At 46.5% G+C, this 72,089-nt stretch overlaps 2 protein-coding genes and 1 long non-coding RNA gene across 6 annotated transcripts; all 3 read right to left on the bottom strand.

The window, feature by feature from the left end:
* Window positions 1-11,021: 11,021 nt before the first annotated feature.
* Window positions 11,022-31,063, bottom strand: LOC141099210 (uncharacterized). Of its 2 annotated transcripts, XR_012234454.1 has the most exons (5): window positions 29,491-31,063; window positions 29,238-29,303; window positions 26,166-27,066; window positions 14,651-14,803; window positions 11,022-12,489 (listed from the first exon to the last, which is right to left on the bottom strand). It is a non-coding gene; the product is annotated as an uncharacterized lncRNA (long non-coding RNA). The 2 variants fall into 2 exon arrangements; XR_012234455.1 differs by lacking the exon at window positions 29,238-29,303.
* An 11,417-nt stretch (window positions 31,064-42,480) lies between these two features.
* On the bottom strand, window positions 42,481-58,759 carry MRI1 (methylthioribose-1-phosphate isomerase 1). Its single transcript, XM_073587340.1, has 6 exons — window positions 58,580-58,759; window positions 56,340-56,575; window positions 56,087-56,259; window positions 43,629-43,805; window positions 42,798-43,022; window positions 42,481-42,719 (listed from the first exon to the last, which is right to left on the bottom strand). The coding sequence occupies exons 1-6, from the start codon at window positions 58,709-58,711 to the stop codon at window positions 42,598-42,600; spliced, it is 1,065 nt and encodes a 354-aa protein (XP_073443441.1). The 5' UTR covers window positions 58,712-58,759; the 3' UTR covers window positions 42,481-42,597.
* Window positions 58,760-62,523: 3,764 nt separating this feature from the next.
* On the bottom strand, window positions 62,524-71,843 carry KHSRP (KH-type splicing regulatory protein). 3 transcript variants are annotated; one of them, XM_073587336.1, is made up of 19 exons: window positions 71,688-71,843; window positions 71,545-71,580; window positions 70,505-70,541; window positions 70,373-70,425; window positions 70,222-70,293; window positions 69,911-69,968; window positions 68,934-69,105; window positions 68,756-68,854; window positions 66,585-66,731; window positions 66,411-66,513; window positions 66,173-66,273; window positions 65,943-66,084; window positions 65,655-65,815; window positions 65,343-65,452; window positions 63,993-64,093; window positions 63,710-63,916; window positions 63,532-63,603; window positions 63,252-63,454; window positions 62,524-63,157 (listed from the first exon to the last, which is right to left on the bottom strand). In XM_073587336.1, the coding sequence occupies exons 1-19, from the start codon at window positions 71,809-71,811 to the stop codon at window positions 63,134-63,136; spliced, it is 2,022 nt and encodes a 673-aa protein (XP_073443437.1). In that variant the 5' UTR covers window positions 71,812-71,843; the 3' UTR covers window positions 62,524-63,133. The 3 variants fall into 3 exon arrangements, with proteins under 3 accessions (XP_073443437.1, XP_073443438.1, XP_073443439.1); XM_073587337.1 differs by having other exon boundaries at window positions 62,524-63,107; XM_073587338.1 differs by having other exon boundaries at window positions 63,710-63,895.
* Between the last annotated feature and the right edge of the window lie 246 nt (window positions 71,844-72,089).

Below are 72,089 nucleotides of genomic sequence, written 5' to 3'. Positions count from 1 at the left end.
CTACTTGTGGCTGGAGATCACAGCAGACGTCATTGATGCCTCTTGTGGCATCGCGGTGTATAACATGAGCGATCAGTGCTCGGAGCCTCAAGTCCCAGAAGGGGACAAAGAAACGGAAATACAGGAGAGAGAGATGAAAATGGCGACACAGCGACAAACCAATAACCTGCACCGGTGATCACCGTAACCAGAGCGGAGGAAAACACTGCAGAAGCTCGTCTCTGCCACCCAGTGGATATTGTACCATACTGCATTTATAACAGGCTCATCTCTGCCACCTAGTGGATATTGTACCATACTGCATTTATAACAGGCTCATCTCTGCCACCCAGTGGATATTGTACCATACTGCATTTATAACAGGCTCATCTCTGCCACCTAGTGGATATTGTACCATACTGCATTTATAAGAGGCTCATCTCTGCCACCTAGTGGATATTGTACCATACTGCATTTATAACAGGCTCATCTCTGCCACCTAGTGGATATTGTACCATACTGCATTTATAACAGGCTCATCTCTGCCACCTAGTGGATATTGTACCATACTGCATTTATAAGAGGCTCATCTCTGCCACCTAGTGGATATTGTACCATACTGCATTAATAAGAAGCTAATCTCTGCCACCTAGTGAATATTGTAGCATACTGCATTGATAAGAGGTTCATCTCTGCCACCTAGTGGATATTGTAGCATACTGCATTGATAAGAGGTTCATCTCTGCCACCTAGTGGATATTGTATCATACTGCATTTATAAGAGGCTCATCTCTGCCACCTAGTGAATATTGTACCATACTGCATTAATAAGATGCTTATATCTGCCACCTAGTGGATATTAAAAACACATGTGACATGCACAAATTTGAACAAGTCGGTCAGACAGTGTTCACACCACCCACTGACTGAAACACAAAAAGAAAACACAGAATGACTAATGTGCAAAAAATACCCTGCAGGAAAAAATATGACAGTAATCAGCAAGTGCTGGTAAAAAGATGACAACAAATACAGGGTATTGTTGTGGGTGGTGTGAACACTGTCCGACCGACTTGTTCACATTTGTGCATGTCACATGTATTTTTAGTATCCACTAGGTGGCAGAGATGAGCTTCTTATTAATGCAGTATGCTACAATATCCACTAGATGGCAGAGATGAGATTCTTATTCATGCAATGTGCTACAATATCCACTAGGTGGCAGAGATGAGCCTCTCATAAGTGCAGTATGGTACAATATCCACTAGATGGCAGAGATGAGCCTCTTATAAGTGCAGTGTGCTACAATATCCACTAGATGGCAGAGATGAGCTTCTTATTAATGCAATGTGCTACAATATCCACTAGGTGGCACAGATGAGCCTCTAATAAATGCAGTATTCTTCAATATCCACTAGGTGGCAGAGATGAGCCTCTTATAAGTGCAGTATGCCACAATATCCACTGGGTGGCAGAGATGAGCTTCTTATTAATGCAGTATGCTACAATATCCACAAGATGGCAGGGATGAGTTTCTTATAAATGCAGTGTTCTACAATATCCACTAGGTGGCAGAGATGAACGTCTTATAAATTCAGCATGCTACAATATCCACTAGGTGGCAGGGATGAGCTTCTTATCAATGCAGTATGGTACAATATCCACTGGGAGGCAGAGATGAGCCTCTTATAAATGCAGTATGGTACAATATCCACTGGGAGGCAGAGATGAGCTTCTTATCAATGCAGTATGGTACAATATCCACTAGGTGGCAGAGATGAGCCTCCAATAAATTCAGTATGCTACAATATCCACTAGGTGGCAGAGATGAGCTTCTTATTAATGCAGTATGCTACAATATCCACTGGATGGCAGAGATGAGCCTCTATTAATGCAGTATGCTCCAATATCCACTAGGTGGCAGAGATGAGCTTCATATAAATGCAGTATACTACAATATCCACTGGGTGGCAGAGATGAGCCTCTTATAAGTGCAGTATGCTACAATATCCACTAGATGGCAGAGATGAGCTTCTTATTAATGCAATGTGCTACAATATCCACTAGCTGGCAGAGATGAGACTCTAATAAATGCAGTATTCTTCAATATCCACTAGGTGGCAGAGATGAGCCTCTTATAAGTGCAGTATGCTACAATATCCACTAGGTGGCAGAGATGAGCTTCTTATTAATGCAGTATGCTACAATATCCACAAGATGGCAGGGATGAGCATCTTATAAATGCAGTGTTCTACAATATCCACTAGGTGGCAGAGATGAGCCTCTTATAAATTCAGTATGCTACAATATCAACTAGGTGGCAGAGATGAGCCTCTTATAAATGCAGTATGCTACAATATCCACTAGCTGGCAGAGATGAGACTCTAATAAATGCAGTATTCTTCAATATCCACTAGGTGGCAGAGATGAGCCTCTTATAAGTGCAGTATGCTACAATATCCACTAGGTGGCAGAGATGAGCTTCTTATTAATGCAGTATGCTACAATATCCACAAGATGGCAGGGATGAGCATCTTATAAATGCAGTGTTCTACAATATCCACTAGGTGGCAGAGATGAGCCTCTTATAAATTCAGTATGCTACAATATCAACTAGGTGGCAGAGATGAGCCTCTTATAAATGCAGTATGCTACAATATCCACTAGCTGGCAGAGATGAGACTCTAATAAATGCAGTATTCTTCAATATCCACTAGGTGGCAGAGATGAGCCTCTTATAAGTGCAGTATGCTACAATATCCACTAGGTGGCAGAGATGAGCTTCTTATTAATGCAGTATGCTACAATATCCACAAGATGGCAGGGATGAGCATCTTATAAATGCAGTGTTCTACAATATCCACTAGGTGGCAGAGATGAGCCTCTTATAAATTCAGTATGCTACAATATCCACTAGGTGGCAGGGATGAGCTTCTTATCAATGCAGTATGGTACAATATCCACTAGGTGGCAGAGATGAGCCTCTTATAAATTCAGTATGCTAAAATATCCACTAGATGGCAGAGATGAGCTTCTTATTAATGCAGTATGCTACAATATCCACTGGGTGGCAGAGATAAGCCTCTTATTAATGCAGTATGCTCCAATATCAACTAGGTGGCAGAGATGAGCCTCTTATAAATGCAGTATGCTACAATATCCACTAGGTGGCAGAGATGAGCCTCTTATAAATGCAGTATGCTACAATATCCACTAGGTGGCAGAGATGAGCCTCTTATAAATGCAGTATGGTACAATATCCACTGGGTGGCAGAGATGAGTGTCTTATAAATGTAGTATGGTACAACGTCTCTGCTACCTAGTGGATATTGTAGCTTACTGCATTTATAAGAAGCTCATCTCTTCCACCTAGTGGATATTGTAGAATACTGCATTTATTAGAGGCTCATCTCTGCCATCTAATGGATATTGTACCATACTGCATTTATAAGAAGCTCATCTCTGCCACCTAGTGAATATTGTACCATACTGCATTTATAAGAAGCTCATCTCTGCCTCCCAGTGGATATTGTACCATACTGCATTTATAAGAGGCTCATCTCTGCCTCCCAGTGGATATTGTAGCATACTGCATATATAAGACGCTCATCTCTGCCACCTAGTGGATGTTGAAGCACACTTATAGAATCATAGAATCATGGAATCGTAGAGTTGGAAGGGACCTCCTGGGCCATCTGGTCCAACCCCCTGTTCAAAGCAGGATTCGCTAAATCATCCCAGTCAGATGTCTGTCCAGCCTCTGTTTGAAGACTTCCATTGAAGGAGAACTCACCACTTCTCGTGGCAGCTTGTTCCACTCATTGATCACTCTAACTCTCAAAAAGTTTTTTCTAATATCTAATCTGTGTCTCCTCCCATTCAGTTTCATCCCATTGCTTCTAGTCTTTCCTTGTGCAAATGAGAATAAAGTTGATCCTTCTACAATGTGACAGCCCTTTAGATATTTGTAGACAGCTATTAAGTCTCCTCTCAGTCTTCTCTTTTGCAAACTAAACATTCCCAAATCCTGCAACCTTTCCTCATAAGACAGGGTTTGCAGACCGGTCACCATTCTGGTTGCTCTTTTCTGAACTTGCTCCAGTTTGTTGATGTCTTTTTTAAAATGTGGTGCCCAAAACTGGACACAATATTCCAGATGAGGTCTGACCAAAGAGGAGTAGAGGGAAATAATGACTTCACGTGATCTAGACTGTATGCTTCTGTTAATACATCCTAGAATTGCATTTGCCTTTTTTGCTGCTGCATCACACTGTTGACTCATATTCAGTCTGTGATCTATTAGTATACCCAAGTCTTTTTCACATGTGCTGTCACTTAGCCCTATTCCTCCCATTCTATATATGCTTTTTTCATTTTTATTGCCCAGATGTAGTACTTTGCATTTCTCCGTTAAAAACCATTCTGTTAGTTGCTGCCCACTTCTCCAGTTTATTTATATCTTTTTGAATCCTCTCTCTCTCTCTTCTCTAGTATTAGCTATCCCTCCTAGCTTTGTGTCATAAGCAAATTTAATCAGTTTACCCTCAATTCCTTCATCTAAATCATTGATAAAGATGTTGAACAATACAGGGCCCAGGACAGAGCCCTGTGGTACCCCACTTGAGACATTCTTCCAACTGGATGTGCAGCCATTTACGACCACTCTTTGGGTCCGATCACTAAGCCAGTTATGAATCCACCTAACAGTTGCCTTGTCCATTCCATACTTAGTCATTTTTTCAATAAGGATTGTATGAGATACTTTGTCAAATGCTTTGCTGAAGTCAAGATATACTATATCTACAGCATTTCCTTGATCCACCCAATCAGTGATTCCATCATAGAAGGAAATTGTTAGTCTGACATGACTTATTAGTTACAAACCCATGCTGACTCTGTTTGATCACTTCATTCTTATCCAGGTACTGACATACATGTTGTTTAATAATTTGTTCAAAGATCTTTCCTGGTATAGAAGTCAGACTCACCGGCCTATAGTTGCCTGGGTCCACCTTCATCCCCTTTTTGAAGATAGGAACAACATTTGCTCTTCTCCAGTCTTCTGGCACTTCTCCTGTTCTCCAAGAATTTTCAAAGATTATGGAGAGGGGTTCAAAAATTTCTTCTGCTATCTCCTTCAGTACTCTGGGGTGTAATTCATCTGGACCTGGTGACTTGAATTCATTTAGGTTAGCTAAGTGTTTCCTCACTATCTTTCTGTTTATAGATATCCTGGATTCTTCTATTCCCTTAATAGGACAGTGAAGAACAGTTGATGTTACATTTCCTTTCTGAGAGAAAACAGATGCAAAATAGGAATTTAAAAGTTCGGCCTTCTCAACATCCTGTCTTATCATTTCATCATTTTCATCCTGTAAAAATCCTATAGCATCTTTGACTTTTCTTTTACTTTTGACATATCCCCAAAATCCTTTATTATTGCTTTTGACATCTCTTGCAAGCCTCAATTCATTGTCAGCTTTAGCTAATCTGATTTGTGCCCTGCAGGTTCTGCAGACAGCATTATATTCTTCTTTAGATATGCCTCCCTCTTTCCATTTTATAAACATTTTTTTCTTCCTTTTTAGCATGTGCTTAAGTTCTGTGTTCATCCATCCTGGTTTCCTTAAATGCTTCCTATTCTTCCCTCTTTTCGGAGTTGTTAACAACTGTGCTTTGAGAATTTCATTATTCAAGATTTCCCATCCTTCCTGGACATTTTTGTCTTTAAGGATATCCAGGCATTGGATCCCTCCAATTCTCTTTCTGAATCCCTTAAAATCTGCCTTTCTGAAATCTAACCTTGAAGTCTGAGTCTTCACAGGTCTTCCTCCTCTAGTTATCCAAAATTCTAAAATAGCATGGTCGCTACCTCCTAGGGTCATTAATAAGAAGCTCATCTCTGCCATCTAGTGGATATAGTACCATACTGCCTTTATAACAGGCTCATCTCTGCCACCCAGTGGATATTGTAGCATACTGCATTTTGTAAGAAGCTCATCTCTGCCACCTAGTGGATATTGAAGCATACTGCATATATAAGAAGCTCATCTCTGCTACCGTACCTAGTGAATATTGTACCATACTGCACTTATAAGGCTAAGTGCACACGTACCGGAACTCTCGCCACCCAGTGGATATTGTAGCACACTGCATTAATAAGAGGCTCATCTCTGCCATCTAGTGGATATAGTACCATACTGCATTTATAACAGGCTCATCTTTGCCACCCAGTGGATATTGTAGCATACTGCATTTATAAGAAGCTCATCTCTGCCACCTAGTGGATATTGAAGCATACTGCATTTACAAGAGGCTCATTTCTGCCACCTAGTGAATATTGTACCATACTGCATTTATAAGAAGCTCATCTCTGCCACCTTGTGGATATTGTAGCATACTGCATTTATAAGAGGCTCATCTCTGTCGTCTAGTGGATATTGTAGCATACTGCATTTATAAGATGCTCATCTCTGCCACCTAGTGGATATTGAAGCATACTGCATTTACAAGAGGCTCATTTCTGCCACCTAGTGAATATTGTACCATACTGCATTTATAAGAAGCTCATCTCTGCCACCTAGTGGATATAGTACCATACTGCCTTTATAACAGGCTCATCTCTGCCACCCAGTGGATATTGTAGCATACTGCATTTTGTAAGAAGCTCATCTCTGCCACCTAGTGGATATTGAAGCATACTGCATATATAAGAAGCTCATCTCTGCTACCGTACCTAGTGAATATTGTACCATACTGCACTTATAAGGCTAAGTGCACACGTACCGGAACTCTCGCGGAAATTACCGCGAGAATTCCGGAATTCCAGTCCGCGGGAAAATCGCATTTTAAATTCCCGCGATTTTCCCGCGGAAAAACTAGCCTTTTGCAAGCGTATTTAGCTTGCAGAATTGCTAGCGTTTTCCAAGCGATCTGTAGCATCGCTTGGAGAACTGATTGACAGGTTGGTCACACTCGTCAAACATAGTGTTTGACGAGTGTGACCAACTTTTTACTACTGAGGCCGCCTATGCAGCATCAGTAGTAAAAGATAGAATGTAAAAAAAAATAAAAAATGGTGTTATTCTTACCTTCCGACGTCCCGCGCATCCGTTCCCAGTAATCCTTTGCGAAAATGCCCGCGATGACGTCCGTTCTCGCGGGATCGCGATGTCTCGCGGTAATTCGCGATGACGTCGCGCGAATGACCGCGAGACTTCGCGATCCCGCGAGAACGGACGCCATCGTGGGCATTTTCGCAAAGAATTACTGGGAACGGGAGCGTGAAGAGAAGCGGGAAGGCTGCGCGGGACGTCGGAATGTAAGAATAACAATATTTTTTTATTTTTAAATTCTATTTTTTACAGGGATATGGTACCCAAAGCCCGGAGGACAGTCTCCTCTCCTCCACCCCCCTAGGTACCATCCGCAAATGTTCTGCTTACTTTCCGCATGGTGTGCACAGCCACATGCGGGAAGTAAGCGGAACAATGCATTCCTATGGGTGCGGGATCGCCGCGATTCCGCAAATTAATGAACATGCTGCGTTTTTTACCGCGAAGCGATTCCGCCGCGGTAAAAACCGCAGCATTAGCACAGCATTGCGGAATCCCATAGGAATGCATGAGATGCTTATTTTTCGCGTTTTCGCGGCAAAATCGCGCGGTTAAAACCGCCGCGGAAACGCGAAAAAAACGCCACGTGTGAACTCAGCCTAAGAGGCTCATCTCTGCCATCTAGTGGATATAGTACCATACTGCATTTATAACAGGCTCATCTTTGCCACCCAGTGGATATTGTAGCATACTGCATTTATAAGAAGGTCATCTCTGCCACCTAGTGGATATTGAAGCATACTGCATTTACAAGAGGCTCATTTCTGCCACCTAGTGAATATTGTACCATACTGCATTTATAAGAAGCTCATCTCTGCCACCTTGTGGATATTGTAGCATACTGCATTTATAAGAGGCTCATCTCTGTCGTCTAGTGGATATTGTAGCATACTGCATTTATAAATGCTCATCTCTGCCACCTAGTGGATATTGAAACATACTGCATTTACAAGAGGCTCATTTCTGCCACCTAGTGAATATTGTACCATACTGCATTTATAAGAAGCTCATCTCTGCCACCTAGTGGATATTGTAGCATACTTCATTAATAAGAAGCTCATCTCTGCTATCTAGTGGATATTGTACCATACTGCATTTATAACAGGCTCATCTCTGCCCCCCAGTGGATATTGTAGCATACTGCATTACTAAGAAGCTCATCTCTGTCATCTCGTGGATATTGTAGCATACTGCACTTATAAGAGGCTCATCTCTGCCACCCAATGGATATTGTAGCACACTGCATTAATAAGAGGCTCATCTCTGCCATCTAGTGGATATAGTACCATACTGCATTTATAACAGACTCATCTTTGCCACCCAGTGGATATTGTAGCATACTGCATTTATAAGCTCATCTCTGCCACCTAGTGGATATTGAAGCATACTGCATTTACAAGAGGCTCATTTCTGCCACCTAGTGAATATTGTACCATACTGCATTTATAAGAAGCTCATCTCTGCCACCTTGTGGATATTGTAGCATACTGCATTTATAAGAGGCTCATCTCTGCCACCTAGTGGATATTGTAGCATGCTGCATTTATAAGAAGCTTTTCTCTGCCACCTAGTGGATATTGTTGCATACTGCACTTATAAGAGGCTCATCTCTGCCACCTACTGGATTTGTAGCATACTGCATTTTTTAGAGGCTCATCTCTGCCACCTAGTGGATATTGTAGCATACTACATTTATAAGAGGCTCATCTCTGCCACCTAGTGGATATTGTAGCATGCTGCATTTATAAGAAGTTTATCACTGCCACCTAGTGGATATTGTAGCATACTGCACTTATAAGAGGCTCATCTCTGCCACTTACTGGATATTGTAGTATATTGCGTTTTTTAGAGGTTCATCTCTGCCACCTAGTGGATATTGTAGCATGCTGCATTTAAAAGAAGCTTATCACTGCCACCTAGTGGATATTGTAGCATACTGCACTTATAAGAAACTCATCTCCGCCACCTACTGGATATTGTAGCACACTGCGTTTTTCAGAGGCTCATCTATGCCATCTAGTGGATATTGTACCATACTTCATTAATAAGAAGCTCATCTCTGCCATCTAGTGGATATTGAAGCATACTGCATTTAGAAGAGGCTCATCTCTGCCACCTAGTGGATATTGTAGCATACTGCATTTATAAGAGGCTCATCTCTGCCATCTAGAGGATATTGTAGCATACTTCATTAATAAGAAGCTCATCTCTGCCACCCAGTGGATATTGGAGCATACTGCATTTATAAGAAGCTCATCTCTGCCATCTAGTGGATATTGTAGCATACTGCATTTATAAGAAGCTCATCTCTGCCACCTTGTGAATATTATACCATACTGCATTTATAAGAGGCTCATCTCTGCCAGCTAGTGGATATTGAAGCATACTTCATTAATAAGAAGCTCATCTCTGCCTCCCAGTGGAAATTGTAGCATACTGCATTTATAAGAAGTTCATCTCTGCTTTCTAGTGGATATTGTAGCATACTGCATTTATAAGAGGCTCATCTCTGCCAGCTAGTGGATATTGAAGCATACTTCATTTATAAGAGGCTCATCTCTGCCATCTAGTGGATATTGTAGCATACTTCATTTATAAGAGGCCCATCTCTGCCTCCCAGTGGATATTGTATCATACTGCATTTATAAGAAGCTCATCTCTGCCACCTAGTGGATATTGTAGCATACTGCATTTATAAGAAGTTCATCTCTGCTTTCTAGTGGATATTGTAGCATACTGCATTTATAAGAAGCTCATCTCTGCCACCTAGTGGATATTGTAGCATACTGCATTTATAAGAGGCCCATCTCTGCCTCCCAGTGGATATTGTATCATACTGCATTTATAAGAAGCTCATCTCTGCCACCTAGTGGATATTGTAGCATACTTCATTTATAAGAGGCTCATCTCTGCCACCTAGTGTATATTGTAGCATACTGCATTTATAAGAGGCCCATCTCTGCCTCCCAGTGGATATTGTATCATACTGCATTTATAAGAAGCTCATCTCTGCCACCTAGTGGATATTGTAGCATACTGCATTTATAAGAGGCTCATCTCTGCCACCTAGTGGATATTGTAGCATGCTGCATTTATAAGAGGCCCATCTCTGCCTCCCAGTGGATATTGAATCATACTGCATTTATAAGAAGCTCATCTCTGCCACCTAGTGGATATTGTAGCATACTGCATTTATAAGAGGCTCATCTCTGCCACCTAGTGGATATTGTAGCATGCTGCATTTATAAGAAGCTTTTCTCTGCCACCTTGTGAATATTATACCATACTGCATTTATAAGAAGCTCATCTCTGCCACCTAGTGGATATTGAAGCATACTGCATTTATAAGAAGCTCATCTCTGCCATCCTGTGGTATTGTACCATACTGCATTTATAAGAGGCTCATCTCTGCCACCCAGTGGATATTGGAGCATACTGCATTTGTAAGAAGCTCATCTCTGCCACCTTGTGGATATTGTACCATACTGCATTAATAAGAAGCTCATCTCTGCCACCTAGTGAATATTGTAGCATACTGAATTTATAACAGGCCCGTCTCTGCCACCTAGTGGATATTGTAGCATACTGCATTGATAAGAGGTTCATCTCTGCCACCTAGTGGATATTGTATCATACTGCATTTATAAGAGGCTCATCTCTGCCACCTAGTGAATATTGTACCATACTGCATTTATAAGAAGCTCATCTCTGCCACCTAGTGGATATTGCAGCATACTGCATTTATAAGAGGCTCATCTCTGCCACCCAGTGGATATTAATACAGAATATCATACCTGTACTTTGTCAAAGAATTGGACGTGAGTCCAAAAAGAGGCAACTCTGAAAACAGACACACTAACAGAGAACCAATTGAGTACAAAAATGCCCAAATAAGCTAATCATCAATAAAGTACACACAGAACTTGATCTTGTGCAAAATAGTATAAATGTTTTATTCGAAAAATACCTTATTATCCTCTAAAAATCAGTAAAGACAAAATATGAGACATAAAATTGTGGAGAACAATATGACCAAAACCCCTGACATCAGTATATGGTACCATGGCTAGATGTACAGTCTAACGGTGGCTCTGCTACATAGGGTTAAAGGGAGGAAAAAATTCCCGTTCCTAGTCATTCTAAACTTAGTACCAGACACAGTGGCCCACCAATCAACCCTAAGGTGTTAAGTACTGAGCTCACATCATAAAGCCACTAGTCCACATATAACAGAGATGGTTCTCATACCCATAGTGGAGGTCGGGGGTCCCGCCAATACCCCTACGCGTTTCGCACACAAGGGCTTCCTCGGGGGGCTGTATGGCAAGTGACATGGCTGAGGGATCTTTTATAAGGATCACTGCAATTTGAAAATCATGTGCGCGCGGCCATTTGTGTTTTTCTGTGTATATTCACAGCTCATCTTCCTGATCATATGGATCATAAGACCCGCGAAAAGGCGTGGTTGACAAAATTAAATGAGGTGTTTGGTGGAGATCAGAGTGTGGCTGTTAACTCAAGAGAAACCGAGGACTCAATTGCTAAGTTAAAAAGTCTATTGAATAAAAAAAACGAGGTTATGGTGGAATAAGTCCTTTTTGGAACGATATGTGGATAAAGGCCTGATACCCTGAGGTTTACGAGTGCAGGTCTTCCCCTCGTTCTTTGTTGATGATGAAATCTTTAGACAACATATAACAGAGATGGTTCTCATACCCATAGTGGAGGTCGGGGGGTCCCGCCAATACCCCTACGCGTTTCGCACACAAGGGCTTCCTCGGGGGGGCTGTATGGCAAGTGACATGGCTGAGGGATCTTTTATAAGGATCACTACAATTTGAAAATCATGTGCGCGCGGCCATTTACAACCAGCGCATGCGCAGTGTGCACGGAAGTCCAGCTGCGTCACTTCCGGCCATCCCAGAAGTCGACACACGTCAGAGTCCGCATGGTTACCATGGGGACCCGGCTGCTGTGTCGATGCCGTAAGGATGCCTTCCGCCATGCAGCAGGCGCGCACACCGCGCATGTGCCCCACGCCGCCGCCATTGTTATCTACGGCATCAACAAACATCAAAAACGCCACCATAATATTATGGTAAACCGTGACCTGTATTCTGTGCTCACAAGGGACAATGAATACACGTCAATTCACATCAATGAAAATGGTTGCGCCAACATAGATACAATAAAGAGAAGGAAATTGCAGCAATCTTATAATGTACACATTATATATATATATATATATATATATATAATGTGCATAACGATCCTAGAAGAGGATTTTCTTTATTCTTGTTTTTCCATTTTATCACTTTTTCAAAGTTAGGTCCCAATCTTCAAAACTTGATAGTATGCCTTCAAGGTCAAGATTAAAAGTTCATATCTATTCAAACTGATGAAAATAAAAATAAAAAAGAGAATACATTAAAAACTACCCAACAACCAATTAAAAACAAAGAAACCAAGGAGCAATATACTATATTTTTTGAGAAATGGTGAAAAAGTTAATTTTTCATTAAGTCCGTGTGGGGCCATTGTATTCAATAGGACAATCCACCGACATTCTAATTGGGCTAGGATCTCTTTCATATCCCCACCCCTAATGCCACAGTGGACACGATCTATACCACGCACTCGTAAACCAGATGCATTCGAATCATGATATAATTTAAAATGCTTAGGGATAGTTTTCAAAATATCCATAATCTCCCTAGAGGCCATAATGTCTCTGACATGTTCTCGAGTGCGCACACGCAACTCTCGTGACGTCAAACCCACATACACCAGATTGCAGGGACATGTCGCATAATATACGACATGTCGTGTGTTGCAGGAAATGTATGTTAGAATGCGAAATTCTTTCTGTCCATCAGAAGACAAGAAAGTTGTGGCCCGTATGATATTTGTACAGGCTCGACAAGAGCCACAGGGATAACAACCCCAGTGACGTCCCTGTGTACCAAAGGGGTTAGGAATAGGTGCCACGTAGTGGCTTTTAACTAAAAGATCTCGCAGGTTTTTCCCCCTTCTTGCTGTCATGAGGATGATCTGGTAGGAGTTGACTCAGAACGGCATCTGTTTTAAGTACCGGCCAGTGTTTTTGAAGGATCTGACGCATCTCTGACCATTGGTTGTTAAAAGTTGCAATATACCATAAAGGTTGATCACCCCCAGTTCTATGCTCAGATCCACATAAAAGTTGATTACGTGGAGTACCACGGGAACGACGATAACTAACCCCTCTTTATACATCTATTACTATATCCGCGTTCACGGAACCTGGTGCTCAGGTCCCGAGACTGGCCCTCAAAGGCCCCATCCGTAGAGCATACCTGTCTCATGCGCAGGAATTGTCCTGTCGGTATAGCTCTTATGGTCGATGGGGTATGGGCAGATGTAGCATGCAATAAAGAATTCACCGCAGTCTCTTTACGAAAAATGTCAGTCTGAATTCTACCATCCCCATCGACCAAGACCTTCACATCCAGAAAATCAATAACCCGCGCATCAATCTTATATGTCAATTTGATGTTATATGGGTTCTGATTAAGCTCTCGGATGAAGCCCAGAAAGCCAGCCTCAGTACCCTGCCAAATCAAAAAAAACATCGATAAATCTGTACCAGCACTGCGCCTGGGATGCGGCCGGCACGCCGCCGCCGAAAACCTCTCGCTCCCAATACCCCAGAAAGAGGTTTGCGTACGACGGCGCACAGGCCGCACCCATCGCAGTGCCGCATTGCTGCAAATAATTTCTTTACTTTCAAGGACAGGTTTTATGTGTCAAAACAAAATCTAAAAGCTCCAGGATCAGTGAACGCAGAGTAGGTTCATAATTACTCATGCCCAAGAAGTACTCCACTGCCAGCAAACCATCAGAATGGTGGATACTCGTATAAAGTGATTCCACATCTATGGTAGCTAGATGCATATCTGAGTCAACACACAACCCGTGAATTTTCCTCAGGACGTCCGTAGTGTCTCTGACATGGGAGGGCAGCGACTCAACTAAAGGCTGTAGATAATAGTCTATGAATTTACACACAGGGTCGCAAAGCCCTCCAATGCCAGAGACAATCGGACGTCCGGGGGGTACCAGAGGGTCCTTATGTACCTTTGGTAATAAGTAAAAAGTGGGAGTCACCGGATCCTTTACCATCAAACCCTCAAACACTTTTTTTGGGATTGTACCTAATGTTAGGGCATCATCCAGAATCTTATACAATTCACCCCAAAATTTCTCCATAGGATTATTATGCAGCTGGAGGTACGCCTCACGGTCCCTTAGCTGTCGGAATGCCTCTTTTTCATACATCCCTACTGGCCATAAGACCACGTTCCCCCCCTTATCTGCTGGTTTAATAACAATATCCACCAGGCTACCCAACTCCTTGATAGCATTGTTCTGTACTTTGGTGAGATTACAACCACTCTTATTAACAGGGATTTTTTTGAAATCCTCCAGAACTAATTTATTAAAAATTTCCAACTGTGGATAAATAGAGAAGGGGGGAAACGTGGTCGACCTAGGGAGAATGGATGCAGGAAAGGTACCTGTATTAGGAGGAGTTTCTCCAGTTTCGAGTTCCTCCAAAGCGACCAAGGCTTCTTGCTCCTGAGTAGTGGATAATTCCATACACCCCTCGGGTTTGTAATGAAGTTTCCGTAATACCACTTTTCTCAGGAAAAGCTGCAAGTCCTTCATCACTGAGAAGAAATCGAAAGAGTTAGTTGGTACAAATGTTAAACCCCTGCTTAACACCTCGATCTGAGCCTGGGTAAGGATGTGATTAGATAAATTAATTACCTCAAGCACATTCTTAGGTTTCTTTTCCAATGGTTGGGGTGGGGTCAGTTTCCGCTTATTTTGTAATTTGCCCTTTCTAAAGGCCCTTTTACATTTAGCGATGCACCAGCGATCCAACCAGCGATCCGACCCGGTCAGGATCGCTGGTGCATCGCTAAATGATCGCTAGTGAGCTTTCATACAGAAAGACCTCACAGCGATGCAGCAGCGACGCAGAGAACGATACTTACCATTCACACACAGCGATCCTGGCGTCCTCCCGCCCGCCTCCACTCGTCGCTGGACGTCACAGCAGGAAGTCTCAGCAGGAAGCGCCCGACGAGAAATGGAGCCGGACATTCTCGCGCGATCAGCGATGGACAGCGGGGGAGCCGGTCGCTGGTAAGTATCACAGATAGCGATATCGCTAGCAATATCGCTATAACGTCACAAAACCAGTGACGTTTTAGCGATATTGCTAGCGATATTGCTTAGTGTAAAACCCCCTTTACACCGGGTTTCACATATCCCAATCTTTCGTTCAAGGGAAGTGGAAAAGAAGGGCCAACAGCCCCATCCTCATCCATAGATGATGCTGATGAGAATGAATTGCGATGATTTCTAGAAGTCACTCGCAGTGATGCCTGCTTTTTCCTCCATCTGTACACTCTATCATTTGAATAGTCAGCCATATCTCTCTGATATTTTTTAGTTTTTGCAGTAACAATGTCTTTTTCCCATTTTGAAAAATCATCTTCTAGTTCTTTATTCAATTTTACTAAGGCTTCATTTGTTAATTTGGCCCGAAGGTCAGTCTGGATAGAGCAAATTTCCACTTCCAATTGATTAAGAATTTCCGCATTGTTTTTGATTAGGAGACCCATATATCCCTTTGAGCAATTAGAAGATAACTCCTCCCACTGCTGTCTAAAGATTTCATCATCAACAAAGAACGAGGGGAAGACCTGCACTCGTAAACCTCGGGGTATCAGGCCTTTATCCACATATCGTTCCAAAAAGGACTTATTCCACCATAACCTCGTTTTTTTATTCAATAGACTTTTTAACTTAGCAATTGAGTCCTCGGTTTCTCTTGAGTTAACAGCCACACTCGGATCTCCACCAAACACCTCATTTAATTTTGTCAACCACGCCTTTTCGCGGGTCTTATGATCCATATGATCAGGAAGATGAGCTGTGAATATACACAGAAAAACACAAATGGCCGCGCGCACATGATTTTCAAATTGCAGTGATCCTTATAAAAGATCCCTCAGCCATGTCACTTGCCATACAGCCCCCCGAAGAAGCCCTTGTGTGCGAAACACGTAGGGGTATTGGCGGGACCCCCGACCTCCACTATGGGTATGAGAACCATCTCTGTTATATGTGGACTAGTGGCTTTATGATGTGAGCTCAGTACTTAACACCTTAGGGTTGATTGGTGGGCCACTGTGTCTGGTACTAAGTTTAGAATGATTAGGAACGGGAATTTTTTCCTCCCTTTAACCCTATGTAGCAGAGCCACCGTTAGACTGTACATCTAGCCATGGTACCATATACTGATGTCAGGGGTTTTGGTCATATTGTTCTCCACAATTTTATGTCTCATATTTTGTCTTTACTGATTTTTAGAGGATAATAAGGTATTTTTCGAATAAAACATTTATACTATTTTGCACAAGATCAAGTTCTGTGTGTACTTTATTGATGATTAGCTTATTTGGGCATTTTTGTACTCAATTGGTTCTCTGTTAGTGCACCCAGTGGCAATTGTAGCATACTGCATTTATTTGAGGCTCATCTCTGCCACCTAGTGGATATTGTAGCATGCTGCATTTATAAGAAGCTTATCACTGCCACCTAGTGGATATTGTAGCATACTGCACTTATAAGAGGCTCATCTCTGCCACCTACTGGATATTGTAGCATACTGCGTTTTTTTAGAGGCTCATCTCTGCCACCTACTGGATATTGTAGCATACTGCATTTATAATTTATATTTATGGGCAGCACGGTGGCTCAGTGGTTAGAGTCCTGGGTTCGTATCCCACCAAGGACAACATCTGCAAGGAATTTGTATGTTCTAAGTCAAAAGGAATCTACAGTGGCGCTCAGAGTAAATGGTGCTGCAGAATTAAACAAAAAACCACTATTTTGTCAGTATAATCATAAAGAAATAAATAAAAATAATAAATTTGCGCACACAAAACCCTTCCCCTTAATAAGGAACTGGTTGAGATGAAAAACTATTAGGTAGAAATACACACAATATACCAAGGAAGTAAATAATTCCGTAAAAAACCAAAATACTTAAAATTAAAAATTACAAATATGTTGTTGGAGATTCAACTGGAAAAAGTCCAAAATAATTAATCACTTCAATAAAAAAATCAGAATATATTCTGAGGTTATAACAATTTATTTAACATACACATAGGGGTAAAATACTCGTTTAGAAAACAAAACCTCAGTGTAAAACATATGAAATAATCAGCAATAAATGGATATAGCGCTATATCTCTAAATGAAAAAAGTGTCAAAAGATATGTAAGTACCACCACTTGAAGTAAAAAATGTTACTAAGGCTGTGTGCACACGCTGCGGATTCCGCTGCGTTTCCGCAGCGGTTTTGGCCGCTGCGGACACGCAGCAGTTTTAGCTGCGGTGTACAGTACCATTCATTTGAATGGGAAAAAAAAAAAAAACGCTGTGCCGACGCTGCGGAAAAAACCGCGCGGATTTGCTGCGGTTTTGAATCCGCAGAAAGAATTGCATGTCAATTCTTTCTGCGGAAACCGCTGCGGGTTCCTATCTCCACCATTGTGGAGATAGTGAATCCGCAGGACCAAACCGCAGGCAAAACCGCAGATAATCCGCAGGTCTTTGGACCTGCGGATTATCTGCGGTTTTTGCAAAATCCGTGCGGATTAATCCGCAGCGGATTCCGCAGCGTGTGCACGTACCCTAAACGTCATCCAACTAAAAGAATTTCTTTTTTATACAAATAAATATTTTCAGATAAATGGCAAATTAATTGTAATCACATGGAGATTGCCCCGGCCGGTGGCTATATCTCCTACCAAATGATTTCCTATAAAAAAGGTACCTTCAGTATCCCCAATAGAAATAGCAGGCTATTAATGAGCAGCTGTGGCACATAAGATCTGTACTTGTGGTTCCATTAGATACGGCAGCTCCGTTCTATGAAATAAAGGAAACGGGACCTGAAGTAACACCGGTAACATATATTCAGCAGCGTTCAGGCTGTGTAGTGTTTGTCTCCATTAGTTTCAGCGTCTCCGCTCTCTGGATTGAAAAGAACAGAACCTAGTGCGACGCTGGTGTCACGTGTTCAAATGCAATCCACATGAAACACTGGCGCTAGAGACGGGTGCGGTACGCGCCTCCACAACAACCAAAAGATAGGGAACACTTGCGCCGATCAGTTGCAGAGAAAATTCCAATAGTCCAAATTAGCAGCTGCAGGTCTGCTATTAAACGAAATAGAAGTCGAACTAGACTTGCCACAGATGATCACACGACCAGAGTTTGCCTGCTGACTAAACGGAATACAGGTTGCAGAAAGGACCAAAAAGCATCCAACGCGTTTCGGAAAGAGCGCTTTCCTTCATCAGGGATAGTTCTTTCTGATTATAGGGTCCTTTTATGCAGCCCTTCAAGGTCATTCTAATTAAAGAAATCCAAATAGTTCCAGATCGCTATTGAGACCTTTTGGGATGAGAGTGTCCAAAATAAAAATCCATTTTGTCTCCATACGAGACATAAGGGCTATACAATTGCCATTTCTCCAAGGTGGTGGTACTATTAAAAATCCTGTAATTTCCATACATTTTATCTGACCTCTATGATAATCTAAAAAATGTTTAGAAAGTGGATGGCCAATAAACTTATTTTTTATATTTCTAATGTGTTCACTTATACGAGATTTTAATGGCTGTTTCATGCGACCTACGTATAATTTATCACAGGGGCATTTAATTAAATAAATAACCCCTTCAGAAGAACAGGTGATAAAATCTTTTATCATATATGTTTGGCCATCTTTAATTATTGCCTGTTTTCTGACGGTGCAAGTATGTGTACACATCTTACATTTACGACAAGGGAAAAAACCTTTCATATTAAACAATGTACCAGACTGTTGAATTGGTAAGTTATGCACCGTCGGGGCAATAATATTGCCCAAATTACGCGCTTTTTTATAAATAAAGCGTGGGGTTTCTGGTAAAAAACCTCCCAGTATTTTATCATCTTTCAAGATATCCCAATGTTTATTAACTATTCTTTTCAACAAATATGAATTAGAATTATATTGTGTAATTATTGGAATAAAATTAGGAATATCCATATTTTTCTTATTAGAATGTTTTTTTAGGAGATCTTGACGGGGCAACTGGGTAACGGATTTTTTTGACCCTTTTAATAAATCTTTGTTATACCCCTTTTCTAAAAAATTTTTTGTTAAAAAGTCAGCCTCATTACCAAAATCTGAAGGATTTGTATGTTCTCCCCGTGTTTGTGTGGGTTTCCTCCGGGCACTCCGGTTTCCTCCCACACTCCAAAGACATACTGATAGGGAATTTAGATTGTGAGCCCCATCAGGTACAGTGATGATAATATGTGCAAACTGTAAAGCGCTGCGGAATATGTTAGCGCTATATAAAAATAAAGATTATTATTATTTATTTTTAAGAGGCTCATCTCTGCCACCTAGTGGATATTGTAGCATGCTGCATTTATAAGAAGCTTATCACTGCCATCTAGTGGATATTGTAGCATACTGCACTTATAAGAGGCTCATCTCTGCCACCTAGTGGATATTGTAGCATACTGCATTAATAAGAAGCTCATCTCTGCCATCTATTGGATATTGTAGCATACTGCACTTATAAGAGGCTCATCTCTGCCACCTAGTGGATATTGGAGTGTAACCGGGTCTTCCAAGCTGGGGTACCTCTTTCAGTACCACCCCGTGTTTTTGGAGGTCCGCTCTGCGTTGGCTGGAGTCTGAATGAAGGACGCTGGCTGGAATTCCTTGGTTACATGGGCACATATAAAAGATCACTGCTTCTCCATGTATTTCCAGTCTGACAACACTTTACTCACAGGACACAGAATATATCACACAGATACAGAGGGCCGGCCAATAGACAAGCGTCAGGCCAGACATGCATTACAAAAGCCACAGGTGGCCGGAGCCTGCCGATGTTTACTGTGGGAATTACAAAGGTGGGGGGAGGGCGGACACTGCTGATACATTAGGGACATGCATCTCACAAGGAACCTATTATATATACATATAACTGCACAACATATTCTGGGTGCTGAGTGGTTCTGTAGCACGTAACACGGCTCCCCTTTTCAGCGACGCGATCGGCATACACAGTCTGATCCTCAACGGATCGGTTTGGGGATGACCAAAGTTTATGGGGTTGGTACAAGTTCCGTTTGTTGACTTAGTCCATCAGCGTTACCGTTTTGTTTGCCGGGTCTGTGGTGGATGGTGAAGTCCAGAGGTTGTAGGGCTAAACTCCACCGCAGCAATCTGGCGTTGTCTCCGGAGACCCGATTAAGCCAGACTGGGGGATTATGGTCCGTTAGAAGGGAAAACTGTCGTCCATACAAATATGGTTGCAACTTCTTGAGTGCCCATACTACCGCCAGGCACTCCTTCTCGACGGCCGCATAGCTTACTTCATGGGGCAGTAGTTTCCGACTCAGGTAAGCTACCGGGTGTTCTTGGCCGTCCGGCCCGACTTGGCTCAGTACTGCCCCCAATCCAAACATAGAAGCGTCTGTATGAACAAGGAAACGTTTAGTTGGATCGTTTTAGTTGCGGCTAATACAGGGGTATTGGTGAGGGCGTCCTTTAGTTGGCGGAAGGCTTCCTCACACTCTGAGGTCCAGGTTACCTGGCGGGGTTGGTTCTTACGGGTAAAATCAGTGAGGGGCTTGGCTACGCTGCTATAATTGGGAGCGAATTTCCTGTAATACCCCGCTGTCCCTAGAAACGCCATGACCTGGGTTTTAGTGCGTCGGATGGGCCACTTGGCTATGGCCTCAATCTTGGCTGGTTCTAGTCGCTGTTTCCCCACTTCCCACCCAATGCCCTAAATACTGAACCTCTGCTTTGCCCACGTGACACTTGTTTGGGTTCAGGGTGATTCCGGCCTGGTGGATCCTGTCCAATACTGTCTCTAGGTGATTTAGATGCTCTTCCCATGTTGCACTGTAGATGGCGATGTCGTCCAGGTAGGCACAAGCATAGTCGTGGAGACCATCCAGAAGCCGGTCAGCCAGCCTTTGGAAGGTCGCCGGGGCATTCTTCATCCCGAGTGGCATAACTCGAAACTGGAATAAGCCGAACGGGGTGACAAATGCCGACTTGGGAATAGTGTCAGGACTAAGGGGAATCTGCCAGTAGCCTTTGCATAGATCGATGGTGGTCAAATATTTTGCCCCCGCCAGCCGGTCTAACAACTCATCCACACGCGGCATGGGATATGCATCCGTCACTGTTTTCTCATTGAGCTTACGATAGTCCCTGGGCATCCCCCGTAGTGTTAGTGCCCAAGAAGGATGGGATTACACGGTTTTGTGTAGACTATCTGACTCTTCAATGACCCCTAAACGCAGCATCTCTTGTATCTCTTGTCGCATCCCCTCTCGTACAGACTCAGGGATGCGGAAGGGGTTTTGTCGCAGGGGGGTCTGATCCTGGGTCTCAACCTTGTGTTGTGCCAGGCGAGTGTACCCCGGTCTCTCTGAAAACCTCCTCTGTCGCAGCCTCAACAACGCCTCCACCTGCTGTCTCTCCCGGGGGCCTAGGTCTTCACCCAAGTGTACCTGGTTCCAGGTTTTAGACTGAGTCCTTTCCCCTAAGACATCCGGCAAGGGAAGTCCGGCTAAATCCTCTGCTTCAGGTGCACAGATGGCCACTACCTCTTCAGGGCGCTCCCGGTAGGGCTTCAGTATATTCACGTGGAACATGCGGATAACCCTGGGGTCGTCACAATCGGCGACATTATAGGTTGTGTCGGCTATTTTCCCCACTACCTGGTCGGGCCCCTGCCGTGCAGCTTGAAACTTATTCTGCTTAGTGGGCTCTAACACCAGGACCTTCTGTCCTATTTCCAAAGTGCGCTCTCTGGCTCTCCGATCGTACCATATGCGCTGGCGCCGCTGGGTCGCCTGAATGTTCTCAAGTACAGCCTGAGTCAGCTCCTGTAGGCGGTCCTGGAATTCCAGCACATGGGGTACCTATTGTACCCTTTCTATGAGTCCCTCCCCTTCCCAGTGTTCCAGCACTAAGTCTAGGGGTCCCCTTACCCGTCTCCCGTATACCAGCTCGAACGGGGAGAACCCCGTGGATGCTTGGGGCATCTCTCGATAGGCAAACATGAGGTGTGGCAAGAATTTCTCCCAGTCCCTGTAGGTCCCGGTAAAAGTCCCAATGAGCTGTTTTAATGTCCCGTTAAAGCGTTCACACAACCCATTGGTTTGCGGGTGGTACGGGGCACTTCTAATGGACTTTACGCCGCACAGCTTCCACAGTTGGTTGGTCACCTCTGCTGTAAACTGGGTACCCTGGTCCGAGATAATCTCCCGGGGAAATCCAACCCGTGAGAAAACCTGGAGCAGGGCGGCCGCCACCATCTCTGCCAGTATGTTAGGTAACGCAACCGCCTCTGGATACCGTGTGGCATAATCTACCACTGTCAATATATACCTTTTCCTGGAAGGACTGGGTTTGGCTAACGGCCCTATCAAATCGACCGCTACTCGGCTAAATGGTTCCTCCACAATGGGGAGGGGGCCTAATTTGGCCTTGCATAGATCCCCCCTCTTGCCAATGCGCTGACAACTGTCACAGGTCTGGCAGTACTGACGAACATCATAGGTTACCCCCGGCCAAAAGAAGTTTTGTGTCAGACGATGCCTGGTGCGACTGACGCCGAAGTGCCCGGCCAAGGGTATATCAGGAGAGATTCGCAGTAGCTCCTGCCTATACTTCTTGGGAACTACCAGCTGTTTTATAGTGTGGCTCGTCCCTGTGTGGTGCTGCTCTGTGACCCGGTAGAGGAGTCCCTGCTTCCATACAAACTGTTCCCCTTCTAGTACTCCTCTCCCCTCCTGTGCCTTCCCACGATATCCCTCTAATGAAGAATCCTCAAGTAATTCCCTCTTAAATTCATCTGGGGTGGCCCAAGAAATGTGTCTGGCTATGGGAATACGTGCAGGGCTGTGATGTCTTACCTGGGCCTCCTCTGAGTGTGATTCCGCCTCCGCAGCTCGAGCTTGTCTCCGGGTGGTCACAGGATAGGTCTCAGCCTGAGGGGCCACCGAGAATGCAGACAACATGGGCCCCAAGTCATTTCCCAGCAAGACGTCTGCAGGCAAATCCTCCATCAAGCCGACCTCAACAAGGCCATCCCCGACTCCCCAGTTCAGGTGAATCCTGGCAGTGGGCAGTCGATGTATAGCTCCCCCTGCTACACGGACTGCCACTGTCCGGTCCGTCTTCTCTTGGTCCCGGACGAGATGAGGCTTCACAAGGGTCAAAGTTGCTCCGGAATCTCTTAGTCCCTGCATACGTTTCCCATTAACCCACACGACCTGTCGATGCTGTTGTCGATTATCTGCCTGGGCTGCCTGCACAGGGTCTACTTCATGCAGCACTTCCCCCATCTCTTCCACCCCTTGGTTAGTCGTAGCCCCCCAATGCCGGGTCAGCTTCGCCTTGGTAGCAGTGTACAGCAGCCCGGCTGAAGGTAGCTGTTCCCGCCTTTGGCCACTGGGTATGCTGAGTCCGGTTGGGGCATTGTCTTTGCAGGTGGCCCAGCTGACGGCAGGTGTGGCATCGCGCACGAGGGGGACTGTGGTAGGTCGGGTTTTTAACTGATCCCCCTACAATCCTCTGTGGTTTGGGGCCCTCCAGGTCCATGGGTGGGCCCCTAGTGTCCACCTTTGATCCGGAGAACTGCGGCCTCCTGGCATCATGATGTTCATCGGCCAGACGAGCGGCTTCCTCAAGAGTCGTTGGCCGCCTGTCCCGAAGCCATTCCTGTGTCTCGGGGTTTAGTCCATTAAAGAATCGTTCTAACAGGAAGAGCTGGAGGACGCCCTCCTTAGTGGTTGCTTGGTTCCCTTGTACCCACTGTAGCAGTGACCGCCGTAATTTACAGGCCCATTCAGCGTGGCTATCGGTTACGTGTTTTATAAGTCCGCAGAACTTTTGGCGGTAGGCCTCTGGTGTCAGCGCATACCGGGCCAAGATCACTTCTTTGATCCGCTCATAGTCCATACAGTCCTCATCAGGTACAGTGCGATAGGCGTCCGCTGCTCGGCCTGTCAGCTTGCTGGCCAGAATCTGAACCCGTTCCTCCGGCTTTACTTGATGAAGGGCACACTGCCGCTCAATGTCCTGCAGAAAGCCATCAATGTCTTCCTCTGCCTCCCCCGACTGTCGGAAGGCATTATACTGGATCTTTTTGTGGCTTACTGTTGAAGGTACCTGGTCGAAGGCCAGAGCTCCCCCTGCTCGCTGACTCTCCTCTCTCCGCTCTGCCATCTCATCTTGGCCAGCTCCACTTTGGTCCGCTCTGCCATCTCCATCTTGGCTAGCTCTATCCTGGTTCGCTCGGCCATCTTTTCCTTCAGATCAGTACGCACATCAGCCATCACCTCTCGTATCTCTACTGCAGGGTTTGGGCCATAGAACGCCAGTCTGTTCTTTACCTCCCTCTGGAATTCGGTCTCCTCCACGTTCACATTGGGGGGCGCTGCACTGTCGTGTTCCATGATGGCTGCTATCAAATCCGCTTTTGTTTTGTTGCTGGCGATCAACCCTCGGGCTTCCACCAGATCTTTTAATGTAGTCCTCTTTAACTTCTGGTAGTTATTTTCCATTCATTCCTTTCCTCCTGTAGAAGGGGGTATCAAATCCCGCTGGCTGCCACCAGTGTAACGGGGTCTACCAAGCTGGGGTACCTCTTTCAGTACCACCCCGTGTTTTCGGAGGTCCGCTCTGCGTTGGCTGGAGTCTGAATGAATGACGCTGGCTGGAATTCCTTGGTTACATGGGCGCATATAAAAGATCACTGCTTCTCCATGTATTTCCAGTCTGACAACACTTTACTCTCAGGACACACACTATATCACACAGATACAGAGGGCAGGCCAATAGGAAAGCGTCAGGCCAGACATGCATTACAAAAGCCGCAGGTGGCCGGAGCCTGCCGATGTTTACTGTGGGAATTACAAAGGTGGGGGGAGGGCGGACAAAAGGAGAATATCGTGTCCCCTCTGCCCAGGGGCGCAGCCTGTGGGCTGATGCATTAGGGACATGCATCTCACATAGAACCCATTATACATACATATAACTGCACAACATATTCTGGGTGTTGGGTGGTTCTGTAACATGTAGCCTACTGCATTTATAAGAGGCTCATCTTAGCCACCCAGTGGATATTGTAGCATACTGCATTTATAAGAGGCTCATCTCTGCCACCTAGTGGATATTGTGCCATACTGCATTTACAAGAAGCTCATCTCCGCCATCTAGTGGATATTGTGGCATACTGCATTGATAAGAGGCTCATCTCTGCCACCTAGTGGATATTGTAGCATACTGCATTGATAAGAGGCTCATCTCTGCCACCTAGTGGATATTGTAGCATACTGCATTGATAAGAGGCTCATCTCTGCCACCTAGTGGATATTATAAATAAAAGTACCTTTGACAGGTGTCTGCATTTTAAATATCAAGAAATCAGCATAATAATTCAATAGCAGACAGAAAATAAATGGACGATAAGGACAATCGCAATCTACCTAAAGAGAAAACTGAGCAGAGCTCCAAAAAAGCGACTATAAGTCCAGAGTAAAGTCAAAAAAGTTTTTATTTTAATTAAGACACATCCAGATACAAATGGTGGGGAGTGGGCAATAAAGTGCGAAACCGCACACCGCATGGATAAAAAAAGGATTGCTGTACAACCAGAACCTATGCAGTAACAAAGCATACATAAAGTTACTAAATTATCACAGAGTGCATATAGTGCATGGCAATGTATGGCAATTAGGAATAGACCGCCAAACAGTATATATGTAGATATATATCTCTTTATACCAGCTCCATCCATCAAGTAAACAGCTAGATACACAGATCATTATCAGGTAGCAGGTGACCATTCACCATGGTTAGACAGATATATGATGCCTAAGAAGCATAGTAATAAGAGAGGAAGCATAAATTACCTAATGAAATGGCGGGCAGAGGCTCCAGCAGTCAGCAATCCACCCCAACGATCGTTTCGGAGGGTTACTCCTTCATCAGGGGGCGTGATGAGTGAGGGGAGCATCTGTGCTTAAATACCGGCAAGCTGGAAGTACATGTGGGTGACCTGCTGACCCCGGAGATGACACCTACACAACCATGACAACCAGGACGCCGAGCAGCGTCGGTGTCATGCAGAGGGGAGTGTACCAGACAAAGTCATGGCAACCCCCTCTACATAGAGACGCGAGAGCCAACCAGCAGCCTGGTCACAGAGCCTGCAGGAGTCAGAGGCAGCAGGACAACCACAGCACTGCTTAATCAGAAGCCTATAACCCAGAGGAAATGTGCAGGAGGCAGTATATGTTGTAATAGCTGCGTCTACCGTATAACTCAGAAGAAATGTGCAGGTACAGTATATATTGTAGTAAAAGCACCTAGTCAAATGCACGTACCTATGGCATTGCAAGTGCTAAACAACACCAATCATAGCTCCAAAGAAATAATGCCACAATATAATATACACAGCATGTACAAGTTCAAATATATATGTTAGCACGCATATAACTGCATAGGTATAAGCAAAACCACCATGATTAATATACTGGGAAAATATACATATCAAGAATTATTATATAGTAATAAAAATGTATATACATTGTAACAAAGTATTATGAATCCCAATATATACACGTGCACATATTCCAAAGCATAAAAAAATATACAAAATGTATAAGAGAGTATACAGAAAAAATTCAAGTATACATATACAGATGTGTTATGGCAATAAGATGAAGCGAATTCAGAGCTGCGGGCCGCTAGAAGTTCCCAAAGGATCATCAGCATTGACAGTATCAAGCACAGAAAACGTGAGAAGTGACACTAGATAAAACATAAAAATCAAACGTTAGTTAAAAACAAATAGCCACTTGGTATGCAGATAACAGCACAATAATGCAGCAGCAGGTGGTCACAAGAAAGGGGCGAAACTTATATTTTCATTCAAACCGTGTGGTTGGACAGTGTTTAGTGTCCAAATCCACCGGGTTTCCAGCTGTGCGAGACGTTGAGTTTTTACCTCCACGAATACCCACCTCTAATGTGTCAATGCCCCTAACTCTTAGACCTTTTGCATCACACTGATGGTACAGTTTGAAATGGCGTCGTATTGTCTTAAGTGTGGATGCGTCGTCGTGGCCAGCGGCAGCCTGTATACCCAGAACATGCTCCCTGACATGAACCTTAAGGTGCCCAGTAGTTAGGCCAACATATATCAGGGAGCATGGACAGGTGGCATAATAGATCACATTTTTAGTAGTGCACGTAATAAACTTCCGTATTTTATATTGACGTGATCCAGTTGAATCAACGAAAGAATTACTGCGCTCGATATTAGTACAGGCCACACAGTGGCCACAAGGGACGCATCCACACCTAGGCACAACCTGACTCTGAAAAATAGGGATAGGGTCAACATTGTAATGGCTATGCACTAATTGATCGCGCAGATTTCTAGCTCTGCAATACGTAATCAGTGGTCTAGAAGGGAGTATTTTAGCCAGAATGGGATCCGCCATAAGGATTGGCCATGATTTAAATAGAGAAGTACGTAACTTCTCTGATTGGCAATGAAAATCAGTTATGAATCTGATAGGTTCTAAATTATTATCCGATTCAGGACGTTTATAGAGTAATGAGTTCCTAGAATTATATTTGGCCTTATGATAGGCCTTTTTTATAGCTCGATTACTGTGGCCACGATCAAGGAGTCGTATTTTGAGTTCATCTGCACGCTTCTCAAAATCTGTTTCAGTGGAACAAATTCGTCGTAGACGAAAAAACTGGCCTGTTGCCACCGCGCGCACCATATGGCCAGGATGAAGAGAGGAAGCATGCAGTAGCATGTTGGTAGCCGTTGGCTTCCTATAGATGTCAGTCTGTACATACCCCAGGGAGGGAGTCCCTCCTTAAAGTGACATCCAAAAACTCAATCTGGTTGGAGTCATATTTAAACGTGAGGTGTATGTTACGGTCATTACTATTCAACTTGGAAATAAATTCATCAAGGGAAATTGGGGTATCCTGCCAGATCAAGAGGATATCGTCGATGTCGCGAGTCCATAGGAGGACACGCTCCATCGACCCCTGTTGATCTGACAGGAAGAGGTCCCTCTCCCACAGCCCCAGGAACAGATTAGCATAGACTGGCGCAAAGGCCGCGCCCATGGCTGTCCCCTGGAGCTGTAGGAAGAAGGACCCCTTAAAAATGAAAAAATTGTGGGTAAGGGTAAATTCCAACAGTTCAAGTATAAGATCCCTCATGCCTCGACTAAGGTTAGAGGTCCCCAGAAAAAATTTAGTGGCACACAAACCATCTGTGTGTCGAATATTTGTATACAGGGACTCGACGTCCACTGTTACAAATAGAGTCCCTGAATCCAAAGAGAGGCCATCCATCCTGCGAAGTAATTGGTTGGTGTCTTTTAAAAATGAAGGGAGGTCCTCCACTAATGGTTGGAGCATTGAATCGATCCAGCGATTCACGCACTCCAGGTAGTTCCCCCCACCCGACACAATTGGGCGGCCTGGAGGATTGATACCATTTTTATGGATTTTAGGAAGTAGATACAGAGTTGGTATTGTTGGTTCAACAACAACTAAAGCCACGGCTAATTCCTTGGTTATAATGCCATTGATGGTGGCCCTACTGATAATCTCCCTGAGCCGTGCATCAAAAGCGGACAAGGGGTTATATGTTAGTTTTTTATAACATGTGATGTTGTTCAATTGTCGAAAAACTTCAGTTTCGTACATAGTCCTTGGCCACAAGACAATATTACCCCCCTTGTCCGCTGGTTTGATCACGACATCAGGGAGATTTTGAAGATGTTTTAAACGTATACGTTCACTAGCTGTCAAATTGTCATTCACAATTTCTTTTTTAATCTGCATCAGTTCTTGGGACACCACCTTAACAAAAAGATCAATACTACTACAATTGGATAGTGGGGGGAACCGCCTGGAGCGCGGTTGAATCGAAGCTGGTATCTTACCTCCCTCCACCATATTATGTTCGCAGGATAGGTCCTCCAGGGTCCTCAAAGCTAATTGTTCCTCATCTGTTGGAAAGATTTTATGTAAATTATCATCAAAATAAAAACCTTTGAATAGTAAAGACCGTGCAAATATATGACGATCCTTTATGGCTGTAAAAGTATCTAACCCCACAGCAGGAGAAAAGGAGAGACCCCTGGACAGGATGGACAGATCTGTTTCAGATAAATTCTGATTACTCAAATTAATTACCTTATTATTATTAACTACGGCATCAGAAGATCTTTTGTTATTACGTCTTGTATAGGGATGGTATCCGTAGTTCCTTATTTTCCAATTCCCTGATCTTGTAATCACGGAGGATGTAGAGGCATCAGACTGGGTACTCAGAGAGGAGATGGAGGAATCTGACACTGTCCGTTGTATTTGTTGGACTCTCGAGGATTGTTTACGCCATTGATACACGCTATTATGTTGAAAATCCCTGATATCTCTGTTAAAATTAGACAGTTGTGATTCCTGTATTCTTTAAACAGTTGAATCAAGTGTTTTTTCTAATTGTACCTCAAACTTCTGCATCATGTCAGAGGGGCAGCCAACCTTTAGTTCAGATTGGGCAGCATCAATTAATTTATCCAGATCCACAATTGATTTGGAATTTAAGCCCATCAATAATTGCATAAAGGTGGCTGAACAATTATTACACGTCTCCTCCCAGCTCTTAATAAAAGACTCATCAACAACTGGAAAAGCGGGGATTACACGTATCCTGAGTCCTCTAGGGATGATTTTACGTGTTACATATTTTTCTAAAAAAGCACGGTTCCACCAAAGCTTCGTGCATTTGATAAGAAGCGTCTGTATAGTTTCAAAAAGGTCGCTCCATTTGTGGTCACCAGCCTGCTGTATATTGGCCCCATCATCCCTAAAGACCTGATCGATCTGCCCCAGCCAGGACTTCTCTTTGGCTCTGAAGTCCATGGTGTCAAAGGAAAGAGAAAAACCTGTGCATAACACAGAAAAAATACAATAAATAAAAGTACCTTTGACAGGTGTCTGCATTTTAAATATCAAGAAATCAGCATAATAATTCAATAGCAGACAGAAAATAAATGGACGATAAGGACAATCGCAATCTACCTAAAGAGAAAACTGAGCAGAGCTCCAAAAAAGCGACTATAAGTCCAGAGTAAAGTCAAAAAAGTTTTTATTTTAATTAAGACACATCCAGATACAAATGGGGGGGAGTGGGCGATAAAGTGCAAAACCGCACACCGCATGGATAAAAAAAGGATTGCTGTACAACCAGAACCTATGCAGTAACAAAGCATACATAAAGTTACTAAATCATCACAGAGTGCATATAGTGCATGGCAATGTATGGCAATTAGGAATAGACCGCCAAACAGTATATATGTAGATATATATCTCTTTATACCAGCTCCATCCATCAAGTAAACAGCTAGATACACAGAAGCATAGTAATAAGAGAGCTGACTGCTGGAGCCTCTGCCCGCCATTTCATTAGGTAATTTATGCTTCCTCTCTTATTACTATGCTTCTTAGGCATCATATATCTGTCTAACCATGGTGAATGGTCACCTGCTACCTGATAATGATCTGTGTATCTAGCTGTTTACTTGATGGATGGAGCTGGTATAAAGAGATATATATCTACATATATACTGTTTGGCGGTCTACTCCTAATTGCCATACATAGCCATGCACTATATGCACTCTGTGATAATTTAGTAACTTTATGTATGCTTTGTTACTGCATAGGTTCTGGTTGTACAGCAATCCTTTTTTTATCCATGCGGTTTCGCACTTTATTGCCCACTCCCCCCCATTTATATCTGGATGTGTCTTAATTAAAATAAAAACTTTTTTGACTTTACTCTGGACTTATAGTCGCTTTTTTGGAGCTCTGCTCAGTTTTCTCTCCACCTAGTGGATATTGTAGCATACTGCATTTATAAGAAGCTCATCTCGGCCACCCAGTGGATATTGTGCCATACTGCATTTATAAGAGGCTCATCTCTGCCACCTAGTGGATATTGTGCCATACTGCATTTATAAGAAGCTCATCTCCGCCATCTAGTGGATATTGTAGCATACTGCATTTATAAGAGGCTCATCTCTGCCACCTAGTGGTTATTGTAGCATACTGCATTGATAAGAGGCTCATCTCTGCCACCCAGTGGATATTGTAGCATACTGCATTTATAAGAGGCTCATCTCTGCCACCTAGTGGATATTGTGCCATATTGCATTTATAAGAAGCTCATCTCCGCCATCTAGTGGATATTGTAGCATACTGCATTTATAAGAGGCTCATCTCTGCCACCTAGTGGTTATTGTAGCATACTGCATTGATAAGAGGCTCATCTCGGCCACCCAGTGGATATTGTAGCATACTGCATTTATAAGAGGCTCATCTCTGCCACCTAGTGGATATTGTGCCATACTGCATTTATTAGAAGCTCATCTCCGCCATCTAGTGGATATTGTAGCATACTGCATTGATAATAGGCTCATCTCTGCCACCTAGTGGATAATGTACCATACTGCATTTATAAGAAGCTCATCTCCGCCATCTAGTGGATATTGTAGCATACTGCATTTATAAGAGGCTCATCCCTGCCACCTAGTGGATATTGTAGCATACTGCATTTATAAGAGGCTCATCTCTGCCACCTAGTGATTATTGTAGCATACTGCATTTACTGTGCAGTGACTCTTTTGTTTAAAAAGGCGCAGATTTGCTGAGTTGAGATACAGTGGCAGCACCATGAGGTCTTGGCTGGGTTACCTGTCTCTGATGGGGGTCCTCTTCCCTTTCAATTGCTGAGTGGTAAATGTGGTGTATACACTGGCAGCAGGGTGAGATTTTGGTAGCTGCTTTTGTGAAGGGTTAAAACTAAAACCAGAGCTGAAGTTTCATTTTCTCCATTCTCTGAAGGTTTCGTTTCTCCATTTTTGTTGCTTTAAGATAAATTTTTTTGTAATTGGGATGAAAAGTTCAGGCTGTCATGAAACCAGACTGTTCCTCATCAGGTGCAAGATAAGGGACCCGGGGGTGTAATACTCTGAAGAATATGCCATTATAATACTTTCTATGTTATTTGGATATGGACATATATGTAGTTTCCGGTTTTCTTGCAATATTATTGGCTTATAAAGTGAAATGATGCTATTGGTAGTTGAGAACTTTGCATAATTAAGCAGAATATTATAAAAGTGACTAAAATTAACGGGACTAGTGATCTGTCTTGATCCTCCCGTACAGAGACCCCCGTCTCCGTGTGGTCATTCCCCTGTGGACTAATTTGGAAATCACTTGGTCAACCGTGAAGGGTTAATTTAGCCCTCCCTCAATAGCTCCCTCGACACTTTAAGATAATGGCCGGAGTGTAAGGCGCACACACACACCTGAGATATCTCTCCGATCCCCCTGTAGTCGCTGGAATGGACCTTGGTCCAGTTGTCTGCTGCTGACAGGGCATCTGTGGGACACCATTCTAGTGTTCCCAGTTGTCTAGGTGCAAGTCCTCAATAAATTCATAGCGTGTGCGAGCTCTGGCTTCACCTCCTAACAACCATCACTTACAGGGGTACGATGGCTGCCATTGTGCTCTCAGCAGGAGAGTTGCTTCACCTCTGGATACTGTCACCTCTGACGCACATGTCAATATTTAGCCATCTCGGGTATATCGGATGTTCGGCCTAATAACAGGGCTCTCTCGACATCCCGAGCTCGTACCTGTTCGTTGTGTGGACCTCATTTTCTTTCTTCATGAAGGTTTCTGTTATTTCCATATCGGTGAGCGGGCGCGGTCCCCGAGTCACCTACAGCATAACAAATGGTTCTCTGTGGATACGGACCCCAGCCATAATGGCTGCGGGTAGGTGTAGGATGGGTAGAGAGGCGTGGGAGGGAGGGTTATAGTTCAGGGGTTCTTGGTTTACACTGCTATTAATTCCTCGTTCTTGGAAAGATTATCACTGGCTTTCGATATACTCATGAGGATCCTGAAAGTTATATTTGGTTCTGGAATACCTGTGGCCTCAAAGATTGTCCTGGACTGGACTATTACTGGACTGCAGGAAACGCACCTGTTCGGGGAATCTGTCAGGTTATTAGATAGGTCCTGAGATCGGTATACGCAACTTATGCAGAGGAGTCAGCCTTTTAGTACATAAGAATATCCCCTTTAAGTGCACAGATTTATTTCGGGATGATGAGGGCAGGTTTGTGGGACTTCAGTGCACATTACACCATTTGGAAAGTATTCTAGTTGTGATTTATGTACCTGCTAAAGAAGAACCTAGTGAAACTCGTGGAGTGGTCTGATATCCCCTCATAGTTATGGGGGACTTTAATAATATCTGTAATCCCTTTAAAAATAAGTGTCCGGCTGGGAATGATTCTCTTTCTCGCGCTAAGTTTATTTGACCTCTGGAGGGAAAGATCTCCTAATCTCCAGATTTCCTTATGTCCCTCGTCCACGTCCTTCTCATGCACAGAGGACTCCCTTTATGGCCCCATTTATAGGACATTGTAATCTCCGCTATGTCTCGCTCACATCACTCCTCATTTTTTTAAGGTTCGGGTGGACCATGGGCAGTCTTAGGCAATCCTTTGGGTGGAAACATACCCTATTTTTGGGACAGTAATACACACTTTTTGTGCTCCTAAATTTGGGAAGAAAATGGGGGGGCACCTTATAGTCCAAATGTCGCTTACTAGGGAAAAGGGTGGGGCGGTAGGTCACAGGAGGCAGGGTTGTCACTGCAGGAGGCGGCAGCCGCAGGGGTAGGGCGATGGTACGGTCCTCCCAGTGGTGTGAGGCAGGAGCGGAGTCTCCACTCCGAGCATTGATCTCCCGATGGTTGGGTACAGAAGAATTTTGCCACTGTTGGCGCATGCACACATTTAGATCTTGGCTCAATGACGAGCCGAGATCTCAATCTGCACATGCGCCACCTCCAGTGCCATTTTCCTGTAGCTCCTGCCTCACACCCCCTGCATTTTTTCAAAGTCCAACGCCGGGAGATCAATGCACAGAGTGGGGACTTCGCTCTTGCCTCGCACTGCCATTTTCCTGAAGATCAATGACTCCTGCCTCGCATCACCTGGATACCACATCCTCCCAGCCCAGGGTCCAGCGTCGTCCCACTCCTGCTGCAGCTGTCATCCTGCCTCCCATGACCCTGCTCCACTGCCACCACCGCGTCTCCGGTAAACTAATTTTGGACTACAATGTGAAAATGGGGGTCCAGACAATTTTTTTCCAATTTTTCACCTCAAAATTTGGGATGCGTCTCACGGTCAGGTGCGTCTAAGGCTGGTTTCACACTTGCTTTTTTTTGCAGCGCGTTTTTCCCGCAAAAAAACACATTGAAAAAACGCATACAAAAGCATACAACTGCTGCGTTTTTTTCAAGCATTTTTATGAGCATGCATAAAAAAACGCAGCGTTTTTATGCGTTTGTATGCATTTTTAGTGCGTTTTTACCGCGTTTGCGTTTTTTCCAAACATTAGGTGGCCCCTCACACTAACCCAAACCATGACTTTACTAACCCTAACCCTGACCCTAACCCTTAACCAAACCATACTTAACCCTAACCCAAACCCTAAACCCTAACTAACCCTAACCCTAAACCTAACCCTGACCCTTAACCAAACCATACTTAACCCTAACCCAAACCCTAAACCCTAACTAACCCTAACCCTGACCCTAAACCTAACCCTGACCCTAACCCTTAACCAAACCATACTTAACCCTAACCGTGACCCTAACCCTTAACCAAACCATACTTAACCCTAACCCTGACCCTAACCCTTAACCAAACCATACTTAACCCTAACCCAAACCCTAAACCCTAACTAACCCTAACCCTAACCCCCCTTAACTAACCCTAACTCTAACCCAAACCCCTAAATTCCATGGTTAACAAAAAAACGCATGTGCAAAAAACCGCATACATAAGCATGCCAATGCGCACATATGCGCACCCATAGACTATAATGGGTGTCTTGCTGTAAAAAAACGCATTGCGCGCGCATGCGTTTTTTTGAGGCAAGTCGGACGCACCAAAAAATGCAACAGGTTGCATTTTGTGCGCCCGAGCGCATACCGCAAAAAAACGCATGCGCGGAAAAATGCGTACAAACGCATGTGTATGCGCACATAAGCGCATCCCATGCAAAGTATAGGAAAAAAAAACGCATGCGCTATTTAGCGCTAAAATACCGCGAAAAAAAACGCAAGTGTGAAACCAGCCTTAGAGTCCGAAAAATACGGTAATCCATTTTGGCTCAAACTTACAGATGGTGGCAGAATGTTGGCTCAGCACCTGTTAGGGTGGTCCGGGATGTCATGGAGGCTTTCCTGATAGGAAGGGGGGGAATAAACTGGTAGAAGATAAATCGCGTATGTAGTAAGAGGAGCTGGAACATAGGATCCAAGAATACGAGGGTGGAGCAGCTGAGAGATGAAGAGGGCAGCGCAGATACCACAGATTTTACATGATTTCTCCTCTAACACCTGGGAGTTATCAGAACACTGAGCCGGGATCGGCCCTCCATCACTAAGTAATAAAGATGATCGACATTTTGCGGACAAAACGATTTCTATTGAGAAAGCTCAACAAGCGGTGGGAGAAATGTTTAATGACAAAGCCCCGGCTCTGAGAGTCTCCACATGGAGGTTTGAGTTTGAACTAATGCAGTATTACCCAGAGATGAATAATTAGGCTTTTTTTTGTCTGTGGAGCTGCTAAAATCATTGTATGAGGCAATAATAATGGTTCTCCCCAAGGATGGAAAAGATAAAGAGTTATCCGACTCATATGGACCAATCTCACTGTTGACCTCAGAATTCAGGCTTGGACTGGCCAACAGGAGAATCCTCCGGTGGGCCCCTGTGCAAGATTAGGCCACCACCCTCTTATATGAGCAGTACTTGTCACTATGTACATGAATCGCTATGTACAGACAATGGTGGCATCTTATTCATTAATAATCTACCCAGATCATTGCTACAGAAATCTGTGATTGAGGATAATGTCACAGTTGCATATAGCTAAAAAGTGAGGCCCTGGAGTTGGTTACTGATGGGCCCACGGCCCCCCCAGTCCAACAATGCCTTAGATGTTAAAATCCTGGCTAAAATCCTTGCATCATGTTTGAGCACGGTCATCACCTCAATAATTCACCCTGATCAATCAGGATTTATGCCCTCAAAATCTAGTCATCAATCTACGTAGAGTATTCATCAATTATTATTCAATGAATTCAACAAGCAGCTCAAGTGGATGCCAGTTACAAGGCGGTACTTTCGCTGGATGCTAGTCACAAGGCGGTACTTTCGCTGGACACTAGTCACAAGGCGGTCCTTTCGCTGGACACTAGTCACAAGGCGGTCCTTTCGCTGGACGCTAGCCACAAGGCGGTCCTCTCGCTGGACGCTAGTCACAAGGCGGTCCTCTCGCTGGACGCTAGTCACAAGGCGGTCCTCTCGCTGGACGCTAGTCACAAGGCGGTCCTCTCGCTGGACGCTAGTCACAAGGCGGTCCTCTCGCTGGACGCTAGTCACAAGGCGGTCCTCTCGCTGGACGCTAGTCACAAGGCGGTCCTGTCCCTGGACGCTAGTCACAAGGCGGTCCTCTCGCTGGACGCTAGTCACAAGGCAGTCCTGTCGCTGGATGCTTGTCACAAGGCGGTCCTCTCGTTGGACGCTAGTCACAAGGCAGTCTTCTCGCTGCAGGCTAGTCAGAAGGCAGTCTTCTCTTTGGATGCTAGTCACAAGATGGTCCTCTAGCTGGATGCTAGTCACAAGGCAGTCCTCTCGCTGGACGCTAGTCACAAGGCAGTCTTCTCGCTGGAGGCTAGTCACAAGGCGGTCCTTTCGCTGGATGCTAGTCACAAGGAGGTTCTCTCGCTGGATGCTAGTCACAAGGTAGTCCTCTCGTTGGACGCTAATCACAAGGCAGTCTTCTCGCTGGAGGCTAGTCACAAGGCGGTCCTTTCCCTGGATGCTAGTCACAAGGCAGTCCTCTCGTTGGACGCTAGTCACAAGGCGGTCTTCTCGCTGGAGGCTAGTCACAAGGCGGTCTTCTCGCTGGAGGCTAGTCACAAGGCAGTCTTCTCGCTGGAGGCTAGTCACAAGGCGGTCCTTTCACTGGATGCTAGTCACAAGGCGGTTCTCTCGCTGGATGCTAGTCACAAGGTCTTTTTGGGGATGCTAGTCACAAGGCAGACTGCTCGCTGGATGCTAGTAAAGCTAATTATTACAAAACATCCAAGATGAGGGGTTTAAGTACGGGAATTGAGGAAGAAAGGATTGCCTTACATGCAGACGATCTGATATTATTAATTAATAATTCTAATGTCTCTCTTCCTATTGTAATGGAACACTTGGTAAATGTGGGAACTTCTCAGGGCTGACTATAAACTGGTCAAAATCTGCACTTCTGCCCCTGTATAAGAGGGATAAGATGGGATCGAATACCTTGTTATCTACATTACATTCCTTTACACTTGAGTCTACTGGAAGCCAAAGCAAGAAAGTTAGCGCCTGGGGCAGATTACCCATATCGGCCCTGGGCAGAGCCAATCTTACTACCATGTGCTTTATACCCTGCATTTTATGTGCCCTGGCTAATTCTCCGGTCTGGATACTTAAATGTTGGTTCAGAAAAATGCATATTTTTAGAGATCTGATCTGGACAAGGGGTATTCATAGAATAAAACTCGAAAAACTACGACTTCCCAAAGATCAAGGAGGCCCACCTCTCCCTCACACATGGGGTTATCCTTTATCGTCCCAATTTCAACATCTCCGATGGGATTCAGGTAGCGGGGACTGTGGTCCTGAATAGATCTGCCTGGATAAATCTGCTGGATCTTCTAGAACCCAAGTTACTGGGAATTGCTGGAAATACACGCCTATTTCTAACAACCCCCGTCAGAGAGTTACAGTCCTTGGAAGGGTTTGGGTAGTGGAGATGGGTTTGAGATACTGTATTTTTTGTGGATTATAAGACGCACTCCCCCGCCCCCCAAATTTGGGGGAAATGGGGGTTCATCTTATAACCCGAATGTATCTCACCTCGGGGGGTGTTGCGGTGGAGCGGGGTCCCAGGAGGCAGTCACTGCTGCAGGCCGGCGGCAGTGGAAGTGAGGCGATGCTGCGGGAAGCAGGGGTGTTTGGAGGTGTGAGGTTGCATCAGGCCCTGGGCTTTCCCAAAATGTTGGGCCCCTGCACTTTGCATTGTTTTCACTGCGGTGGACTTCAGATTGGACCCCGGAGGAGGCGCATTCGCAGATTGAGATCTCGGCTCCTGAGGTCCCGATCTGTGCATGCCCTGCCTGCAGCACCACGATTTTATTAAAAAAAAGGTTTTCCTCCCCACAAGTCTTATGGTCTGCAAAATACAGGATGTGTATCGATTGCTTCTATGCCGTTTTTGCTCCTTTGATCACTTCAAACAGGAATGTAAATTGGGTGACACTGAATTCTTCAGATCTCTACAATAAGGCCGGCAGTAAGAGCTTTAGAAGTCTCCCCAGATCGCTCCAGATCACACAATGGGATCCTAGATCACGTGGTGCGAGGTAAATCAACTACAGCCATTATCTCCTCGCTGTATAGCTCCCTATTTCCAGGTTTACTGGGCGACCCTATGGCTGTAGTCAAGTCCAGGTGGGAGGGAGAGGTGGGCCACATTTCCAAGGAGGAGGACGATAGACTGGAATCAACAAGTCAGCGAGCGATTCATACAACGGAGGTCGCAATTGTGCTTGATCCATAGAGTCTATAGAACGGATGAGTGTTGCCCCCGCTCTGAGGCACAAGAAGCGGATCTGATGTTTATGTTCTGGCCATGCTCACAGCTGGGGGGCTATGGGAGAATGTAGGCAGGCTGATCTTGGAGGTTTTTGACATTAGCGTTCAGCTCAATTCCACATTTTTTGGGACTGGTGGGGGATGTTGGAGGCTCCTTTCCTGTACATTTGGCTACAGCTGTTGTATCATACTAATAAAAGTATTACCAAACACTGGCTGGATAGAGGTCCCCCACAAACACTGGCCAGATAGAAGTCCCCCTCTGAACACAGGCCGGATAGAGGTCCCCCCCGAACACTGGCCGGATAGAGGTCCACTCTGAACACTGGCCGGATAGAGGTTCCCTCTGAACACTGGCCGGATAGAGGTCCCACCCTGAACACTGGCTGGATAGATTTTCCCCCCCGAACACTGGCCGGATAGATTTCCCCCCCGAACACTGGCCGGATAGATTTCCCCCCCGAACACTGGCCGGATAGATTTCCCCCCCGAACACTGGCCGGATAGAGGTCCCCCTCTGAACACTGGCCGGATAGAGGTCCCCCTCTGAACACTGGCCGGATAGAGGTCCCCCTCTGAACACTGGCCGGATAGAGGTCCCCCTCTGAACACTGGCCGGATAGAGGTCCCCCTCTGAACACTGGCCGGATAGAGGTCCCCCTCTGAACACTGGCCGGATAGAGGTCCCCCCTGAACACTGGCCGGATAGAGGTCCCCCTCTGAACACTGGCCGGATAGAAGCCCCCCTCTGAACACTGGCCGGATAGAGGTCCCCCTCTGAACACTGGCCGGATAGAGGTCCCCCTCTGAACACTGGCCGGATAGAGGTCCCCCTCTGAACACTGGCCGGATAGAAGCCCCCCTCTGAACACTGGCCGGATAGAGGTCCCCCTCTGAACACTGGCCGGATAGAAGCCCCCCTCTGAACACTGGCCGGATAGAGGTCCCCCTCTGAACACTGGCCGGATAGAGGTCCCCCTCTGAACACTGGCCGGATAGAGGTCCCCCTCTGAACACTGGCCGGATAGAAGCCCCCCTCTGAACACTGGCCGGATAGAAGCCCCCCTCTGAACACTGGCAGGATAGAAGCCCCCCTCTGAACACTGGCAGGATAGAAGCCCCCCTCTGAACACTGGCCGGATAGAGGTTCCCTCTGAACACTGGCCGGATAGAGGTCCCACCCTGAACACTGGCTGGAGAGATTTTCCCTCTGAGCACTGGCCGGATAGATTTCCCCCCCGAACACTGGCCGGATAGATTTCCCCCCCGAACACTGGCCGGATAGATTTCCCCCCCGAACACTGGCCGGATAGAGGTCCCCCTCTGAACACTGGCCGGATAGAGGTCCCACCCTGAACACTGGCCGGAGAGATTTTCCCTCTGAGCACTGGCCGGATAGATTTCCCCCCCAAACACTGGCCGGATAGAGGTCCCCCTCTGAACACTGGCCGGATAGAGGTCCCCCTCTGAACACTGGCCGGATAGAGGTCCCCCTCTGAACACTGGCTGGATAGAGGTCCCCCTCTGAACACTGGCCGGATAGAGGTCCCCCTCTGAACACTGGCCGGATAGAGGTCCCCCTCTGAACACTGGCCGGATAGAAGCCCCCCTCTGAACACTGGCCGGATAGAGGTCCCCCTCTGAACACTGGCCGGATAGAAGCCCCCCTCTGAACACTGGCCGGATAGAAGCCCCCCTCTGAACACTGGCCGGATAGAAGCCCCCCTCTGAACACTGGCCGGATAGAGGTCCCCCTCTGAACACTGGCCGGATAGAGGTCCCTCTCTGAACACTGGCCGGATAGAAGCCCCCCTCTGAACACTGGCCGGATAGAAGCCCCCCTCTGAACACTGGCTGGAGAGAAGTCCCACCCGAGCACTGGCTGGAGAGATTTTCCCTCTGAGCACTGGTCGGATAGCGGTCCCCCTCTGAACACTGGCTGGAGAGAAGTCCCACCCGAGCACTGGCTGGAGAGATTTTCCCTCTGAGCACTGGTCGGATAGAGGTCCCCCCTGAACACTGGCCGGAGAGAGGTCCCCCTGAGCACTGGCCGGATAGAGGACCCCCTGAGCACTGGCCGGATAGAGGACCCCCTGATAGAAGAAGTTATTCAGGGCCTAAATAATACAATCCCAATGGAGACTATATAAGGGGCAGATTCATCAAGGCTTTTGCGGCAGATAATTGGGGTAGCTTTTGGTGGTGCTGACAGCAATTAATTGCGGCTAATAGGTCGGTCAGGATGAATATCTCTTGTAGTCATCATCTGGTATTATCTACACTGACGCCTTGTGTCCCCATGACAACACTTCTTGCCATAAGGCCACTATATGTTGGTTCCAATCACCATTCTCATCAATGGCCCCTCCTCACTGGCCCATGTGGGGATACTGATGGGAATGGTGTATTGGATCCAAAGTATTAGGCATCGGATTTCTGCGTTTACTCCGCAGGGATCCAGACCCTCACATTCTGCAGTCTCCTGCTCTTTATCCATTGCAGAGGAGATTGCCTTGCAGCAAATCTCTCCTGAGGCCAAGTCCTTCTGCCCTCCTACTGAGCATGCTCATGGTACGATCTCCCATTGGAGATCGGGAGTCATGTGCTCAGGTCCTGCTCCAGATCTCATTGATCCATCTCAGAGATCTGGAGGCTTGCAGAAGATCCCGGCTGCTATAAAAGGCGTGGATGGCTGTTCCGCCATGCGCTAGTGTAGACTTACTTGCTGCTGTGTGTATGAGGACGGATGTATGATTCTGGTGAATGGCTCATTATGAAACCCCTTCCCTCTGATATTACGTATGTGGTTAGGGACTGAGTTAGAATCAGCACCAGCGCTCCTCTGCTGCAACATCCACAGCTGCCTGCGTCCGACATTGCGCTTGCGTCATAGCTTTGTCGTTCAGCGGCAGTGTCCACGCCGCGCTGCAGTAGCAGCTCTCCTTAGTGTCCGCAGCGGCGACGCCGCACACACGGTAGGTCTAGAAGGACGTAGTGCCGCCGGCTGGGGCTACTCCTGTGACCTGATACCGTGTGTGTATTTATACTGAGTACTGTGACCTCAACAGGCTCAGTCTGTGTATTTGTCATCTGTGACTTAACAGAGATTGCTCTGCGCACCAGGGTGACGTTTAACCCTGTGCGCATTACCGCCATATTGCTCCTGCCACCACTTAGCAGCGTTTATATCACCTACTGCACGGTGGACCCCGAGCGGCGAACGCACTTTATTATTATTTTTATTTAGTGCGTTCCGCCGTTCCTAACACATAGATGGCCCTATGACAAACCTTAATCACCAGTAATTCTCCTGTAACGCGTCCTACTGGGAAATCTGAGACCCCACCAGTCCGATAACCCCACAGAGATACACAAGCCACGGAGGAGGAAGGGTTAGAGGATTTTATTATAAAAAGGTCTGTTTTTCCCAATGACAGTGGAGAAGCCATTGCAGGAGGCAGAGGAGGGTTGTGGGGTTCATACATGGCTGCGCAGCACAGAGTATTAAAGCCCTCTGCTCAGTCCGTCCTTCAGCTCCTCCGGTTTAAAGACGCCACGTTCTGTGATTATTGCCGTAATCAGTTCATTTGGGGTGACGTCAAACGCGGGGTTCCATACGCCGATACCTGCGAGGAGGAGACGCGGAAATTATACACAATGACGCGCTTAATTATCAGGATCGGTCGCTTCCACAAAACACTCACCTGGAGCAGCTACACGGACGCCATTAATATCAGTCAGCTCCCGGCTGGGTCTCTCCTCTATGACAATACTGCCACCTGTTGGTAAGCCGAGGTCACAGGAAGTGCTAGGGGCCGCCACGTAGAACGGTATCCCATGGTGCTTGGCGAGGACGGCCAACTGGTATGTTCCTACCTTGTTTGCGGTATCGCCGTTAGCGACCACGCGGTCGGCTCCCACCACTACCGCTAGAGCGAGAAGGTAAAACGGGAAAAGGAGGTATAAAGTCAATTATATACTGTAGGTCGGGGCGAATTCAGCACTGATGTCTCCAACGATCACGTGGTTTAGAGTACCGTATTATTCCTGGAGTTATGGTTGGTAAAGTAGACTGGAGTTTGGAAAACATGGCAGCTTTCTTCAACAGCGCCACACCAGTCCATAGATCGGATGGAGTCTAGGCCAGCAAATTAAAACGGTGCAGTTTAGTGCTACCACCACTAGGGGGAGCTCACAGCATAAGGATCCATTAGCGCTGTATTCATTCACAAGCAGGGAGCTCCCCCTAGTGGTGGCAGCAAGTGCCCGGATTCCTAGCTCTCTTGTGATCTCACCCTGCTTTTCTGGACCCCTGTAAGGCATTAATGCAGTGTTTCTCAACTCCAGGCCTCAAGACCCACCAACAGGTCAAGTTTTCAGGATTTCCTTTGTATTGCACAGGTGATAATTTCATCACCTGCTCAAGCATTAACAGCATCACCTGTGCAATACTAAGGAAATCCTGAAAACATGACCTGTTGGTGGGTCTTGAGGACTGGAGTTGAGAAACACTGCATTAATGTAACCGCACTCACCGCTGACCTGACGGTCCCTCATGGTCACTGCCGCCATGCTGTCTGTGATGAGAGTGGCCGGCATCTTCTCATACACCAGCTCATACGCCGTCAGCCTGGAGCCCTGGTTATAGGGTCGGGTCTCTGTACAGAAGACGTGAGACAAACGGCCCATTGCTTGAAGGGATCGCACCACGCCTGTTGGGGAGACATCTGTGGTTAGGTGGGAAATAAGGGCCGGAACCTTCTGTGTACGCGACAAGAAGCCACAGAACCAGCGCTTAGGGTGTGTGCACACGCTGCGGATTCTGCTGCGGATCCGCAGCGGATTTGGCCCTGTGCATACGCACCAGTTTCTGCTGCGTTGTACAGTACCTTTATTTATTCGGTCGTCCATGACAGCACCACCTGAGAGAGGGGATCCGCCCTCCAGGAACAGGAAATCCTACAGATACATAAGAGCGGCACCTCTCCCACGCATCAGTTGGTTTCCTGTTCCTGGAGGACAGGATTCCATACAGATCATGCCATCATGGATGAAGGAATCCCCAGGCTGGCTGTCCGACTCAGGTAGCGGGGGGTCTCCTACCTCGGGCAGTGCGGAGTCCCCTGGAAGCGCCACGGTGGCCCGGGTAGGGTTCCACGTCAGTGTGCGGGGAAGGTGGGAGCGGGGTCCGGCGGATGCCCGTCTCCTGGGCCAGCACCAGCGGGTAAGTATGTATCCTCCCACCGGACCTTGGTCTTGCTGGTGCGGTCTCCCTTCGTCCGGGCCGCGTTCGGGGGTTTGCGGCTGTGCCTCGGTGGCGTGCGGGGAGCGCTGTGCGGGGTCGAGCGCCGCTGTGGCGCTGGTGGCCTGCGCGTCCCCTCATACCGGAAGTGACGCGGAGGCGGGGCCGGTAGCGCTGGGCTGGAAGTCGGATACCGGCCGGCTTTTTCTCCCCGTGCGTCGCCGGGCGTCGAGAGAGCGGCGGGGGCGGCGCCCGGGGGGGGGGGGGGGGGGGGAGTACCTATGGACGTTGGAGGGAAAGGGGGGGTGGGAATCAGCCCCTGGCCATGACACCTGTAAACCCGGATTGCCGTGGGGTAGAAATGGGCACAGAAGCACTGCAGAGCGGCTTCAGCTCAGGTGCAGGAATGGGCTCCCGCAGCCCAGCTGGACCGACAGCAGGAACGTACCTCAGAGAGGTCCCAAACCAGCTCCCAGCAAAAGAAAAAACGAACTGGACAATCCGGCCATAGAAGTTCCTCCAGGCCGAAGGATCCAGCTCGCCCCCCCCTCCCCCCGTGATCCGATACCTACGCCTTCTGCTCAGGGTAAGAGATCTTCGTGAATGTGCCCTGATGCAGTGTTCCCCTTATGTTTTCCTCTTATAGGGGAAGAAATGCGCTGACAAGGCAAAAAACAGGGAATGCGCCCTTTGCAAATGCCCCTTGCCGGATGCCTACCCAAAAAGGCTGTGCCAGTCATGCATACGGCAGACGGTAAAAAAAAAAAAATGGGGGGCGTAGTCCCAAAAAATTACCAGGCATACTTCCTTACTCTGTCCCACCTCCTGTAGGTGGCGGAAAAAACCCCTGACTTCGCTACAAGTCTAAGGGAAATTATCAGGATGGAGGTTAAAGCCCTAAAATCCGTACCCCAGGGGGAGTCGTCTAGGAAGAGAAAGAGAGCAAGTTTCTCAGGGTCAGACTCTTCAGCTGACCCTAGAGGAAATGAAGACTCCTCAAAGCCCTCCACCTCCGCGTCCTCTTCAGAGGAAGACGCCAGTCATTTCTGCCTAGATCTGGAACAAGTGGACAAACTAGTCAAGGCAGTCAGGGCTACCATGGGGGTAACGGACACAAAACCAGAACAGTCAGCGCAGGACCTAATGTTCGGGGGTTTAGACCACAGGAAACGTAAGTCGTTCCCGTTAAACGACAAGGTCCAAAATTTGATTAATAGGGAATGGAGGAAACCAGAAAGCAAAGGCTCCCTACCACCAGCTTTTAAAAGGCGATATCCCTTTGAGGACCCCGTGGTAAATAAATGGGACAAAGCCCTGAAATTGGATGCAGCAGTGGCTAAGGCGTCCAAACAACCCGCTATCCCCTTTGATGACATGGTCTCTTTAAAGCAGGGGTGGGGAACCTCAGGCCCCAGGGCCATTTAAGGCCCTTAATGACCTTTTATCCGGCCCCCGGGCAGATTCTCAGGCACTGCAGTGCTTTGGCAGGGAGTTGTGTTTTGACTGCCACCAGCTCCTTAATTTCTTCTTGCTCTGTGAACATACACACGCAGTGTTGACTACTGAACACTGAAGATCATACAATGAAAGATTACATCCTGACACCATTGCCTGAGTCACGATGTACTTTGTGGGCGGAGTTTGTACGGCCCCCGAAGGATGGTATAAATATGGCCCTTAGCAGAAAAAAGATTCCTCATCCCTGCTTTAAAGGATCCGCTGGATAAAAAGGCAGACTCCTACTTGAAAGGCACATGGGAAATGTCAGCTGGCGCCCTGAGACCGGCAGTAGCAGCTACCTGCACAGCCAGATCTATGATGGTCTGGCGGGACCAGCTGGAAACGCAGTTAGAGGTCAGAGCCTCGAGGGAATCTATCTTGAAAACCCTACCTACCATCCAGGATGCGGCAGTCTTTTTAGCCGACACTTCGGCAGATTCCGCAAGAATGGCGGCCAAGGCCGCAGGGCTATCAAATCCAGCCCGACGGGCTATATGGCTGAAATGCTGGCCCAGGGATATCCAGGCCAGATCCTGGCTTTGCTCCATCCCGTGTGAGGGGGAATATCTATTCGGACCAGTCCTAGATGAACTCCTGGAGAAGGCTGGCGACGATAAAAAGAAATTCCCTTCCCTGCCCACACCTTCCTATAGATGTCCCTGTGCTAGGAAGAGATTTTTTCGGAGGAGGTCATCCAGGGACCGTGGCAGATGGGAAGATAAAAAGAAAAAAGGTACCGGGTTTATGTTTGGAGGGGGACGCCAGGAAGCATCCCGTGAGACCAAGAAACCTCCCCAATGGCTAGAGGCCCCGGTGGGAGGTAGACTATAGGGCTTCTGCCAAGCCTGGTCGCGGATCTCAAACAGTAACTGGATCCTGGGGTTGATAGCCTCAGGCCTAAAGCTAGAATTTGCCTGTGTCCCCCAGAACAGCTTTAGGGTCACCCCGCTCAGGTCTTCCCTTGCGGAACAGACTGCCCTAGAGACCGAAGTTGTTGACCTATGTCAGAAAGGAGTACTGATAAAGGTACCAGAGGCGGAGAAGGGCGAAGGCTTCTACTCCCCCCTAGTTTTGGTCTGTAAACCAGATAATTCTTACAGGACCATAATCAATCTGAAGGCACTCTACAGATACCTGGTCATTCGACCTTTCAAAATGGAAACGATCAGTTCCACAATTAAATTATTGTTTGAAAATTGTTTTATGGTGGTGTTGGATTTCAAAGACGCTTATTACCATATACCCATCTATGCGTCTCATCAGCGTTTCCTTAGAGTGGCAGTTCATTTACAGGGGTCATTACAGCATTTTCAATATGTCGCACTTCCCTTTGGTATAGCAGTCGTCCCCCGGGTGTTCACTAAAGTTATAGCGGAGGTTATGGCCCATCTGCGGGAAGCAAACATCCTAGTAATCCCTTACCTGGATGACTTCCTTATTGTAGGCAAAACAGCAGTCCATTGTCTGGATCAATTGCAAAAAGCAAAATCAGCTCTGGAGCAGTTAGGGTGGCTATTAAACATTAAGAAGTCCCGCCTACAGCCCATGAAAGTCCAGCAGTTCTTGGGCTTAACCCTAGACTCGCAGAATCAGGAGTGTCGTCTTCCACCCGAAAAATTAGTTCGCCTACATCAACAGGTCTTGAACACCTCCAATAGCCCTACCATGTCTCTCAGGAAAGCAATGTCCCTCCTGGGTTCTCTCTCATCCTGCATCCCCGCGGTCCGATGGGCCCAGTTCCATACAAGGGTGCTACAGGGCGAGGTTTTACGCCATCAAAAGATCCTGGGCGGTTATCTAGAAGGCCAGTTGACTCTATCCCAACATACCTTGAGATACCTTGAGTGGTGGCTGGACGAGAACAATCTAGCCAGAGGGGTGACCTGGGAATATAACGTAACCCGGGTAGTCACCACAGAAGCAAACCCTACGGGTTGGGGTGCCCACATGGCGGAAATCTTGATCCAGGACCTGTGGCAATGTCCTCCAACCTGAAAGAGCTAACAGCCGTAGAGCAGGCAGTCAAAAACCTTTTGTGTGTATCTACAGGGTCACCATGTTCGAATATTCTCCGACAATCAGGTCACCGTGGCTTACATCAACCACCAAGGTGGGACTCGTTCCAGGCCCCTGATGGAGGTAGCAGAACGGCTGTTTCAATGGGCAGAGCAACATCTCCTGTCTTTAACAGCTCTGCACATAAAAGGAAAAGAAAACACCACAGCAGACTTCCTAAACCGCAACCTTCTAAAGCAGGGGGAAAGGTCCTTAAAAACGTCCATCTTCGACCAAATCGTACATAAATGGGGGCAGCCAGAAGTGGACCTCTTCGCCACCAGAGAACAGGAAGGTGCTTCAGTTCTGCTCTCTAAATCCCAGGGAGAATCCTCTGGCAGTAGATGCTCTTCTGGTCAAATGGGACTTCGGGCTAGCATACGCCTTCCCTCCCCTGTCTCTACTACACCTGGTGATGAGGAAGGTCAGGAAGGACAAAGCAAGGATTATAGTGATCGCCCCGTTTGGCCCAGGAGGGCATGGTTCTCATGCCTCAGGACCATGTCGGTGTCCGACCCTTGGGTCCTACCAAACGTCCCAGACCTCCTATCCCAGGGCCCAGTTTACCATCCTCAGGTAGCTGGCCTACATCTGACGGCGTGGATTTTGAACGGGCACTACTAAAGGAGAAAGGTTTCTCCCCGGACCTAATTAACACCCTGCTCAAAATCAGGAAACTGATTACAACCAAAATCTACGTTCGGATCTGGAAAAGATTCCTTCAGGGTTCAGGGGTAGTAGCTGGGCAGCCCACTCCCATAGCACAGATCTTAGAGTTCTTACAAAGAGGTCTGGACATGGGACTCTCCACCAGCACCCTTAAGGTACAGGTGTCGGCTCTAGGGGCGCTTTTCAACTGCAACATCGCCAGTAACTATTGGATCAATAGGTTTATTAAAGCAGCAGGCAGGTCCAGACCGGTAGTGAGAAGTAAATTTATGCCATGGGATCTAAACCTAGTCCTTACGGCCATGACAGAGGCCCCGTTTGAGCCTATTTCATCAGCTTCCACGAAAAACCTGTCCCTTAAAGTGGCTCTCCTGGTAGCGTTGACATTAGCCCGGAGAGTTAGTGACATCGAGGCGCTGTCTAGACTTCCTCCTTACATACAATTCAGGGACGACAGGGTAATTCTTACACCTGATTCAGCATACCTGCCTAAAGTAGCCTCCAGTTTCCATAGAACTCAGGAAATAGTTCTTCCATCCTTCCCCCCTAATCCCACGAACGATAAGGAAAGGAAATTACACACGCTAGACGTTAGGAGATGTCTCCTAGAGTACCTGCCAGTTACCGACCCGTGGGAAAAAGATAATGCCTTATTTCCTATCAGGGCACTAGAAAGGGCCTTAGGGCTTCAAAAAGCTTGCTAGTGAGATGGATTAGGGAGGCCATTTCATTGGCATACACCTCAAAAGGCAAACCGGCCCCTGGCAAGCTGAGGGCGCATTCCACCAGAGCCATGGCAACCTCTTGGGCAGAGAGATCGGAGGTCTCGATCGACCAGATATGTCAGGCAGCTACTTGGTCCTCTCCGAGCACCTTCTACAACCATTATAGACTAGACCTGGGTGCTTCCTCAGACCTCTCCTTTGGTGTCAGGGTTCTGCAGGCTGTAGTCCTTCCCTAAAGTAATTATTACTCTCTGTAATTCTCTCAGGTGGTGCTGTCATGGACGACCGAATAAAGTCGTAGTTACTCACCGGTTAACGGTATTTTTCGGAGTCCATGACAGCACCCGTATATTCCCTCCCTTTAGTTTTATTTTGGGTGTGCGCTTCTTCCTCTGATATGTACACGGGTAATTAATAGTCGTGTAGGGTATTGTATATAAATTATGCTATTAACCTTTTGTTTTTAAATGTCTATGTTTGTTTATTCATGTCCACTAAAATAAATTTTGCTTCCAAACGCTATTTCCTGGCTTGTGGTGATCCCCCTTTTTCTATGTTTTTCCTAGCCTTCTTCCTCTTCCGCCCTTATGTATCTGTAGGATTTCCTGTTCCTGGAGGGCGGATCCCCTCTCTCAGGTGGTGCTGTCATAAGATTCGGCTCTGTATAATAACCGAGAGGCCTTATGGCTGGGGAGGGACCACAGTGTCCACAGAGACAGCAGCCAGGGATGAGTCCAGAGGACCTAAAGTTATAATAGCACTGACCAGCTGGGTGACTTAACACAGGGGAGCAACAAATATAAACCTAGCACTCAACTTAAAGGTTTATTGTAGTATACGAAAAAAAGACACCGCATCTGGAGGCACGTTTGCCCCTCTCCTATATACTGACAAGCTCATTACCTTAGAGAGATTATTCTCAACGCTTAAAGCACCATCGTCCTTTCTGATAGATGCCTATAAGCTCTACACAATCTATATACCACACGTAACTGAAGAAGGTCACATCGACCGAAACGTCTTTTTTCGTGTACTACAATAAACCGCCTTACAAATACCTTTAAGTTGAGTGCTAGGTTTATATTTGTTGCTTTAACGGTTTGGGAACCTAACCTTAGCACCATCTTGAGTTGTGCTCACGGTGTTCTTTCTTAACAGAGGGGAGTGCGGGGCCCAATTTTCCAGAGCACTCACCGCTTCTCCCTGCCAGATCCACAGAATAGGTGCTGACCGTCCTGTCAGCGCTGTGAGTAGAGGACCAGCGCCGCATCTCTCACAGCCAGAGGACGGTGGCGCGCGCTTGTGAAAATGGCCGCCGCCTCCTGCAGGCCCCGCCGGCCGCCGCATCCTGTACCGCTGTCTGCACGCCGAGATTCGGCCTCCCACGGGGTTCCAGAGGTGCTCCACGGTCCAGTACGGCCAGGTATGTCATGGCACCACAGGCCCGCTGACAGGATTGATGTCAGGATGCGAGGAGCTCTCCCTGAACGTGTCCTCTCACCGCCGCTACATAGCCACGCACCCTAGGTGGTGCTGTTATGGACTCCGAAAAATACCGTTAACCGGTGAGTAACTACGACTTTTCTATGCAAAAAGAAAACCGCTGTGCAGATGCTGTGGAATTTTCCACGCGGATTTGCTGCAGTTTCAAAACCGCAGAAAGAAATGACATATCAATTTTTTCTGCGGATTCCGCTGCGGTTTACCATCTGCTCCATTGTAGAGATGATAAACCGCAGGCTAATCTGCTTATCTTCCGACCTGCAGATTTACCTCCAGATTATACTAAATCTGCATGGACAAATCCGCAGAGCATTCCGCAGCGTGTGCACACACCCTTAATATGGCCGATGTTCTCCTACCATTCTGCCCAGAAAATCAGCTTTCCAAGCACACAGCTGTCAATCTGAACAAGCAAAGCTGCAGAAAAAGCATGGAGGACAGAGAAGCACCTTAAGCTTTCATTGAGACATTTGGGATATTTCCGGGGCAAATGCAGGATTTTTTTTTTTGCCCGACACTGGATATAGGACACAGGAACAAAAGAAAAGTTATTAAAAAAAAAAAAACTTAAATGTTTCAAATCCTGCCAAATAATAGGGGAAAAATAAATAAAGTGCACACATATTGATGCTGCCACATCCATAATAATCTGATAAATTAAAATATAAAACTAACTATCCGCTACATTAAATTAAAATTAAACCAGGGGAAGAGTCTTGAGGATAATCATTTGCATATTCCCAGTGCCTTCTGGGATAAGTGAAGAGTCTCCGCGAGCTCCTTGATCACTGGCTTTTGGCCGTTGCAGCTGAAAAGAGGAAATCGGCTCATCTTTCATCGTTTTTAAGAAATCTCAATATGGAAGAGGCCAGGAGCCATTTGGTGAGCTGCATTTCTTGCTACATGTTCACAGATTTACCAGTGGAAAAGCCAAACTTCACATGCCACAAATGCAAGCTTGTGTCCCTGTTGGAGGAAAAGTTGCAAAATCTCGAAGAGAGGTTAGCTACGTTGAAGATCATTAAAGAAGGTGAAGAGTTCTTAGAGCAGAATTATCTCTTCATGTTACAGAAAGAGAAGACATTCGAAGTGCACCTGAAGAAACAGAGGAATGGAGACATGTGACCCAGAGAAGCAGGAGGATCAGGAGGCAGTCAGCACCCATACTGCTCAGGAACCAGTACCAGGCTCTCACGCAGGAGAACGATGAAGAAATACATCAGGATAAGACTTTGCCCACAAACAGCAACCTTGTACGCCTTCAGAGTCCTCCTGGATGGAGAAAGAAAAATGTTGTGAAGAAGAAACGGAGAGTGGTGGTCATGGGGGATTCCCTGCTGAGAGGAACAGAGGCCGCTATCTGCAGACCGGATATAACTTCAAGAGAAATGTGCTGTCTTCCAGGTGCAAAAATTAAAGATGTGACTGACAGGATATCAGGACTCTTCAGACCTACAGATGACTACCCATTCCTGCTACTACATGTGGGGACAAATGACACCGCAAGAAACGACCTGGAAACCATCTGCAGAGACTTTGAAGACTTAGGCAAGAAAGTGAAAGAACTGGGAGCGCAGGTGGTCTTCTCTTCCATCCTCCCAGTGGATGGCCATGGAACAAGGAGGTGGAATAAGATTCTGCAGGTGAACAACTGGCTACGTCGATGGTGCCGTCAGCAACGATTTGGATTTATGGATCACGGAGTGAATTACCTTTATGATGGACTACTTGCTAGAGATGGGGTGCACCTTACGAAGACTGGAAAGCATGTATTTGGAAGTCGCCTTGCTACACTTGTAAGGAGAGCTTTAAACTAGAACAACATGGGAAGGGAAGCAAAAGACCAGAAAAAGCCATACACCTGACAAATGCTATTGAGAACTCTGCTATTAGAAGTGGAAAGGAAGAACAAAGACGAAAGAATCTAATTAATAAAAATATTGGAGAAAGAGAAACCAATCACAAACTAAAATGTTTCTATACTAATGCACAAAGCATGGGCAACAAACAAGGAGAATTGGAACTACTAACACAGGAACAGAAATATGATGTCATTGGAATCACTGAAACTTGGTGGGACAATACACATGATTGGAATACAAGACTAGAAGGATACAACTTATTTGCAAGAAACAGACTTGATAAACGAGGAGGGGGTGTCGCATTGTATGTTAGAAACGCGTATATCTGCACAGAGATTGAAGCTTCAGAGACTGGGAGTTCTGTGGAAACTGTTTGGGTAAGAATACAAGGACAGAACAATGGAAAGGACACCATTGTAGGCATTTACTACAGGCCGCCTGTGCAAGCTGAAGATATGGATGAACTCTTTATGCATCAAATGGCCAAGTTCTCCAAAAATATGACATAGTTGTCATGGGAGATTTCAACTATCCAGACATTTGTTGGGAATCTCTCTCAGGCAAAACTAACAGGTCAAGGAAATTCTTATCCTCTCTTGCTGACAACTTTATCTTCCAAAAGGTAGGGGAGAAAACAAGGGGAACTGCTACCTTGGATCTAATCCTTACAAACAGGGAGGAAATGGTTGAGGAGGTAAAAGTGGCTGGGACCCTAGGAGGTAGCGACCATGCTATTTTAGAATTTTGGATAACTAGAGGAGGAAGACATGTGAAGACTCAGACGTCAAGGTTAGATTTCAGAAAGGCAGATTTTAAGGGATTCAGAAAGAGAATTGGAGGGATCCAATGGCTGGATATCCTTAAAGACAAAAATGTCCAGGAAGGATGGGAAATCTTGAAAAATGAAATTCTCAAAGCACAATTGTTAACAATTCCAAAAAGAGGGAAGAATAGGAAGCATTTAAGGAAGCCAGGATGGATGAACACAGAACTTAAGCACATGCTAAAAAGGAAGAAAAAAATGTTTATAAAATGGAAAGAGGGAGGCATATCAAAAGAAGAATATAATGCTGTCTGCAGAACCTGCAGGGAACAAATCAGATTAACTAAAGCTGACAATGAATTGAGGCTTGCAAGAGATGTCAAAAGCAATAATAAAGGATTTTGGGGATATGTCAAAAGTAAAAGAAAAGTCAAAGATGCTATAGGATTTTTACAGGATGAAAATGATGAAATGGTAAGACAGGATGTTGAGAAGGCCGAACTTTTAAATTCTTATTTTGCATCTGTTTTCTCTCAGAAAGGAAATGTAACATCAACTGTTCTTCACTGTCCTATTAAGGGAATAGAAGAATCCAGGATCTCTATAAACAGATAGTGAGGAAACACTTAGCTAACCTAAATGAATTCAAGTCACCAGGTCCAGATGAATTACACCCCAGAGTACTGAAGGAGATAGCAGAAGAAATTTTTGAACCCCTCTCCATAATCTTTGAAAATTCTTGGAGAACAGGAGAAGTCCCAGAAGACTGAAGAAGAGCAAATGTTGTTCCTATCTTCAAAAAGGGGAAGAAGGTGGACCCAGGCAACTATAGGCTGGTGAGTCTGACTTCTATACCAGGAAAGATCTTTGAACAAATTATTAAACAACATGTATGTCAGTACCTGGATAAGAATGAAGTGATTAAACAGAGTCAGCATGGGTTTGTAACTAATAAGTCATGTCAGACTAACTTAATTTCCTTCTATGACGGAATCACTGATTGGGTGGATCAGGGAAATGCTGTAGATATAGTATATCTTGACTTCAGCAAAGCATTTGACAAAGTATCTCATACAATCCTTATTGAAAAAATGTCTAAGTATGGAATGGACAAGGCAACTGTTAGGTGGATTCATAACTGGCTTAGTGATCGGACCCAAAGAGTGGTCGTAAATGGCTGCACATCCAGTTGGAAGAATGTCTCAAGTGGGGTACCACAGGGCTCTGTCCTGGGCCCTGTATTGTTCAACATCTTTATCAACGATTTAGATGAAGGAATTGAGGGTAAACTGATTAAATTTGCTGATGACACAAAGCTAGGAGGGATAGCTAATACTAGAGAAGAGAGAGAGATGATTCAAAAAGATATAAATAAACTGGAGAAGTGGGCAGCAACTAACAGAATGGTTTTTAACAGGGAAAAATGCAAAGTACTACATCTGGGCAATAAAAATGAAAAAAGCATATATAGAATGGGAGGAATAGGGCTAAGCAACACCACACGTGAAAAAGACTTGGGCATACTAATAGATCACAGACTGAATATGAGTCAACAGTGTGATGCAGCAGCAAAAAAGGCAAATGCAATTCTAGGATGTATTAACAGAAGCATACAGTCTAGATCACGTGAAGTCATTATTTCCCTCTACTCCTCTTTGGTCAGACCTCATCTGGAATATTGTGTCCAGTTTTGGGCACCACATTTTAAAAAAGACATCAACAAACTGGAGCAAGTTCAGAAAAGAGCAACCAGAATGGTGACCGGTCTGCAAACCCTGTCTTATGAGGAAAGGTTGCAGGATTTGGGAATGTTTAGTTTGCAAAAGAGAAGACTGAGAGGAGACTTAATAGCTGTCTACAAATATCTAAAGGGCTGTCACATTGTAGAAGGATCAACTTTATTCTCATTTGCACAAGGAAAGACTAGAAGCAATGGGATGAAACTGAATGGGAGGAGACACAGATTAGATATTAGAAAAAACTTTTTGACAGTTAGAGTGATCAATGAGTGGAACAAGCTGCCACGAGAAGTGGTGAGTTCTCCTTCAATGGAAGTCTTCAAACAGAGGCTGGACAGACATCTGACTGGGATGATTTAGCGAATCCTGCTTTGAGCTGGAGGTTGGACCAGATGGCCCAGGAGGTCCCTTCCAACTCTACGATTCTATGATTTCTATGAAATGGCGTAAAAGAAGAAAAAAAAAGTGGTAATAATGCCAGAACCGGAATTTATTATTTCTGGGCACTCTCCTCTGAAAAATACAATAAAAACCCCAAAACAATGACAACGGTATCAATAAGACATCGCCTCTCATAAAGCTCCAACAACGCAAAAAGAAAAAAAACTTTTTTGCCGTTTTGGAGTTGTGTACTTTGTTTTAACCACTAAGATAAGAAAAATCCATATATAAAAAAGTGCAATAAATATTGCTGTAATTAGAGCGATCGGGGAAATCCTGGCCCCGAGCCATTGTCACCGCACGGCCAGCGCAGGAATGTCGCCTCGTCTGTGTCTGGCTCCAGAGAGAAGGGGAGGAAAAGACGACGGTGCAAAAACGGAGATTGGCGGTGGAAGGAAGGGGTAATATCGCCGGTTGCATTTTGTGATTAACCCTTTATAGACTGTTAGACGTACGGTATATGGTTGGAGCTGGAGATCAGACCGACGTCTTACCCAGGGCGGTGCCGTAGCCGGCTGTGGCCAGGGAGCCGGTGTTGCAGTGGGTCATAATCACCACCCCGGCGCGGGCATTAGTGCTGTCCAGGATGTGCTGCGCCCCCAGGTCCCCGATCATACGATTGTCCCGGACGTCTTTCTCCAGGAGGGTCTCTGCCCACAGGACCACGCTGGTAATAACAGGAGGAGGACAGGGGTGAGGTAGAGAACACAAGGGGTGAGGGACCACCATGGCCGGCACTTCACGTACCTATCGGTTAGCCCCTGGACAGTGGCCCCCGACTTCTCTGCCTCCTGTGCCAGGAAGGAGTTGAGCTCATCTGCCGCCTTCTTCATGTTGACTGCGGTGGGCCGGGCACCCACCAACAACTCCATGGACTCACGTACAAAGGCCAGGAGGTCAGACGTCTGCTGTGGGGGGCCAGCGGTCAGCTCCACTGCCAAACTAAGGGAGCCCACAATAGCGATGGCCGGAGCACCACGGACCTGGGGAAAACAAGCGGGTGTATGGTTTATATAAAGGGGAATTCCAAGTCTAGATATCTGATGATCGGTCCATGGGTCAGGAGCGGCCACTGGGGCAAGTCCACAGGTCAGGAACCGCCATGAGACCAAGTCCACAGGTCAGGAACCGCCATGGTCAAAGGATCAGGAGCTGCCACAAGGACAGATCCATGGGTCAGGAGCGGCCATGGGGGCTGTTCCATGGGTCAGATGTGGCCACGAGACCAAGTCTATGGGTCAGGGGCAACCACGGGGACAGGCCCACTGGTCAGGAGCCTCAATGGTCCATGAATCAGGAGCGACCACGGAGACTGGTCCACGGATCAGCAGCGGCCACTGGGACCAGTCCACGGATGAGCAGCGACCACAGGCAGAGCTGTGGAGTTGGAGTTATGGAAATTGAGGAGTTGGAGTCAGAGGTTTGGCTTACCGCCTACACAGCCCTGGCCACGGTCCTGGATTAGGAAGGCCCATAGGGACCACATTTGATCACACTGCTGATTGTCTGCTACAATGTGTCAGGCTGTTCACCAATATCTCCATACAAGCAGCTGACCAATCAGCAGTTACACATCTGGGGGCAGTGCGGTCGCCTCTGGTGACGGTTGCTAGGCAGCCATGTAAACGCCACTCTACTCTAGTGTTTTCCTTAAAGGGAACCTGTCACCCCCCAGGCGTTTTTAAATAAAAGAGCCACCTTGTGCAGCACTAACGCTGCATTCTGTCAAGGTGGCTCTTTTATTTAGCGCCCCTTCCACCGCCGAAATAATAGTTTTTAAAATTAGTCAAAAATACCTGAATTTTGACCGGGGGGCAGGTCTTTCCCCCCCCTCTGACACAGACGCCTCTCATACATCAATCATTTCTTTCTTCAGTATTTGGCGCCGCCTCCTCAGCTTCTTTTGAAAGGCTGGCGCCTGTGCTGTACTATATCTTCTTGGGCATGCGCAGTAGTTCTCTGCGGCTCTCATGCCCAAGATTTCCCAGCCCCGTAGTGTGAATAAATCATAAGTGACTGCGGGGCGGGATCTGTGGCTGCGCGATATGAAGGTCAGGATGTGATCTCAGAGCACGGGTACATCGGGCAGCGCTAACTGTGCATGCCCACGAAACTATAGTACAGCGCAGGCGCCAGCATTTCAAAAGAAAACTGAGGAGGCAGCGCCAAATACAAAATGACTGATGGATGTAAGGCGTCTGTCAGAGGGGAAAGACCTGTCCCCGTCAAAATTCAGGTATTTTTGAACAATTTTATAAACGATTATTCCTGCGGTGGAAGGGACACTAAGTAAGGCTAGTTTCACATTTGCGCTTTTGAGCGCAGTGACGGCCTGCGCATGGCGGCCGCTAAGTCCCGCCCCCTTCAGTGCCTCTGCCGGTAGCTCCGCCTACCGGCGCATGACGCTACATGCGTCCTCTATCTTTATCACTGGGGGCACAGGCCGTGCGCAGTATGCGTTTGGCGGCGCATGCGTCCTTTTCACGGTGCGCCGAGCGCAACCAAACCGCAGCAGGTTGCGTTTGGCGCACCGTGAAAAGGACGCATGCGCCGCCAAATGCATACTGCGCACGGCCTGTGCCCCCAGTGATAAAGATAGGGGACGCAGGACGTCATGCGCCGGTAGGCGGAGCTACCGGCGGAGGCACTGAAGGGGGCGGGACTTAGCGGCCGCCGTGCGCAGGCCGTCGCTGCGCTCAAAAGCGCAAATGTGAAACTAGCCTAACAGAGCCACCTTGACAGAATGCAGCATTAGTGCCGCACAAGGTGGCTCCTTTACTTAAAAACGCCTGGGGGGGTGACAGGTTCCCTTTAACAACTAAGCTCCATTTTCCTACAGATGAAAACCATGCTCTCTGATAGGCAACGCCTTCCCATGACAACTAGCCAATCATCAAGAGTCCCCAATCACGTGTTCGGTGTGACTCTAGTCTCCTCCCATTACACGCGCCAACAGACAGCCCCTCCCCCATAACGCCGTCACTCACCTTCATGGTCCGAATGGCGTCCGCTCCCTCTCGCACCCCGGTCACCGGCTCATACTCACTGATGTGCGGTAGAAGCAGCTGGTTCAGCACTAGAAGAGAGCCCCGGCTATACCGCACAGACTCCAGCGACATGGCGAACACGCTTCTTCCGGGGGCGGGGCTACAACCACGTGCCTTTGAAGTGGGGCGTGTTTACCTTTAGACGCTCCGGGCGGTGTTTCTTTACGGTAAAGTCGTAATGTGGTGTTTTTTCTTTTCTTGACACTTTGTTACTGTAACTATAATGAGCAGAGGCCGGTGACACTGAGTGGGGCCTGCGTCACTACGCCCTCCACCATGAGGCCCCACAGCGTCACTACGCCCCCCACCATGAGGCCCCCCCAGCGTCACTACGCCCTCCACCATGAGGCCCCACAGCGTCACTACGCCCCCCACCATGAGGCCCCCCCAGCGTCACTACGCCCTCCACCATGAGGCCCCACAGCGTCACTACGCCCCCCACCATGAGGCCCCACAGCGTCACTACGCCCCCCACCATGAGGCCCCCCCAGCGTCACTACGCCCTCCACCATGAGGCCCCCCCAGCGTCACTACGCCCTCCACCATGAGGCCCCCCAGCGTCACTACGCCCCCCACCATGAGGCCCCCCCAGCGTCACTACGCCCTCCACCATGAGGCCCCACAGCGTCACTACGCCCCCCACCATGAGGCCCCCCCAGCGTCACTACGCCCTCCACCATGAGGCCCCACAGCGTCACTACGCCCCCCACCATGAGGCCCCCCCAGCGTCACTACGCCCTCCACCATGAGGCCCCACAGCGTCACTACGCCCCCCACCATGAGGCCCCCCCAGCGTCACTACGCCCCCCCCCCCACCATGAGGCCCCCCAGCGTCACTACGCCCTCCACCATGAGGCCCCCCCAGCGTCACTACGCCCCCCCCCACCATGAGGCCCCCCCAGCGTCACTACGCCCCCCCCCCACCATGAGGCCCCGCCAGCGTCACTACGCCCCCCCCCCCACCATGAGGCCCCGCGGCGTCACTACGCCCCCCCCACCATGAGACCCAGCCAGCAGGGGAGCCGCAGGTTGCTTCCCTGAAGTTATAGTTACTGAGTGCAGCTCTGGGGTATAATACAGGATGTCACTCAGGATCAGTAATGTACACAGTGACTGCACCAGCAGAATAGTGAGTGCAGCTCTGGGGTATAATACAGGATGTAACTCAGGATCAGTAATGTAATGTATGTACACAGTGACTGCACCAGCAGAATAGTGAGAGCAGCTCTGGAGTATAATACAGGAGGTAACTCAGGATCAGTAATGTATGCACACAGTGACTGCACCAGCAGAATAGTGAGTGCAGCTCTGGGGTATAATACAGGAGGTAACTCAGGATCAGTAATGTATGTACACAGTGACTGCACCAACAGAATAGTGAGTGCAGCTCTGGGGTATAATACAGGATGTCACTCAGGATCAGTAATGTAATGTACACAGTGACTGCACCAGCAGAATAGAGAGTGCAGCTCTGGGGTATAATACAGGATGTCACTCAGGATCAGTAATGTAATGTACACAGTGACTGCACCAGCAGAATAGTGAGTGCAGCTCTGGGGTATAATACAGGATGTAACTCAGGATCAGTAATGTAATGTATGTACACAGTGACTGCACCAAAAGAATAGTGAGTGCAGCTCTGGGGTATAATACAGGATGTCACTCAGGATCAGTAATGTAATGTACACAGTGACTGCACCAGCAGAATAGTGAGTGCAGCTCTGGGGTATAATACAGGATGTAACTCAGGATCAGTAATGTATGTACACAGTGACTGCACCAGCAGAATAGTGAGTGCAGCTCTGGGGTATAATACAGGATGTCACTCAGGATCAGTAATGTAATGTACACAGTGACTGCACCAGCAGAATAGTGAGTGCAGCTCTGGGGTATAATACAGGATGTAACTCAGGATCAGTAATGTATGTACACAGTGACTGCACCAGCAGAATAGTGAGTGCAGCTCTGGGGTATAATACAGGATGTCACTCAGGATCAGTAATGTATGTACACAGTGACTGCACCAGCAGAATAGTGAGTGCAGCTCTGGGGTATAATACAGGATGTCACTCAGGATCAGTAATGTATGTACACAGTGACTGCACCAGCAGAATAGTGAGTGCAGCTCTGGGGTATAATACAGGATGTCACTCAGGATCAGTAATGTATGTACACAGTGACTGCACCAGCAGAATAGTGAGTGCAGCTCTGGAGTATAATACAGGAGGTAACTCAGGATCAGTAATGTATGTACACAGTGACTGCACCAGCAGAATAGTGAGTGCAGCTCTGGGGTATAATACAGGAGGTAACTCAGGATCAGTAATGTATGTACACAGTGACTGCACCAACAGAATAGTGAGTGCAGCTCTGGGGTATAATACAGGATGTCACTCAGGATCAGTAATGTAATGTACACAGTGACTGCACCAGTGCACCAGCAGAATAGAGAGTGCAGCTCTGGGGTATAATACAGGATGTCACTCAGGATCAGTAATGTAATGTACACAGTGACTGCACCAGCAGAATAGTGAGTGCAGCTCTGGGGTATAATACAGGATGTAACTCAGGATCAGTAATGTATGTACACAGTGACTGCACCAGCAGAATAGAGAGTGCAGCTCTGGGGTATAATACAGGATGTCACTCAGGATCAGTAATGTAATGTACACAGTGACTGCACCAGCAGAATAGTGAGTGCAGCTCTGGGGTATAATACAGGAGGTAACTCAGGATCAGTAATGTAATGTATGTACACAGTGACTGCACCAACAGAATAGTGAGTGCAGCTCTGGGGTATAATACAGGATGTCACTCAGGATCAGTAATGTAATGTACACAGTGACTGCACCAGCAGAATAGTGAGTGCAGCTCTGGGGTATAATACAGGATGTAACTCAGGATCAGTAATGTATGTACACAGTGACTGCACCAGCAGAATAGTGAGTGCAGCTCTGTGGTATAATCCGGAGTTACATCCTGTATCAGTAATGTATGTACACAGTGACTGCACCAGCAGAATAGAGAGTGCAGCTCTGGGGTATAATACAGGATGTAACTCAGGATCAGTAATGTAATATACACAGTGACTGCACCAGCAGAATAGTGAGTGCAGCTCTGGAGTATAAATACAGGATGTAACTCAGTATCAGTAACAATGTCTTATTTGAATATAATATTATTATTAATATTAAATTCTGATAACTATAGCTGTTAAATTGAACCTGTTGCTTTGGAAATTTCAGCCGACATGCTGTAGAGCAGGAGGAGCTCAACAGATTGTTATTACTTCAGTATAGTGAGAAAACATTCAGTATAATACATTCGGTGTTCGGTACCAGTGGGCAGCACTAATAGTTGAGTGACAGCTCTTAGTGTGCACATTCACGGGGCAGGCTGTCAGTCACTGATTAGGAATCACCCACTAGACTGAAAAAGTCCCAAAAAAAAGATTTTAAATAAATAACCAGATATTGGGTGAATCTTTTCCCACGCAACGATGCGTCAGTCTCATGTCAGCTACTCTCTGGAGATGAGACTAATTCTGCCTAGGGAACTATCAGACTTGGGCGACTATCCTCATGGTCGCTGTAATGGGGGCTTTATCTGACTGTAGGGGGAAAGATTTCGGTGACACTCAGCACAGCATTGATCTTATCTATGTACCCAGACACGGCTCAGTCCGCCATGTTACATTCCTTTCTGCACGACGAGGTAGTGAACCATGGACACACGACCAAGACCATTTTTTTTCACAGATTTATTGTGATTCCCTATACCGTTCCAAAAAACACAGCATAGAAATCATCACAAGGAACAATAACAGGAAAGTAAAAAAAAAAAAATCCATCTGGACGACAAAAACAGAAGATAGAAGAGCGAAGTCAGGAGAGTTTTGTCATTGTTTATTGTGAAGTTAAAAACAGGCAATAAAAAGTAAAAACTCAGCGTACAGTTTCCAATGTCTCTGAACAGACAAAACACATCACGACCCCCCAATGGCGGGAGGGACCGGCGCACTTCACAAGACCCCAGCTGCGGACGTGGGACCAGCAGACAGCATGGGGATGTCACCAGGGAATGTTCAACCAACTAAAAGCACAGGGACATCGGGGACGGGAGGGAATAATCTTTTTAAGTTAAAAAAAAAAATAAATCATTTTATTACTCACAGGCAGCTCCAGTGAATAAAACCGTGTTTTGTAATTGATGGGAGGTGAGTGGACGGGAGGCGCTCAGATTAGTCCTAATGTCTAGAACCTGCCCTTCCGCAGGGGCCACCGCTTGTCTTGTTTTTAAGATGAAAAACCGGGAAAGGATGAAGGACAAAACAAGAAAATGTCCTAAAAAATAAAATAATAATACAACTAGGGGACTTGTCAAATAGCTTCTCCCCTCACTGAGGTCAGCAACAGAGGCTCTTATCTCCAGACTGGTAATGAGTGACGACAAGTGACATTCACTGGGCCTGGAAGAAGAGAGCAGAGCAGGGCGTCAGCCAAGCAGGCCGTGGGCGTCCTGGAATAGATAACACACAGTGAGGCACATGAGCAGAAACCCAATCAGCAGGGGGCACACATGCTGAAATAGGTGACGGATGTGGGGGACTGACCTGTGGTCCTGGCTGTGCCGGAGGGGGCTGTGCGGGTGGCGCTCCTGGTGCCTGGCCATAGTATGCCGCATGCTGTCTGTAATATTCTGCCCATGCCGCACTGTAGTCCGGTTGCGCTGCGGGTGGAGCACTGGATGCCGCTGCCACTGCTGTCACAGCTGCTGCTTGGGCTGCAACGGGGGCGCCAGGAGCTGCTGCTTGGGCTGCAAAAACATAGAAATTTCGTCAATATATGCAAGATGTTACATGAAGGACGAGGCGATGGGTCCGGGCACCGCACCTTGTTTCTTGTAATATTCTTCCCAGGCCTTTGTGTAATCCGGCTGTCCTGAGGGCTGAGTCGTCTGCTGGCCTGTAACAGGGAGAGGTAGATATTTGGGAAGGGTCCTAACATGCCCCCTAGGGACTAAGCTTGCAGTATGGCAATGTGGAGCCTGACCGCAGACATGAGTACTCACCCATCTTCTTGTAATATTCCTCCCATGCCTTGGTGTAGTCCGGCTGGCTGGCAGGGGGCGGCTGCTGCTGCTGTGGGGGCTCGCCTTGTGGAGGAGGGACAGGGACGGCAGGTGGCTGCCCGGGGACTGGAGCAGGCGGCTGTTGGTAGTAGTGTGAATAGTAAGCCGCCCAGGCAGCGCTCGGATCTGTGGGGGCAGGAGGTTTTGCTGTGAAAAAAACAAAACATTTTGTGTATACCTTACTATGCATACCTTATCATGGCGCACACGGGCCAAAACTTACTGGGGTCGTGAGGGGCTGGTGGCTGCCCCCACTGGGGATACGTGCTTCCCCATCCCTGTGGGGGGTACTGGTGAGGGGGTGGAGGAGGTGGTGGGCCCGGGCTGCAACAGAAAGGAAATTAGAAGGAAAATACACATTAGAAAAACTTTGCAGCTTAGATACTATGCTTGTCTCTCACAAGCCCGTTCAGGTGGGAACCCGTAAGGACACCGGTACCAGAGAAAGGAAAAATTCCTTTACTAAACCATAATGCCCAGAATAGAGACATGAACAAAAGTCTCTAGTGGGGTCCTATAATCCTCCGCAAGTGCAGACATCAGAGAGGTCACCTCAGCAGTTGCGACCAACAAACTACCCGGCCACATGGCTTCCATCCAGGAGGTCAGGGTCACCTGCAGCTGGATCTGTAAGTCACCTTGTGTACATCCCAAAGCTTTCCCCACAGTGTATGCAACGTCCATTAGCAGAGGAAAACCCCCTAAGGCTGGGATCTCACTACCAATGTGTTATGCGAGAAACTCGCACGAGTCTCTAGCATCAACACCCGGCGCTGCCGCCAGCACTCAGGACTGGAGCTGCGGCTGCATGTATTTTATGCAGCCGCAGCTCCGGTCCTCAGTGCTGGGTGTTGATGCGAGAGACTCGTGCGAGTTTCTCACATCACACACGGTAGTGTGATCCTGGCATTAAAGAGCAGATACTACACTTGAATTTGGGCCACTGCAACTCCCACTCTCCAAATCACCCTGGGGTCTGTGGGACAGCCAAACGTCTACAATGCTCCATAGACTTACATTATTAGGGTGTTGGCACATGTTGTGGATTCTGCTGCTGATCCGCAGCGGATTTGGCCCTGCGGATCCGCAGCAGTTTCTGCTGCGTGGTACAGTATCTTTATATTCAATGGAAAATGAAAAACGCTGTGCACATGCTGCGGATTTTTCAGTGCGGATTTGCTGCGGTTTTAAATCCACAGCATGTCAATTCTTTGCGCGGAATCCGCAGCAGTTTGACACCTGCTCCATTACTAGCTGTCAAAACGCAGGGGAAAACCGTAGGCTAATCCGCAGGTAAAACGCAGGTCGTTTGACCTGCGGATTTTGCCAAATCTGCGCGGAAAAATCAGCAGCAGAATCTGCATAGTGTGCACACAGCCTTAAAGCGACGTGATCTGGAGAGTGGGAATTGTAGTCATATGACCCAGAAGAGGAGCAGAGTGACACTGGGGGGGGTGACGACGAGAATATTACTACACCTAGAATAAATAGTTTTGTGGGAGCGCGTCTTAAAATGAAATTTCCTCATGTGAAATAATACAGAAAGAGAATGAAACTAGGCAAAAACACATACTGTGGTGGAGCTCCTGGGGGTCCGGGTGGGTAAGGACCTGGGTTAAATGGACCCATGGGGCCAGCTGGGCCAGGACCAGGGGGGCCAGGACCGATCGGGCACAAGGGACCCTAGGAGGAAAATAGAATAGCAATATTTATCTGAAGAACTGGATTCCAAGAACGATTTTGCAAAACACTGAACGTGAAATGTTAGTTTTCTAATGCTTGATTTATCAATGATAGTGAGCAGCCAGGAAAAGTGCCGTCACACCGCAGAGAAAAACCGAGAAATGCTTTTCCGTCAGTCAGCCAGTTAGGAGCCACGTCTCACCTCAATCTTCTCCTCGATGAGCTGTTTGGCATGGTCGATCTGTTGTGGTGAGCCACGGATAATGAACATTTTGAAGTTGGGGTCGCCGTTGGGTGGCGGCTGCCGTGAGATCTCCACAAACGCCCCCGTCTGTTGGTTAATTGCCTTTACATTCTCTCCACCTGCAGAGATAGGGAACCATAAGAACTGTGGTTTTAAAGATATTCAAAAAATAAATGCACCACAACATGTGAATGCAGCCCAACAGGAGCGAGAAGATCAAACAGCCGTCACCAACTGTCCACTCACCTCGACCGATAACTAAGCCACATTTATGAGAGGGTATAGAAAAGGTCATTTCTCCTCCAGGAGGTCCCCATGGCCCTTGCCCTCGACCCCTTCCTCTGCCACCAGGCGGCATACCAGGGCCTGGAGGTCCCGGTGGACCGCTCTACAGAAAAGCCAAGTAGACGGTGAGCCGACGTCACATATTGCGTGTTAGGTCAGCTGCACTCACTACTAGAAGTGGCCATACTCACTCGCAAACTCTGCAATAAGTCACCGATTATCCTGGCTGCGTGATCACATCTGTCCGGGGGCCCCATAATGTGTGCGATCTTATCAGGACCAGTCCCATCATCTGTACAGGAGATTTTATAGGTTAAAACCTTAAGAATATGGTGGAGATGTCATAAAATACACATCGCATCACCCGCCCTCCAGTATAACTTACACATGGGCTCATGCATATTAGTCTGAAGCCGATCGGACTCTCACCTTGTTTAAACTGTATCCTGACCCCAGCGTCATTCTGAATTTTCTTGATCATTTCTCCATTGCGTCCTATTACTACCCCCACTGAGTGTCGAGGGACCGGTACCTGCAATGGAGACCTGTCAGTGCCAGAAACTTGCCACAGTGCACTTACCACTACCAGTGGCCGCTACTCACATCTATGCCGCCTCCACCACCACCACCTCCTCCGCCGCCTCCTCCTCCCCCTCCGCCTCCTCCTCCTCGGGGGCCGTATTCATTCCTTTCACCGAAGTTTCCCTGATCTCTTTCTCGTAAGAGATCCATCACCATCTCACAGGCTTGCTGCAGAGGAAAGTACAGAGGCGTTGTCAGTGTACAGATTATAAACGGTCGGAAAAATCTGCAGTCTAGTCCAAGGGAAGAACAAGGATAATGCACGCGCTGCTGGTGCACACAGGGGGCTGCCGGTGCACTATAGCTCCTGAGGAGTTTTCCAGGCTTACGTTAACGGACAGATGACCAGCACTTGCATCTATCAGGACTTTTTAGTTTTATTCCAGCAAGAAAAGGATCGTGCTGTGTGACGCGTTTTGGCTGAATCTGAGCCTTTTTCAAATGCAATATGAACAGATGGAAATGTCACCATCACCTTAGAATGGGCACACATCCATGTTCACATTGTACCCACCGCTCTAGATTACAGGGGATCGCTTTTACCATCCTCATACTTTGTGAGGCTAGCCCTATTAAAATTTTACAAGTGATAGCAATTTCATCATACGAGGGTGCACCCAAAATACGGTAAATGGGGAGAGCAGGGAGCTTATAGTCCAGGTATCTGCCTCTAGGTGAATGTCAGCAGCACCCTGCTGTGTCAGTAAGCAGCCCACCTCGTCGGGGAACTTTCTATTTGGCTTCAGTGATTTTTATTTTTTTTTGCCCATTTTGTGATGTCGGATTTACACAAACAATATGCAGCTATGACGCTTTGTTTCCTTTGGAAAAATGCATCGGAAATAGGAAGAGGAAAGACAGATTGTCTAAACAATAGTCTGTTAAGGCTGTGTTCACACATAGCGTTTTTCACGGTTTTACCAAATAAACCGCGTCAAAAATGCTTAACAGAAGCTTACCATTCATTTAAATGAATTCCGCCATTTGTGCAGATGTATGCGTTTTTTTACCGTGAAAAAAACGCAGCATGCTCATTAATTCGTGGAAAATTCAGCATTTTTAGCTATTTTCTATGGGTCTGGAACCGCGCGGCAATAAACCGCAAAAAGCGCAGGTTTTTTGCAAAAAACGCACGGGAAAAAAAACGCGAGTTTTCTGGGAAGGATTCAGGATTTTATGCAGAAATTTTCTGCATACGTGTGCACATAGCCTAAAAGAGAAAGGAAACACTATCACACTACTATGAAATACAAACAGAGGGCCCCCGATTCATCCCGAATCACAAATTCTACACAATGGTGCACGTTTAATGAATTGCAGAATCAAGCCCGAAAGTGCTGAAAAAAAGTTACAAAAAAGGGACAAATTGAAAACTCCAGAAGAGAGACTGGAGTGAGAGGTGAGGAAAACAAACTTGGTAAAAAAAAGTCGTATAATCTTTCTGAAACATCTGTGGGAGCAAAGCTGTTCAGGAAACTAAATAAAAAACTAAAAAGAAAAAAAAACAACGTAAACAGTGGCACAAAATGTAGAGCGAATAAACCACAAGTACTAAAGCAACTTAAAAAAAAAAAAAATTGCTCCAGGAAAGTGGAACAGCGTAGCTGAATCGGGGGGGTGGCGGTTTCTAGTTTCATATTTTAGAACAAGTTAATAAACTGTGCAGGAGGTCGCTATAAACTCCTAAACACATTAACGGGAAGGGGGTTACAAGCTGTGGAGCCCACGTGTCTGAACTGCGGGTAGGACAGTAGGAGTTTCCTCATCGTTTCAGGCCGATGTTGTGGCTGATACTCTATGGTCGTAATATGTGACTAATGACTTCTGGATACAGAATCATAAAGATCAGAGAGTTATCAGAGAGTTATCACAACTATTCTATTTATGTTGATAATTCACTTTTCCCTGTATTGTCCATTGTCATGTATTTAATACATATAAATATGTGAATTAGATCCACGTGTCACATTTATGCACCAAAGCAGCAATATGTGCAGTTCCCTTCTGCTCGTGTAACTCGCTCAGGATTATCAATATGCGGAACATTGTAAATTTTATTCAAGTTAGAAAAGCATCAAAGTCCTGAAAACTGCGAGTGCCGGACATCAATATAATACGAAGCTACCCTACAGATCCAGTGCTAGCACAGGGGTGCGAGGGTACAGCGACAGCATCGACTTCCGGACACCTACTTGCACTTTGAAGGGCTCTCCCACAATGCGCAGGGGCTTATCCACATTCGTTCCCTGTGAGCCATCTTGTATCAGAATCATCTTGACCCCAGCGCGCTCCTGGACAGGAAGAGAAGGCGATATGGAGTTTACAGAGCCAAATGCTGATCTGCATGCCCCAGCCGCCCCCTCCACTTACCTGCAGCTGTTTAATAGTTTCTCCGCCCTTCCCAATGATGAGACCGGCCTTGCCGGCAGGGATCATGATCTCCTGTAAGGAGCCGTTCTGCCCGTTGGAGTTATCATGAAACTGTCCGGGCGCTCCTCCACGGCCCCGAGTTACTATATCATCAAGCATCATTTTTGCTTTCCTACAAGAAAACCAAAAGGTAAAAACATGAGACCATTTTTCCCCACATCAGACACAGTCCTCAGCACCTGTAGACTAATGTGGTCAGAGACTAAAATGCTTGGGGACAGGACGATATCACTTGGCATTCACACTACAGCGCGCGTTTTGGGGCATTTTTAGTTTGCAGGGTTTTGGGTTTTTTTTAAATTATTTTATATATGTTTGTCTGCTTTTTTTGCTTTGTCTTTGAGGGCAGGGTTTGCAGATGTTTCCTGCTGATTAATTGCAAAATTGATTTTGTACAAACTTCATGAACCACTTCAGCCTTTTAAGAATTTAATGCAAAACATCAATAAATGCCACAAAAAAAATAAAACAAACAAAAAAAAAAAAAAAAAAACAAGACAAGTGATGAATAAGGACAGATAACCATTTTACAGTTCACTACAGTAATGCAAAAAATATATTTATGGTTTAAAGAAAAAAAATATTTTTATGGCCATTTTCTGAACCAATAACTTTGTAATTTTTTGGTCAGTGGAAATCTGGAGGGTTTTCTTTTCCCCCCAGGGCAGCTGGTCATTTTTACCAATACCATTTTTGGGAACATACAGCTTTTTTCACCTGCACCATTAGGGTACTGGGGACATGAAATGGGACTGCCTGCAATCTCGCCAGCTGCAGGTGGAGATGCCGGCCATATAACACAGGGAGCACCCGCTGTACATGGAGCGGACTCAGATCCTGCAGTCCAAAATGTCTCATTCATGTATGTCAAGTGTCGGACTAAGGTTTCAGTGTGGTCACACGTGGTGTTAACTTACTGCACAGCGTCTGGTGAACCGGTTAGTGACACCACCCGCTCCGGGAGCCCCCCACTGTCTGTAATAGAAAGGGTACGCTATTAGTCACCTTAAAAATCACCATCTGTTGCCAGGTGGGGTGGGCACCATTCCTATAAAACTATACAGTGCCAAGGATGAGATCAGCAATTAGCATTCCTGGCATCGATCAGATATTGATGGTGAGGCCTATAAATATGTAATCAGAATCTGGCAACATGAAGGATCTCTTTGGCACCATATCTGTGATGTTTCCCCCACAGGAGGGTTATAGGGACACAAAACTTTCTCACCTGGGGAAATCTGAACCTTACAGCTTGACTCTTGTTGGATCTTGTTTATTTGTTCTCCTCCTCGGCCAATGACTGAAAGAGAAGACGGATCATCAGTCTAATCATCAATGATCATAATGCATGACAAAGAACACAGGCACTAATCACTCACTTAGTCCCACCATGCCATCAGGGACACGATACTCTTCAGTCAGTGATGTTGGCCTAAAGCCACAAGAAAAAAAAAAAGTTATTAACAATGAGGAGCGGGCCGAAGGGGCAAGGACAGATGTGGACGACTTACCGAGGTGCATGTACTGGAGTGAGCGGAGGGGCGATCGCTGAAATATGTAGAAAAGAACACATTAGATTTCTGAAGGATGAAAGGGGTACACCGGCCTGTCCACAGGATAGGCGATAACTATTAGATGGGTTGGTCTCAACACAGAGACCCCCACTGATCGCCAGAGTGGCTTCTCCTCTGGTGGCAGCCATTCTAGCCTTTAACAATGAAGTTATCTTTGTTTTCTTCCTCAGTGTAAATGATGAAAACAGAGCCAGGGCCACGATGCGACCACATTCACTCCTAATAGCTGCCCTCTTATGGCCAGGTGAGAACAGGGCTCTAAAGTCCTATGTTCTGACAATCGCTGGGGGTGCCATATCCCACCCACATCAGACAATCACTAGAGATGGTGCAAATCGATTCACAAGAACTGGAGTAGTGGCCATTAATCATGTACTACTCCATAAAACATGACAGCAGTGTTCCTTGAAGAACCATCCTTTTTTGCAAATCGTTGAAGAAACATTAAAGAAACACCCAAAGACCCTATATCCAAAACCAGCCATCGATAATTTTAAAAAAGACAGACAAACTGGAGCAAGTTCAGAGAAGAGCGACCAGAATGGTGACCGGTCTGCAAACCCTGTCTTATGAGGAAAGGTTGCAGGATTTGGGAATGTTTAGCTTGAAAAAGAGAAGACTGAGAGGAGACTTAATAGCTGTCTACAAATATCTCAAGGGCCTGTCACATTGTAGAAGGATCATCTTTATTCTCATTTGCACAAGGAAAGACTAGAAGCAATGGGATGAAGCTGAATGGGAAGAGACAGATTAGATATTAGAGAAAACTTTTTGACAGTGAGGGTGATCAATGAGTGTAACAGGCTGCCATGAGAGGTGGCGAGTTCTCCTTCAATGGAAATCTTCAGAGGCTGGATAGACATCTGTCTGGGATGATTTATTGAATCCTGCTTTGAGCAGGGGGTTGGACCAGATGGCCCAGGAGGTCCCTTCCAACTCTAACATTCTATGATTCTATAATAATGAAAATGACTTACGTTCGCTTTGTGCCAATTTTTTGCACTCTGGTTGGTCTAGGTAAAAAGGAAGGCAAGAGTTAAATGAGAGATGATCCCAGGTGCACTATGAAGGCCTCACCAAAAAACTTATATACACAGTAATAACAGCGTCAGGTTCTCACCTCCATCTTCTAATTGTCTTTTCTGACTGCCAAAATTAAATTCTTGGTTGTTGTTAACGCTTCCGGTAGCGTCACCTCCTATCTTCGCTGCAATCTGTATTAGATGAGATACAAAAGATGTCATTACAGACACATCGCAGAAACCTCATGCAATGCTGGAACCCTGATACAAGTGCTCAGCGGGGCACAAGATAAATGTCAACAGAGCCTTAAGGCCCCGTCTCACACAGCGAGATCGCTAAGGCCTGTGTCAGACATCAGTTTTTGAGGTCAGTAAAAATCCGCCAAAATGGCGGAAGAAAGATCCGCGGGCGACGAAACACCAATGGGAGCCACTGGTCCATTGGGGGGAGAGAGAGAAAGAGAAAGAGAAAGAGAGAGAGAAAGAGAAAGAGAAAGAGA

This window comes from Dendrobates tinctorius, unplaced genomic scaffold, assembly GCF_039654945.1.
Source record: "Dendrobates tinctorius isolate UK_male_01 unplaced genomic scaffold, ASM3965494v1 ptg000099l, whole genome shotgun sequence".
Lineage (NCBI taxonomy): Eukaryota > Metazoa > Chordata > Amphibia > Anura > Dendrobatidae > Dendrobates > Dendrobates tinctorius.
This window is presented reverse-complemented; position numbering and strand designations above follow the sequence as displayed.

Coding starts and splice junctions, on each gene's coding strand:
- KHSRP (XM_073587336.1), bottom strand. CDS start 71,811: ATGACATCTTTTGTATCTCATCTAATACAGATTGCAGCGAAGATAGGA. Junction 70,294..70,372: donor TGATGGCATGGTGGGACTAA/GTGAGTGATTAG, acceptor CTTCTCTTTCAG/TCATTGGCCGAGGAGGAGAA. Junction 63,604..63,709: donor GGAATATTACAAGAAGATGG/GTGAGTACTCAT, acceptor TCCCTGTTACAG/GCCAGCAGACGACTCAGCCC.
- MRI1 (XM_073587340.1), bottom strand. CDS start 58,711: ATGTCGCTGGAGTCTGTGCGGTATAGCCGGGGCTCTCTTCTAGTGCTG. Junction 56,576..58,579: donor ACGCCATTCGGACCATGAAG/GTGAGTGACGGC, acceptor TGTTTTCCCCAG/GTCCGTGGTGCTCCGGCCAT. Junction 42,720..42,797: donor CGTCCGTGTAGCTGCTCCAG/GTGAGTGTTTTG, acceptor TCCTCCTCGCAG/GTATCGGCGTATGGAACCCC.